Source organism: Scomber japonicus, chromosome 19 (assembly GCF_027409825.1).
Source record: "Scomber japonicus isolate fScoJap1 chromosome 19, fScoJap1.pri, whole genome shotgun sequence".
In the NCBI taxonomy this organism is placed as follows: Eukaryota; Metazoa; Chordata; class Actinopteri; order Scombriformes; family Scombridae; genus Scomber; species Scomber japonicus.
The window spans coordinates 30,253,842-30,324,036 of record NC_070596.1 but is presented as its reverse complement, the minus strand read 5'-3'; the positions used below and the strand labels follow the sequence as shown (position 1 = coordinate 30,324,036).

The following is a 70,195-nucleotide window of genomic DNA, read 5'->3' as shown; positions in this document are numbered from 1 at the left end:
AAATAAGCTCCATTGTAGATAAAAACAGAGTATCTCTTTAAAAGTGCTCCTCCTCCTGTAGTGACTCATTGAAAACCCCTCCCTCTTCTTCCTGCTCTCAAACACAACAGGCTCCACTCTGTGCTCAGACTCTATTTCCTTGTTCCCTCCCTATTAGATCTACAGTTTGAAGATGGGTGTAACCAACATGTGATGCGGTACAAGAGCTGCAGGCTGCATTTATGACTGAATCACATGTTGTTCAAATCAGATCTCAAACTTGTTCAGCTTCTCAGGAAGTAAAGCTCGTTGCCACTGAGAGCTGAAATGGCACAGAGAGATCAGCTGGACCGAAAAACAATCAGCTGTTCAATCTGTCTGGATCTACTGAAGGATCCGGTGACTATTCCCTGTGGACACAGCTATTGTATGAGCTGTATTAAAACACACTGGTATGGAGAGGATCCGAGTAGGCTCTACAGCTGCCCTCAGTGCAGAAAGACCTTCACAACAAAGCCTGTCCTGGTAAAAAACACCATGTTAGCAGATTTAGTGGAGCAGCTGAAGAAGACTGGACTCCAAGCTGCTCCTGCTGATCACTGCTATGCTGGACCTGAAGATGTGGCCTGTGATGTCTGCACTGGGAGGAAGCTGAAAGCCCTCAAGTCCTGTCTGACCTGTCCTGCCTCTTACTGTGAGAATCACCTCCAGCCTCATTATGATGCAGCTCCATTAAAGAAACACAAGCTGGTCAATCCCTCACAGAAGCTCCAGGAGAACATCTGCTCTCGTCATGATGAGGTGATGAAGATGTTCTGTCGCACTGATCAGCAGAGTATCTGTTATCTCTGCTCTGTGGAGGATCATAAAGGCCACGACACAGTCTCAGCTGCAGCAGAAAGGACTGAGAGGCAGAGAGAGCTCGAGGTGAGTCGACTAAACATCCAGCAGAGAATCCAGGACAGAGAGAAAGATGTGAAGCTGCTTCAACAGGAGGTGGAGGTCGTTAGTCACTCTGCTGATAAAGCAGTGGAGGACAGTGAGAAGATATTCACTGAGCTGATCCGTCTCCTCCAGAAAAGAAGCTCTGATGTGAAGCAGCAGATCAGATCCCAGCAGGAAACTGAAGTGAGTGGAGTCAAAGCGCTTCAGGAGAAGTTGCAGCAGGAGATCACTGAGCTGAAGAGGAAAGACGCTGAACTGAAGAAGCTCTCACACACAGAGGATCACAACCAGTTTCTACACAACTACCCCTCAGTGTCACAACTCAGTGAACCTACAGACTCATCCAGCATCAATATCCGTCCTCTGAGATACTTTGAGGATGTGACAGCAGCTGTGGCAGAGCTCAGAGATAAACTACAGGACATCCTGAGAGAGGAATGGACAAACATCTCAGTGTCCAGGACTGAAGTGGACGTTTTACTGCCAGAACCAGAACCAGAACCCGAACCAGAACCCAAGACCAGAGCTGAGTTCTTAAAATATTCATGTGAAATCACTCTGGATCCAAACACAGCATACCCACATCTTTTATTATCTGAGGGGAACAGAAAGGTAGAAGCAATAAATCAAAAACAGTCTTATTCTAGTCACCCAGACAGATTCACTGATCAGTGGCAGGTCCTGAGTAGAGAGAGTCTGACTGGACGTTGTTACTGGGAGGTGGAGCGGAGAGGGAGAGAAGTTCGTATTGCAGTCGCATACAAGAACATCAGCAGAGTAGGATGGTCAGATGAATGTGTTTTTGGACATAATGACAAATCTTGGGCTTTATATTGTTACACTATCAGTTATAATTTTTGGTTCAACAACATTAAAACTCGTGTCTCAGGTCCTCATTCCTCCAGAGTCGGAGTGTACCTGGATCACAGAGCAGGTATTCTGTCCTTCTACAGCGTCTCTGAAACCATGACTCTCCTCCACAGAGTCCAGACCACATTCACTCAGCCTCTCTATGCTGGAATTTATCTTTTTTCTGGAGTCACAGCTGAGTTATGTAAACTTAAATAGACATTTCAGACTTCATGTGTCAGATTATGTTTTGTAATTCTTCATGTTTTTGTCTCCATGTTTCTGAACTGCACAGAGATGATCTGTCATGCTAATAGGGATTGTCAACACTTTTTGTACTTTATATATGTGTTATTGATATATTCAGTTTCTTTAAATATGACTCTTTCCTGTTTGTTTTTATCCATGGAGACTCTCACTGCTCATGACCATGTTTTCAACCTTCACTGACATTTCTTCAGATTAAAATATGAACTTCTCTTTGTTCTAAATGTTAGTTTCTGTTTCTATTCATGCATTTGTGTGCTGTTGTTTCTTAAACAGAGAAAACAGCAGAAAATCAATCATTATAAATATGTTGTTGTTGCTACTTTCTTAATTCATAAACAAAAGTACAATCAAACTGTATTCATCATGATAATAATCAACCAGGAGATCATTAATGATGTTCTTGTACATAGCTGACAATCTGGGTTAAACTAACTGATTGTACTTTTTACTTCAATACTTTACATCAAAATTTTCAGTAGAAAGCAAATGTGCACTTACATCTGCAGTCTGATAGTCCAACACAGAGGAAACATTTTTAATATCAAAGTCATTTTTACCAAATAAGTTGACTTAGTTGTTTATCTCCACTTACAAATGAGGAACAATGATGTTTGTTGTTGAAAATAATCCTTAAAGACATAATTTCATTCTTCACTTACAGTATATTCTTACATTAATTGTCGAAATTTAAAGAAAATATGGGGAAAATACAAATTGGAACAATTGTTTTAAAAAAAAATGGTCCATGGTTGAATGTACATGTTGTCCCCTGAACTACACACACATAAAAACACTCTGCTTTGACTAATAATTTGTGTCCGATCAACTTTTCTCTCTCCAAAGAAGTTAAATTATTTTATAAACCCTTATAGTTAAATCTTCTCCTTCTCCCTCATCATAAATCCAGAGTCTGTGAGTCTGGGTGACAGAGTATATGTGCTTAAAATATAGTAATGGATATTAATGTTTAGTTTTTAATCTCAAATATTGTTTTAGCATCGTTCAGTGATGTTTGTCAGAATCCACACTGATGACACAACACAAAGTCCAGTTGGTGATTTTCAGCCCAGACGTGATGCAACAGCTCCACCTTCAGGTTAACATCAGGTGACACCTCCTCTATGCAGGATGACAGATGAAAACCAGAGTTCAGGTTCCAGTTGAAAAGCTTCTGATCATTGGAGTGTAGATTAATTGATTAATTGATAAGCAGTAAATTACTTGTCTAAAACAGCTGCTGTTTGCTGCTTCTGCAGAAAGAATATTTGCTGCTTTTCTCTGATTGACATTCATGAAAAGCAAATACTTTTGAATTTTGGGCTGTTGGTGAAAACAACATGCAATGCAGTGCATGAGGTGCCAGGCTGCATTTCCTGCTAAATCACGTGTTGTTCAGATCAAACCGCAAACTTTTAAGGAAGTGAAACTCAGTCATTGCCACAGAGCTGAAATGGCGGAGAAAGGAGATCAGCTGTACCGTGAAACCTTTTGTTGTTCGATTTGTCTGGATCTACTGAAGGATCCGGTGGCTATTCCCTGTGGACACAGCTACTGTATGAGCTGTATTAAACATTTCTGGGATAGAGAGAAGAGGAGGATCTACAGCTGCCCTCAGTGCAGACAGGCCTTCAAAATGAGGCCTGTTCTGAAGAAAAACACCATGTTAGCAGCTTTAGTGGAGCAACTGAGGAAGACTGGACTCCAAGCTGCTCCTGCTGATCACTGCTATGCTGGACCTGAAGATGTGGCCTGTGATGTCTGCACTGGCAGGAAGCTGAAAGCTCTCAAGTTTTGTCTGACCTGTCCTGCCTCTTACTGTGAGAATCACCTCCAGCCTCATTATGATGCAGCTCCATTAAAGAAACACAAGCTGGTCGACCCCTCAGAGAAGCTCCAGGAGAACATCTGCTCTCTTCATGATGAGGTGATGAAGATGTTCTGCCGCACTGATCAGCAGAGTATCTGTTCTCTCTGCTCTATGGAGGAACATAAAGGCCACGACACAGTCCCAGCTGCAGCAGAAAGGACTGAGAGGCAGAGAGAGCTCGAGGTGAGTCGACTAAACATCCAGCAGAGAATCCAGGACAGAGAGAAAGATGTGAAGCTGCTTCAACAGGAGGTGGAGGCCGTCAGTCGCTCTGCTGATAAAGCAGTGGAGGACAGTGAGAAGATCTTCACTCAGCTGATCCGTCTCCTCCAGAAAAGAAGCTCTGATGTGAAGCAGCAGATCAGATCCCAGCAGGAAACTGAAGTGAGTGGAGTCAAAGAGCTTCAGAAGAAGCTCCAGCAGGAGATCACTGAGCTGAAGAGGAAAGACACTGAACTGAAGAAGCTCTCAGACACAGAGGATCACAACCAGTTTCTACACAACTACCCCTCAGTGTCACAACTCAGTGAACCTACAGACTCATCCAGCATCAATATCCGTCCTCTCAGATACTTTGAGGATGTGACAGCAGCTGTGTCAGAGCTCAGAGATAAACTACGAGACATCCTGAGGGACATTTGGACAAACATCTCACTGACAGAGACTGAATTGGAAGTTTTACTGTCAGAACCAGAACCCAAGACCAGAGCTGAGTTCATAATATATTCATGTAAAATCTCGCTGGATCCAAACACAGCAAACACATGGCTGTTATTATCTGAGGGGAACAGAAAAGTAGAATTTATGAGCCAACAACAGTCTTATTCTCGTCACCCAGACAGATTCACTATATGGTCTCAGGTGCTGAGTAGAGAGAGTCTGACTGGACGTTGTTACTGGGAGGTGGAGTGGAGAGGAGGAGGAGTTTATGTAGCAGTCGCATACAAGAACATCAGCAAAGCTGGAGGGTCAATTGAATCTCTTTTTGGACGTAATGACAAATCTTGGGCTTTAGATAGTGACAGTTATAATTTTTGGTTCAACAACATCAAAACTCTTGTCTCAGGTCCTCGTTCCCGCAGAGTCGGAGTGTACCTGGATCACAGAGCAGGTATTCTGTCCTTCTACAGCGTCTCTGACACCATGACTCTCCTCCACAGAGTCCAGACCACATTCACTCAGCCTCTCTATGCTGGAGTTCGGCTTTATTTTCCTGGAGCCACAGCTGAGTTGTGTAAACTCAAATAGACAGAAGTCATTTCAGACTTCATGTGTCAGATTCTGTGTTGTTATTCTTCATGTTTTTGTCTCCATGTTTCTGAACTGCACAGAGATCGTCTGTCATGCTAATAGGGATTGTCAACACTTTTTGTACTTTATGTATGTGTTGTTGATATATTCAGTTTCTTTAAATGTGACTCTTTCCTGTGTGTTTTTATCCATGGAGGCTCTCACTGCTCGTGACAATGTTTTTAACCTTCACTGACATTCCTTCAGATGAAACTGAACCCCTTTGTTCTAAATGTTAGTTTCATGTTTGTATTGATGTATTTGTATTTGTTGTTTCTTGAACAGAGAAACTTCTTTAATCACAGATATTTTGTTGTCACCACTTTGTTTATTCATAAAGAAATGTTCAAACTGTAATTATCATGATAATAATCAACCAGCAGATCATTAATGATGTTCTTGTACATAGCTGATATTCTGGGTTAAACTAACTGATTGTGTGAATCAAGTGAATCTGTACATGAAATCATTGAACAAGAGTTATTGAACTGATTTTACTCATTAAAAATCTTGAAACTATGAGTCTCAGAGAGGATATGTTTGCCAAAATACAGTATTGTATGTTAATGTTTAGTTTTTAATCTCAAATATTTGTTTTAGCATCTTTCAGTGATGTCTGCCAGAATCCTGACTGATGACACAATAACATAAAGTCCAGACGGTGATTTTCAGGCAAGATGTGATGCAACAGCTCCACCTTCAGGTCAACATTAGGTAACACCTCCTCTGTGCAGAATGACACAGTTACAGATGAAAACCAGGAGTTCGGGTTCCAGTTGAAATGCTTCTAATCATTGGAGTGTAGATTAATTAATTAGTTGATCAGGAAATTACTTTTAAAAAACTGCCTTTTATGTGTTTGCTGCTTCTTCAAGAGAGAGTATTTGCTGCTTTTCTTTGTTTTATATCATAGTACATTGAATAATTTTGAGTTTTGGGCTGTTGGTTGGAATAAAAAACTACTGAGGAGGTCACACATTGGTTAATGAATGCGTTCTGTACATTAATGTATTTGGCTCTGTGCTGTTTGAAGTTTCTGATCAGATACTAAACTGTATTTTCTTGACTGTAGTTCATGATTCAAGTTAGAATTTATTATCATAGGTATAATGTTTACCATGCTCACCTTCAACAGCAAAAGCACATGTAGTCCTGTGTTTTAGCTGCAGAGTACTACTGATAAAAATGGACAGAAATACCAAATAATGCAATGAACTGGAATTATTATCTGATCCAAGATTGTTCTTTTTACACCAACGTTTTGTTTTTCTTATTTTTGGCACATTATGATAATGTAGGACATGAAAGGAAGTTATAGACATCTGTATTAAAAAAAGGAAACGGATTTGAACTCTGGTACAGTGCTGTTCATGGTCCGGACACCTTTTTTTTAATATTGTGGGTTTAATATTTTGACAGAGCTCATGAATGCTTTTCAGCAGCCGACACCCAAAACTCAGATGTTGGAATGTCCTTGAATGCACCAGTAAGGTTGCTAGGTTTTTGTTTTTTTGTTTTCTGAAATTACACCTTCAGAGAAAAAAAGGCTGACTGTGATAGAAAGAAAAAAAAATTGGTCAATAAACTGATGGATGTTTTGGAAAATGATCAGCAGGAAACTTATAGATGGGTCAAAAACAGCAATTTCCCTCTACCGTTTCTCTAAGGTTAATAATAAATACACAATACATGTAAGTCCTTATTAATATACTACACTGTTATATCATTATTAAATTAGCTGATCTGGTTCGTTCAAGTCCTTTGGGATGATGTTAATGTTCAACGTCTGAAGCTGACTGATATTGACCTGTTTTCTCAAAAAAAAATCCTTCAAAGAAGTTCATAAAATATGTGTGAAAATGATCATGAAGCAATTACATTTTTGGTTCAATAAAATATCAGTCAGGTGGTTTTTTAATCAATATGTATGAAATGATCTAATTTTAGGGAAGAGTTAGAGAAATATGGACCAAACACCAAACCCTGACATGACAGCAAGTATTGTACATCTAAAAAAAACTGTTTTAAAATGGCGAGGTTTTAATTGAAACTTAACTGTAAATAAGGACACTGTTTTAAAAGCAGAGGTGAGCAGTATTTTAAGATGAGAAATAAGCTCCATTGTAGATAAAAACAGAGTATCTCTTTAAAAGTGCTTCTCCTCCTGGAGTGACTCATAGAAAACCCCTCCCTCTTCTTCCTGATCTCAAACACAACAAGCTCCACTCTGTGCTCAGACTCTATTTCCTTGTTCCCTCCCTATTAGATTTACAGTTTGAAGATGGGTGTAACCAACATGTAATGCAGTACAAGAGCTGCAGGCTGCATTTAGTACAAAATCACATGTTGTTTAGATCAGATCTCAAACTTTTTCAACTTCTCAGGAAGCGAAACTCAAACAGTCGCTGCCACTGAGAGCTGAAATGGCACAGAGAGGAGATCAGTTGGACCAAGAAACAATCAACTGTTCGATCTGTCTGGAGCTACTGAAGGATCCGGTGACTATTCCCTGTGGACACAGCTACTGTATGAGATGTATTAAAGGATTCTGGGATGCAGAGGCTCAGAGGAAGATCTACAGCTGCCCTCAGTGCAGAGAGGTCTTCAGACCGAGGCCTGTCCTGAAGAAAAGCACCATGTTAGCAGATTTAGTGGAGCAGCTGAAGAAGACTGGACTCCAAGCTGCTCCTGCTGATCACTGCTATGCTGGACCTGAAGATGTGGCCTGTGATGTCTGCACTGGGAGGAAGCTGAAAGCTCTCAAGTCCTGTCTGACCTGTCCTGCCTCTTACTGTGAAAATCACCTCCAGCCTCATTATGATGCAGCTCCATTAAAGAAACACAAGCTGGTCGACCCCTCAGAGAAGCTCCAAGAGAACATCTGCTCTCGTCATGATGAGGTGATGAAGATGTTCTGTCGTACTGATCAGCAGAGTATCTGTTATCTCTGCTCTGTGGAGGAACATAAAGGCCACGACACAGTCTCAGCTGCAGCAGAAAGGACTGAGAGGCAGAGAGAGCTCGAGGTGAGTCGACTAAACATCCAGCAGAGAATCCAGGACAGAGAGAAAGATGTGAAGCTGCTTCAGCAGGAGGTGGAGGCCGTCGGTCTCTCTGCTGATAAAGCAGTGGAGGACAGTGAGAAGATCTTCACTCAGCTGATCCGTCTCCTCCAGAAAAGAAGCTCTGATGTGAAGCAGCAGATCAGATCCCAGCAGGAAACTGAAGTGAGTGGAGTCAAAGAACTTCAGGAGAAGCTGCAGCAGGAGATCACTGAGCTGAAGAGGAAAGACGCTGAACTGAAGCAGCTCTCACACACAGAGGATCACAACCAGTTTCTACACAACTACCCCTCAGTGTCACAACTCAGTGAACCTACAGACTCATCCAGCATCAATATTCGTCCTCTGAGATACTTTGAGGATGTGACAGCAGCTGTGTCAAAGCTCAGAGATAAACTACAGGACCTCCTGAGGTACGAATGGACAAACATCTCACTGAGAGTGACTGAAGTGGACGTTTTACTGTCAGAACCAAAATCAGAGCCCAAGACCAGAGCTGAGTTCTTAAAATATTCATGTGAAATCACTCTGGATCCAACCACAGTAAACACATGGCTGTTATTATCTGAGGGGAACAGAAAAGTAGAAGTAATGAATCAAAAACAGTCTTATTCTAGTCACCCAAACAGATTCACTGAGTATCCTCAGGTGCTGAGTAGAGAGAGTCTGACTGGACGTTGTTACTGGGAGGTGGAGCGGAGAGGAGGAGTCATTGTAGCAGTCGCATACAAGAATATCAGCAGAGAAGGAGACTCAAGTCAGTGTTTCTTTGGTCATAATAGAAAATCTTGGGCTTTATATTGTGACACTGAAATATATGACTTTTGGTTCAACAAATTGTTAACTCGTGTCTCAGGTCCTTGTTCCTCCAGAGTCGGAGTGTACCTGGATCACAGAGCAGGTATTCTGTCCTTCTACAGCGTCTCTGAAACCATGACTCTCCTCCACAGAGTCCAGACCACATTCACTCAGCCTCTCTATGCTGGACTTTGTCTTTATGATGGAGCCACAGCTGAGTTGTGTAAACTCAAATAGACAGAAGTAATTTCAGTCTTCACGTGTCAGATTCTGTGTTTTGTAATTCTTCTCGTCTTTGTTTCCATGTTTCTGAGAGCTTGTTGCTGCACATAGATCATCTGTCATGCTAATAGTGATTGTCAACACTTGTTTTTACTTTATGTATGTGTTGTTGATATAATCAGTTTCTTTATATTTGACTTTTTCCTGTCTTTTTATCCACGGAGCCTCTCACTGCCCATGATGATGTTTACTTTGTAATTATGGAGCCACAGCTGAGTTGTGTAAACTCAAACAGACAGAAGTCATTTCAGACTTAATGTGTCAGATTCTGTGATATAATTCTTCATGTTTTTGTCTCCATGTTCACTCTCTCATTACCTATAATGTCCATGTGTGTGTGTAGGAACACAAATGAGTGCACTGTGCAGGTTTGTGTCACTCAGTTTTAATGTTTGTTTTTTCATTTGATTATCTTTATTTCATGATTATGTTTGTGCAAATAAAGTAAAAGTGAATGAAAAATAAAATAAAGTTACAACTTGATGTTTTTATTATTACACTGTATTTAATGTTTGATATTGAGACAAGGATTTGATTTTTACCATTAGTCTTTTAGATTTATAAAGAAGCAAACCTGAAATATTAAAGACAAGAGAAACCAGCTGATTAAAAAGAAGTCATCTTCATCCATTTCCTGTGAAGCAAACTAGAGAAGCTCCACGTAATTGGCAGGAAACATGCCGTAGTGTCCGTCAGGCCCGTAACCTCTCCACCAGCCCTCATCCACCATGTCTATCTGTGTGATGATGTCATCGGGGTCAAAGGTAATCTCAGTGTCATCAGCTGTGGAGGACAGGTGATTTAAAGACCAGTTAATTGGGGTACACCTCCAGGAAATGACTGTAAGTCCAAAAGTGTCCTAAGTGTGTCTGAGTGTGTGTTGTTTGTCATTGGCTACTTTTGGGGACAAATTTCATAATTAAGATCAGTTCATTGGGGAGTGCTTGTCCTAATGGGGTTAGGGTTAGGTGTAGGAACCAGAACAGGGAATCCAGTAGATGACCAACCCCATCTTCCTCAAGAATATTTATTTGTTTTTTAATATATTAAAATCATAATTATATGTTGATTATTTCTTTCGGCTCAATTCACCTTTGTTATATCAAGTACCGTTTTGTTTTTTCATTTTTTGGTTTGGCTTTATTTTAAATTTCTCCATTCTTTATTAATTGCAGTCTTTCTTTTTCGTCCGTAGGTGGCCCTCGCGACATTTCGCCCAGGTGCAGATTTCTTCAAGCTAACCATCCCCCCAGCTACTGCAACAGGAGGTGTTGCTCCTTTGCTGTCTAATGCCAAACTGATGTGTGCTTGTGCTGTCTCCCTTTTATACTCTCCCTTTCGTTATTTTTTCGTTACGAATCTTTCCCTGTGTTTTCGTGTTTACTCCTTTTGCCCATGTCCAAACTGATTTCGAACTCTTTCTTTTCTCCCTTTAGGTTCCCGTTATGGATTAAAATTGTGTTTGTTGTAAATAGTTATAATAAATTTATCTAGTTATTTTTTTTTAACCCTTTTCTTCCTTATTTTACCCTTCATCCTGTTTATACTTATATTGAATCTGTCTGTTTTTTTCCTTCCCTTGATTTATTCCTTCTTTCTTCCCTTCTATCTTTTCCTCCATCTTCCTTTGGTTTTATTCTCCTCCCTTAATCTATTTCTTCTTCCCTTCTCTTCTGCTTTACCGTGTTTAACTCCTTTCCTATGGCTACTCCCCTCACCCAATACTAATTATTTTTTTCCTTTTTCCCACACTTTGTTTATATTTGTTTATTTCTGGGGATTTTTATTTCTGGGTTTGGAAAATACTTACGGTTCAGTGGGCACTTGATAACGGGTCGATATGGGGTTTGGGTTAGCGGGCACGGGATTAAACTGAACACGGGAGTTTGGGATTAGTTAGGGTTAGAATATTACCAGGTTTAGGTGGGTGGGATAAAGTCAGAATAAAATTGAGGGTTAGGTACTTAATATTAAATATTACACTTCTAGGGTTATTCAAATTAGGGTTAGGGTTCGATGTTAGGGTTAGTTCCAATTACGGTTAGGGTTACGTGTGTGTGTGTGTGTGTGTGTGTGTGTGTGTGTGTGTGTACATACAAGCCTGGTAGTCATACAGAGCTCTGGCACAGGTGCCTTGTCCACTGCTCTCTGTGTCTCCAGCCTGAAATTGTAAAGCAGATATTGAAACATTTTGCATTTATTTTCGTCCCGTTGAGCTCCCTTAAAACTTGATCCTGCTTTCCTTTTGTGTTTTAAAGAAATAGTCTGACAATTTTGGTGACAACATTTTTCGGTATGCAGAAAAACATTACAATTAATGTAAGTTCCTGTTCCTGTTATGTGAATATCAGCAGATTAACGAGTTCTCCAAACTGCTGTAGCTGCTACTGTAAAATTTTAATATATCATAATATAAATGGGACTCACTGCTGGAGTTTCCTGGTAAACATTTTCGTACAGATCCTCTTCTGTCACGGTTGATCGTGGTGCTTCATACAGATTTTCTTGAGCTGCTGCTTCATCTATAGATCAAATGAAATACAAAGATTCATATCAAATAAAAATAGTAAATATGAGTTTGTGGTGTTCTGTGTGTTCAAGGCGTTCGTCATACCTGGTGTAGCTTCTTCTGCATCATCATCAAACTCATCGGACCACTCGTCATCTTCAGTGTAAACAGCGTCTGAGTGTTTGAAAGGCAGAAAGAGACTCGTTATGATACTGATTATTATATTAAGGTGCATTATATTGACTGGTGTTAATAATATTTTGTCCACTCCATTAACATACATGAGGGGTGAAAATATCAGGAGCACCAGTCAATATAATGCACCATCACTTGTTTTTAATAGTTTCTGAACAACAACAGAGGAATAAGATATATCAGACTTTGATACACACACAATACTTGTTAGTAGATTAATTCATTGTTGGTTTGATTGTTGACAGTAAAGAAAATATAGGCTTTAATAATTACAGAATTTAGCAGAGAGAAGTTAAATTTAAGCTCTATGTCGTCACAAACTTGGAGCCACTTGTTTTTACTCAGTTGTAAAGTAAATCCCAGCCTGCGATCAAACCAATCAAACTGATCAACTTCTTAATACACTGCTTAATAACGTGGTTTTAAAACAAAACCCTAAGAAGGAATGGAAACTCATGATTGACTCCCAATCTACTACCTATTCTGGAGCAGAAACTGACAATTAAAAAAATATCCGAACCACAGTGACTGTCGTACCGTGCCCAAGCACGTTTGCCCCCAAAAATCCGGATTATTTGGCTAGTGTGAGTGCAAGTGTACCGTGCTTGAGTACGGTACACTTCCCTGGCACGGTATAGGTGTGCTTGAGCACGGTACATTTGGTCACGCATGCGCACTAGGGATGAATATTTTTCACGAAATTAAAACATTTTAAATCCCGGGATTTAGAAGCCAATTTTCCAGGGAATCCCAGGAAATCTACAATTTTTAAAAGGCAACATTAGCTGAGCCCTGGTCATTTCAAGCAACATTAAATGCAACGTGGAGACATTATGCATATATGGGTTCCCAATCCCACCATTTTTATGAAATGGTAAGTTTGTTTTCTGTGACTGTGACCCTCATAAAAGTAATATTTTACAAATCTGCATTACATAAACTAACGAAATTCATTAAAGTAAGTCATTTGGCGACTTCTAAGTCATTAACTAAGTCTTACTTTTACTGGAGTAAAGAGTTGAATCAGTATGTCTGCTTTTACTAGAGTCTTTTGTACACAAGTATCTGTAGTACTGTATACTACACAGGCATGACTTAGAAGAACAAGCCTGCACTTTTTAATCATAGTGCGTTGTGTTAACTAATCGGCTGTGTTGTGTTTACCGGCACACAACACGCTAACACACACCAGAGCATGTTTTATGAGAGTAAACTGTCTATGTTTTTGCGCTATGTATGTGTCGGAGGCAATCGGTTTTAGGTAATGTGAGTGTGGGCCAGCGGGGGACAGGGGAGGGGGGACATTCGTGTTTCAGCACGGTACGGAACAACTGGCCCTAGTGTGAGTGCGCCCTTAGTAGAAATAAAGTCTTTGCAGAAAGGAAACGTCACGAAGTTTAAGGTGGAAGTGTCAGAGGAGCTCGATATGATACAGAAACAGAGCAGTCTTGCAGTCTTTTAGGTCAGTAAAATTTAAAAATAAAAATGATTTCAGTCTAAATAACTGTCTGTGTCTTTGCCTGTAAAGATTGAGGACAGTTTGGGGCTTTAAACTAAATACCAGTGAATACCTGCCTCACATTTAAGGAAGATAACTCACAGTATGACAGTTTTACAGCGTTTGTGTGACCCCATATGAGCCTTATGGAGCTGTTCCACTATACAGTTCTAACACTACTCGGCTCGGTTTGGTACCAGGAACGACCTTTTCCATTACTATAGTTCCTCCTCAACGTGAGCGAGGTCGTCATAGCACGGCTGTGGGAAACTTCCGTGACTTCGTATTCTTCGCGACACAAACACATAACCAATGGAGGACATGGAGGTGATGGTGTACTTGCTGCTGTATGTGGCTTTCTGTCACACACAAAGCAAGAGAAGAGAAACAAATCGTTGTAACGCTGTTGCCGGTATTTAAAAATGCTGGGTTTGATTGGCCCAGTCAGGATCATAGACTGTATATAAGAAATGGACGTAACATCCGTGACATCACCCATTGGTTTGTGGACTGCTGCTCGGAAGCCAATAGTTTCGAATCTAGGCAGCGCCATCTTGAAAATGTCAGGTGCATGCTGGGAAAAATAAAAACACAGATTCTACTTATATGGGCATGAGGCGGAGTCATGGGCGGAGCCATGGGCGGAGCGGGTAGGTTGCTATGGTTACGAGGGCTGGATCTCGAGGACATTGGTCAATCAACCTGTCAATCAGGACGTAGCCACGCCCTAATGCATACCCTGCTTTATCGTCACATATAAAATCAGGGAGGCCAAAATGTCCCAAATGAACATCATACTGCATTGAAGAAGGCTTTAAACTAGCGATTGAGACCATAAACACATTTTGAAAACGTTTACTGAGGTTAGAAATCAAGTGAGAAGTTGGTGAATTCTCCATTGACTTGTATAGAGACGGTCGCCCCCTGGTGGCCTTTTGATAGAATGCAGTTCTAAGTTACTTCCACGTTGGTCTCATTTCAGAGGACCAGAACTCCCCGCCTGGTCTGAACAGAGCCAAATCCCATTTGGACACTTGCTAAGAACAGTGTGGACAGTGAGGCCTAAAAATCGGATTTGAGAAGGAATCAGATTTGAATCAGATTTGCCTGCAGTCTGAACGCAGCCATAGACTCCCTTATTTATGTACAAAATATTCCCAAACACCAAGCACAATACTACTGGACAACTAGAGGAGTTAATGATGTGAATGAACCAGAACAGGCTCCAGTGTTTCCTGTGGGTCTGACCTGCAGCTTGAACAGGTGAGGCTGCTGTCTCTGGTGGAGTAGGTGAAGCGGGTCGGACTGGTGAGTGAGACAGCACAGGTGAGACGGGTCGGACAGGAGAGTGAGACAGCACAGGTGAGACGGGTCGGACAGGAGAGTGAGACAGCACAGGTGGGACGGGGGTCACAGCGGGAGGCTTTAGGGGGGTTTCTCCCTCAAAGGATTTCTGAGATAAAAACGGACTCTGAAGCTTCCCTGAAAGACAGAAAGACAACATCAGTATAAATAATCAGTTCATGTGTCATCATGAGTTGTTAATTCCTGTCGTTTACCGGGTCTGGACGCAGCAGCAGACTGTCTGTCCACCTCACAGTTTTGCTCCCGCTGTTTGAAGACGTCTCTGGGATTGAACGATCTCTGAGATATCAGCGATTTGGCCTCCTGAGTTTCATTTAATAAAGGCATTAACATGTTAATATAACAACTTAAAGTAATGATTAAACTCTTAATTTCAGTGTCGTTGTTCATGCTCACGTTTGCTTTCTGCACAGACGCAGCAGTGTTGATTCCACTCTTCTTGTTTTCTTTTTCATGATGATCCTGAAACATATAAATGATTTTATTTAATGAATAAAATATTATAATATTTCATCCATTTGTATACTTTGTTCTCCATGATACAAACTCATTTCATCATATAATTATAAGAATGAATGATAAATGATAAATAAGACTAGAAAATTTTGAGTGCCATGGGGCTGCTGCCGGGACGAATACATGATTTATTTCCAGTGTTCAAAAGTCACCCTGATCATATTCTGGTTTCGAGAAATTTCTTGTTATATTGTTACTATAGCGCCCTGTTTGTAGAAATGGCTCAAATACGACACACTTGTGTATTGTGAGTGTATGCACAACATTTACAAAGTTCAATTTTACCTTAAAGATGTATGGCACATTAAGCGCATCAGGCCATGCCAGGAAACTTAAGTGAATACTTTTCATACTACATCTAACTGCACTGTGTAAATAATTGATCATATGGAACAGGTTCAAGTACATTTTACAGCTCTGCATTTTGCTTAGATCAAAATTAAGCTGCAAGCTCGGTTAACTGGCAAAACAGACAGACAGGAAGAATTAGCCAATCACAAAAAGTAGCTCAGTTTCTGCCCAGCGACAGGTTGCTAAGGCCCTACGGTTGCTAAGGTCAGCTAAGGCCCTACGGTTGCTACGGCGATGTGAGAACCTGCTTGGAAACTCTCAAAATGCCCCCAGAATTTGGCTTCTTATATACAGTCTATGCTTCTGACAAGGTCCCGAACAATTGCAAACTGTGAGAAAACCGTAAGTCGTGTCCAAAAACCGAAAACATCGTGAGAGACACAGAAGCCGGCAGATTCTGACAGTGTTTATTTTATTCACATATTCCTTAAAATGAGCGAGTAAGCTCAGTGTGAACACAGAGTGAGATTCTTCTGAAAAAAAAAGACGATTACATTAGGGTCAAGGTGGAGTGAGACAAGTATCCTGCCGGTCTCGGCCCCCCCGTTTAAATTTTGTGCAGACTCCGCCTGTCAAAGAAAGTTTTTATGAATCCTAACACCTATGTCTACATTTTGACAAAAAATTCTTTGTCTCCTTTTTACGGTTTGGCCGTGAGCTCGAGTTAAAAATAAAAATGAAGTTTATTTTTTACTGCTTCTCACACTCTAGCTAACTGCCGCTTCCACACTAACTTCGAAGAAAAAGTGATTTCCACTCCTCGTTTGACTGCTCATAGTTTGAAAAGTTTACATGTTATGTAAAAACAGTTTAGTGTTTTGGAGAGAGCACAAGTTTTCCTCCGTTTTAAAGTTTGAATCACATTTCTACGTGCACGTATGAGAGGGCTAGGTGACTCCGAAAAGAGGTGAATTTTTGTGGGTTTTTCAAAAAATTCCCATTCATTTCCAATGGGGAATTATGCCTGTTTTTTTCGGGTATAACTTTGGAAAAAGTTGGAATTTCAACACCAAAAGTCATAGCACCTCTTTCCCGATCGAACCGCACGTTTTGATGTATATATTGTCGGGGTTTTCTCAAAGCTCTGAGGCACTCCTCTACAGCGTGGCACTAATAAGGAATATACCATAACATAAACATCATATATAAATCCAAAATCAATAATTTTTAAGTAAAAATATATTAAAAAATATTGAATAATATATACTATACTATAATCATAATAAAAATAAATTGGCAAGCATTATAATAAAATGAATAATAAATTAAAATATTGTGAAACAGATAAAATGCCATAATAATAGCTCTGATTACTCAACATAGTATTTAGGAATAGAAAATATCTTACAGGATTTTGGATCAAGCTTCTCAAATATGAAGATTTATTGTTTTTACTTTTCATTTGTTAAATATCTGAACATTTTAGATGTAAGACAATAAACATAAAGACAACACTGTGGACTCATAGATTAACCACTTAACATACGCCCCTGTTTATGGACAGCCAAACGTAATAGCTTAGTGTCATACACCGTTAGAAACCTCAGACTATTGGCTAAAAGGTTATCAACTTCATTTCACCGAATATTTCCATAGGCTAGAACTTCAGTCAATCAAAGCCATGTCGTCATTGTTGTCGGTCACATGTCCCCATTGGCTTTGGAGACATGTACTGCCTAATCCTAAACACCGATTGGCTTGTGTGTGGTGTCGTCAGAAGCAGGAGAGGCTCACGGTCGTAAACATCTAGTCACGTGTACTCTGAGATGGACGTGCAGGTCAGGAAATGACGTAAACGGACCGTATATGGTTTGTTATTTGTGTTATTACGTTACGTGTTAGACTAAATACATGTTGACATATTGAGGAAAGTATTCCGGTTAGAAGGAAACGGATTTCATATTTCACAAGAATGGATACTTGGCGAGCTGTACAGAAAGTCCTGAGTCATAAGATGATCGTTGTGGATAAAGGGAAGACTTTGAAGGTATGTAGCATTATAGCTTTTCTTACTTAGCTCAGGGGCTAGCCGAGCTAATCGCTAATACTATTACGGCTGTGAGCAACCATATAACTCGTGAGTGGTCTTGAATGAATCAGGAGAATCTAAGCTTTCTAACAATGTACAGCATGAATATATATGTTTAAGGGTTGGTGTTTAAAACATTCAGAATAACGTGTCGCTATCTCTTAACATCCGTCCCGTCCCGTAGACGGAACAGCGTACGTTAAGAGGTTAAATGATTGACTTTACGAGAAAATAATCAGCATATTAATTGATATTGAAACGTTTTTTTGTTATAAAGAGATAGAAATGCTGATTTGTTGGTTTGACTCTGGACATGAGATTTGTCGTCAATAAGAAAAAATGATGAAAAGTGTTTGTTGGGTTACTCACCTGTCGCTGCTGCTCTCTCTCTCTTTCCTCTTCTTCTCTCTGCTTCTGATAAACCCTGAAACACAAACAGACAACAGTAGCTTTGATTGTTAGGTTGTGTGTGTGTGTGTGTGTGTGTGTGTGTGTGTGTGTGTGTGTGTCGTTTGACTCACTTGTCCTGTTCGATCTGCTGAGCTCTCTCCTTTGCCCTCTTCTCTCTCTCCTTCGCCTCCTTCTCGTCCGTCTCTCTCCTCTCCTTCTCCAGCTTTTGTCTCTCCAGCTCCGCGTGCTTGCTCTCCTCCCGTCGACGAACTTCCTCGTCTCTCTGAGGAAGACACACATGTTATTATAAAGTAAAGTAAGCTGAATACTCTGGTTTTGTGGTGAGTGATGGAAAGTAATGAAGTACAGTTAGAGGTACTTGTACTTTACTGTAGTACAGTTTGAGGTACTTTACTGTAGTACAGTTTGAGGTACTTGTACTTTACTGCAGTACAGTTTGAGGTACTTTACTGTAGTACAGTTTGAGGTACTTGTACTTTACTGCAGTACAGTTTGAGGTACTTTACTGTAGTACAGTTTGAGGTACTTGTACTTTATTGCAGTACAGTTTGAGCTACTAGTACTTTACTGTAGTACAGTTTGAGGTACTTGTACTTTACTGCAGTACAGTTTGAGGTACTTTACTGTAGTACAGTTTGAGGTACTAGTACTTTACTGTAGTACAGTTTGAGGTACTTGTACTTTACTGCAGTACAGTTTGAGGTACTAGTACTTTACTGCAGTACAGTTTGAGCTACTAGTACTTTACTGTAGTACAGTTGGAGGTACTTGTACTTTACTGCAGTACAGTTTGAGGTACTTGTACTTTACTGTAGTACAGTTTGAGGTACTAGTACTTTACTGTAGTACAGTTTGAGGTACTAGTACTTTACTGTAGTACAGTTTGAGGTACTTGTACTTTACTGTAGTACAGTTGGAGGTACTAGTACTTTACTGCAGTACAGTTTGAGGTACTTGTACTTTCCATGTGATGCTACTTTCTACATCTCAGAGGGAAATATTGTACTTTCTAATAGTATTGTAATACTGCATACTACATCACTCATAATACTGCAGTACTTTTACTGTAATACTGCATACTACATCACTCATAATACTGCAGTACTTTTACTGTAATACTGCATACTACACCACTCATAATACTGCAATACTTTTACTGTAATACTGCATACTACATCACTCATAATACTGCAGTACTTTTACTGTAATACTGCATACTACATCACTATAATACTGCAGTACTTTTACTGTAATACTGCATACTACATCACTCATAATACTGCAGTACTTTTACTGTAATACTGCATACTACATCACTCATAATACTGCAATACTTTTACTGTAATACTGCATACTACATCACTCATAATACTGCAGTACTTTTACTGTAATACTGCATACTACATCACTCCTAATACTGCAGTACTTTTACTGTAATACTGCATACTACATCACTATAATACTGCAGTACTTTTACTGTAATACTGCATACTACATCACTATAATACTGCAGTACTTCTACTGTAATACTGCATACTACATCACTATAATACTGCAGTACTTGTACTGTAATACTGCATACTACATCACTATAATACTGCAGTACTTTTACTGTAATACTGCATACTACATCACTATAATACTGCAGTACTTGTACTGTAATACTGCATACTACATCACTCATAATACTGCAGTACTTCTACTGTAATACTGCATACTACATCACTATAATACTGCAGTACTTTTACTGTAATATTGCATACTACATCACTCATAATACTGCAGTACTTTTACTGTAATACTGCATACTACATCACTCATAATACTGCAGTACTTTTACTGTAATACTGCATACTACATCACTATAATACTGCAGTACTTTTACTGTTGTAGGATCTTTCATGCAGGACTTTTACTTGTAATAAAGTATTTTACGTTGCTGTCTTGGTACTTTTACTGCAGTAGTATCTGAATACTTCTGCTGATTAGATTAATGATACCTGAGCTTGGACCCAAAAGTCGTCTTTGTTGGTTTGTTGAATCTCCTCCACAGCGTTGACTTTCCTATAGACTGAGCCCTGTGATATCAGCAGAGGAGAATCTGTGAGATTAGAAATGAGGCTCAAAAATGTCCACATTTTAGTTTGTGGTGTGCAGCCCGTCTCACCACAGGTCCTCTGGGTGCATCTCTGTATTCTTGTGTTTGTTTGTGGTAGTTAAAGTTGGATCCGGACGCTTTGGCCACCTTCGACAGGATGGTCTCCGGCTCCACGTCGTCATCTCCCCGAGCATTTATAGTCACATGGGCTCCCTGTCAACATGTTAACCAGCATTTCACTTAAATAATAAACAGTAAATGGGTCAATGACGTGATGCAACCCAGTGTCCAAATGGTGTAATCAGTATCTTCAAATCTGATTTTATATATATAGGAGAATAAATATGAAATAAATCCATTAAATAGTTGCTGAGATTATTTCAGTCCTCCCTCGAGGCAGTGTCCAACATTTCGACAGCTGTGTCGCTAAAAAAACTAAACATCTGCTTCTATAAAAGAAGAAGAACATTTCACTATCAGGAGCAGAACATCACAAAGTCAGACTCACCCGCAGGAAGTTGGCCATTGAGCTCACATGATTGGCATATTTTCCTTTCTGAGAGTCCTTCACCCCTTCACCTGTCTGAGTACATACAGTATATTCACATACCCACACACACACACACACACACACACACACACACACACACACACATTTATAAACCTTTTATCAGCAGCAGTGTTGAGGGACTGGGCAGTTTTCATCCCAGCTGGATTCATTTTTATTAAATTGGGGAGTTGAAAATACTTTTAATACATTACAATTCCCAGCCAGCATGTCCATGTGGGCCCCTTAAGGCTAAACCTGAGACACAAATATGGGTCCCAAGTGGGTTGGTCAGGAGTTTTCATGGTGGCCCCAACTGTGTTTGCCCATAGGGGCTTCAACTGGGTTCTGACTGGGTTTCAGGTGGGGCCCAAATGGGTGAGACCCATTGTTATCTTGACTTAGACCCCATATGGGCAAACATATGGGGTCTAAGTCAAGATAACAATGGACTTTAAATGGGGCCCATTTAACCAGCCCACATGGGCGTCACATGTGGGGCCCATATTTCTGAAACAATGTGGGGCCCATACTATTTGCCCTGTTTATGCTGATGGCTGCTTAGCCCACTTATATCCCATATGGGGCTCATACAGTCGGCCCATGTGGGTTTCACATTTTAATTTGATATTTTTTATTCTACCTCTGGTGTTTCCTCACTGCAGGTTCATGAGAGTTATGATGGGGTTTACTCAAGTTGTGTCATGTGTATGAAAAGTGCTATCCAAATAAAATCTGATGATTGATTGTTTGATTGTTTGATTGATTGATTGATCCATCTGGAAGCACTGATCAGACCCTGTCTTATAATATATTATATATATATATATATGTATATATATTTGTTCATGTGTGTTTTTGCGTCTCACCCAGTTTATGAGGACGTATTTGGGCAGACCAGAATTGGGGTCCTGGACGCGACAGAAGGCGTACATCACCTTCCCACTGCTCAGTTCCTCCACCATCTCCTCCAATCCACCGACTGCACAAACACCATCACATTATTTTAGACATAATTAAAAGAATGATTCATCTCTTTACTGCTTTTTTAAAACCTTCAGATCTTACCTCCTTTTTCTGCCAGACGGATATCATTACTGTTCCCTTCATAAGTAAACAGCACCCTGAAAACACACAAATGAAGAGTGTCATGATGTCAATACAAGTAAAAGTCCTGCATTAAAAATCCCCCTACTGTAAAAGTACTGCAGTATTATGAGTGATGTAGTATGCAGTATTACAGTAAAAGTACTGCAGTATTATAGTGATGTAGTATGCAGTATTACAGTAAAAGTACTGCAGTATTATAGTGATGTAGTATGCAGTATTACAGTAAAAGTACTGCAGTATTATAGTGATGTAGTATGCAGTATTACAGTAAAAGTACTGCAGTATTATAGTGATGTAGTATGCAGTATTACAGTAAAAGTACTGCAGTATTATGAGTGATGTAGTATGCAGTATTGCAGTAAAAGTACTGCAGTATTATAGTGATGTAGTATGCAGTATTACAGTTAAAGTACTGCAGTATTATAGTGATGTAATATGCAGTATTACAGTTAAAGTACTGCAGTATTATGAGTGATGTAGTATGCAGTATTACAGTAAAAGTACTGCAGTATTATAGTGATGTAGTATGCAGTATTACAGTAAAAGTACTGCAGTATTATAGTGATGTAGTATGCAGTATTACAGTAAAAGTACTGCAGTATTATGAGTGATGTAGTATGTAGTATTACAGTAAAAGTACTGCAGTATTATAGTGATGTAGTATGCAGTATTACAGTAAAAGTACTGCAGTATTATGAGTCATGTAGTATGCAGTATTACAGTAAAAGTACTGCAGTATTATGAGTCATGTAGTATGCAGTATTACAGTAAAAGTACTGCAGTATTATGAGTCATGTAGTATGCAGTATTACAGTAAAAGTACTGCAGTATTATGAGTCATGTAGTATGCAGTATTACAGTAAAAGTACTGCAGTATTATGAGTCATGTAGTATGCAGTATTACAGTAAAATTACAAGTACTTCAAACTGTACTTAAATACCGTACTTGAGTAAATGTACTTTCCACCACTGATGGGTGTGTTGATTACACTCAACAAGGAAGTATCATTTGTAACGTCAACAACTTTTTTAACTCACCAGTTTGTGTCTGACTTTCCGTCCACGACTTCTTTATAAGCAGCCGTGAGTGCAGGACCATTTTTACTCAGATTCACAGCCATTTTCTTCCAGGTGTCTTCATTCAAAGTCCGAACCGATAATCCCACACAAAGTCACAGCAGCAGCCTCAGGAGGAGAAACGAGAAAATCCAAATATATATATATATACAGCGATATATATATATTTTAAAAAGTGATCTTATAATCCTTGTCTTTGTGTAAAAAGCTCCACAGTATCAGAGCCGAACGACTGCAGCTCTGATTTATTGTGACTCCCAGTCCCAGAGAAGGTCAAAACCAGTTTTTGGACCAGATTGAAAACCAGATGGACCACATTCTCAGAGGAGTACTCATCTCATTCATTCATCAGCTGCAGGAAAGTGCAGTATCTGAAAGAGAGAGCACACGTTATTCATTTCATCCCGGGGTGTGTTCTCCTGATCAGTGTCTCTGCTGCACTTTTATTTCCTTGTAGCTTTTTAGGGAAACGTATTACTGCAGCACAACTGTATTTCTAACCTATTACTTATGCTCTAATGGTGTTTTCTTCTCTTAATGTTTTAATGAATCATGTAAAAACACTTTTAACATGCCTTCATCAGGGTCAAAGGTGATCTCAGTGTCATCAGCTGTGGAGGACAGGTGATAATTGCTGATAATGATGATAATGCTTGTGGGGAAAAAGCTGATTTCCGGGTCAAAGTCTCAGTGGTTACGGTTAGAGTAAATCTCCAGGAAATGAATGTAAGGTGTGTGTGTGTGTGTGTGTGTGTGTGTGTGTGTGTGTGTGTGTGCGTGTGTGACCTGATTGACAGCAAACAGGGTGTGATCAAGGTGAGAAAAAGGAGCATCAATCCACAACAAATGAACTACATGGATTGTTTTTTATACATATTTAGTCTCACATTTAACCTTCAATGCAACAATATATAAAAAAAAACAGTTTTACTTTGATTTCTGGTATATTATATATCATTATAATAATTACTGTAACTGTGGTTGTGACTTCACCTAATTACAGTAAATACATACTTTTTTCATTTCTGGTTTAACTCACTTTATTTTATGGTAACTTTATTTATTTATTATCTGTTTAATATTTTATTGTGTGTTATTTTATTTGGGAATTCTGTTGAATTGTTAGATTTTTTAACCTAGCTTACATGTTTCCTCACTGCAGATTCATGAGAGTTACTGATGATTACTTATTAATGTTACATTACCATGTATGAAACATGCTTGTAACTGTCTCGGAGACAGATTTCATCTTTTATTTTGAAAGTTAAGGTCATAGGTCAGTGTTTGGGGAGGTGTGCTGCATTATGGGTGAGAAGAGATGTAAACGGAGAACGACAACGTGGCTACAAAGAAGACATACAGCCAGAAAGTAATTTGCATGGTTCAAGAGGCGCACACGGTAACTGTTTTGCCTTGTTTTGTGGTTTCAATTGTCATATTTGTGTGGCATTTGTGGGAATTCTTTATAAAAACATTTAGTGTGCCTTTTATTGCCATGCTTGGGCCTGTGTACTGAGAGAAACTTGAGACTGTGGATGATAGAGAGAGATATTTTTTGACTTGTTGTGTTTTGTGTTATTTTTATAGTTTTCACGGTGTCTTGAGAGGATAAGAGATACGAATAAAAACAACTGGAGACATCAGTACGAGACGTGGCCTTATTCATTGGACCAGTGCATTTATAGTGAAAACGTACGCCGTGTGGCCAAGAGTCTACTGTAAAGAGCAGCGCGCGTGTCCGTGAAGAAGAGAGAGAGAAGCATCGCCGGGGCAGTGTATGACCGGACAAGAGGCTAAGGAAGAGGCGTGCTAATCCAAGGAAGACGGTGGGAGAGTCGATCCTGACACCGGGTGGAGAGTGCCGCGATTTCGCCAACAGAGGGCAACAATTGTGCGGACTACTGCTCCGCAAATATCCCCTACCGGGTGCAGCGTGCAGTGTGTGTGTTTCTCGTCCCACACTGTCAACACAAAGAGGGCATGCTCTACAGACGGCGCCAGGTTTGACTGTGCTACCCTGAAGCTAATGGAACTTTGGATACCTTGAAAGGAAGGACCGGACAAAACTGCTGGTTCTTAAAGAGAGAGTAACTCATATTTCCTTATATAAAACAAACAAAAACCGTTACAAGAAACTTGTTAAAAACACTAGGTTAATTATTGAGAGAGTAATTTCATTTCTTTATAGACTAATTGCGGTTCCTGATTTATCAGTGTAATTGTTATGAAGGTTTTAATAGTCTAATGGTTTTTTTTGTTAATGGTTTATCTGAGAGTTTAAATACTGAGTTTAACGAGATTGGGTAAATAGAAATAGCAGTTGATTGTACTGATAACTACATAGTTCTAAAGGGTTATATCTGCACATGCAAATTGAGGTATGCAGTGCCTTTTCAAAAACCTGTGAAATGTCTGTTAGTGAGGAAAAATCACCAAGTGCCAAATTAAGTGAAAAAATTGAGTCTCTTCAAGAAGACTTAAGTAGTTTGAGAATACAGTTAAAATCTCAAACTGAGGAAGCTGAAAAAGAGAGATTAGAATCACTTATAGGTGATGTCTTTGCTGAAATAGAGATAGTGAAATTAACAATGGTTGAGCCTACCTCCACAACCTTCCAGACAGACAACCCCAGGAAATCTTCACGCGAGAGAAAGTTAACCCCAAAAATGCTGGAGTCGAAGCAACAAGAGATCTCTCAGAAGGAGAGTAAATTCTTCACAATGTATGAAAAATGGAAAGAGCAGGTAAAAGCTGCACGCACCAATCTTAAACAAGAGTGCTCTGATGGAGATTTGAGTGACATGATGGATGCTGTTGAAGGACTAGAGAAACAAGTGAAAGATGTATATGAAAATGTACGATCTCAATCAGCACCTTCTACTGAGATTAGAAGGAAGATGGATTCCTGCACAGCAGTAACAGGAGATTTGATGGGACTTATGAAGGTACGCATGAGTGAAGTAGGGCAAGAGGACTTTGATGCCAAAGCAGAAAGTGCAAGGCTTCATGTGATGCTGGACAGAGATTATGCTCAATCAGTATTTGGGTCTTCAAGAACTAAATCTACTGTTCGTAGCCACCACTCAAATCATTCTTCACATTCAGCAGAAAGTCAAAGCTTAACAGTCAAGAGAGCAGAGTGTGCTGCGCAGCTGGCTGCAAAAAGAGCTGAAATGAAGATGGAAGAAGCAATTGCTGCACAAAAGCAAGAACTTAAGAAACTAGAAAATCAGAGAGATCTTGATGTGATAGCGGCTAAACTTAAGGCATACTCTGATGCTGACTCAAATGGGGGTGACAGCCAAAGCCAAGCAGCATGTGATGAGGCCAGTTGTCCTCCAATATCATGTAGTCCTCCAGCACCACGTAGAGAAATTAAAAAAGAACAAACGTGTGAGAATAACAATGATCAAGCAACCAGTACAAATAAAGAAGCATCATTAGTACAAGCTCTGCATGACACAATGGTTCTTACAAGACTGCCTACACCTGAGCCCTCAGTCTTCTGTGGAGACCCACTGAAGTTCTTAGAGTGGAGAACAAGTTTCAAGGCACTGATAGAACGTCGATGCATAGACCCAGCAGACAGATTGTTCTACCTGCAGAAATATCTCAGTGGTGAAGCACGATCTGTAGTAGAAGGAAGCTTCTACAGAAAGGACAGTGAAGCTTACAACCAAGCATGGGAAGCCTTGAATGCTCGGTATGGCCACCCCTTTGCAATCCAGTGTGCATACAGAGAAAAACTGAACAACTGGCCAAAGATTGGCTCACGAGAGTCAGTTAAATTAAGACAATTTAGTGATTTTCTGACATCCTGCAACAATGCCATGCCTCACATCAAAGGACTTCAGGTGTTAAATGACTGTGAAGAAAACCGAAAGATGTTGCAGAAGCTCCCAGATTGGTTGACTTCCCGCTGGAATCGCCATGTCACAAAACAGCTGCGACAAACAGAGGAATACCCTAACTTCAAGGCGTTTTCTGATTTCATAGCAAATGAAGCAGATATAGCATGCAATCCTGTGACATCTTTGCAAGCCTTAAGGTCACCTGAAGAAAAGTCACAAAGAGAGGTAAAACGAACAAAGGCGAATGCATTCAGTACAAATGTGAAAGCACATGAGACTGATAAATCAACGACAGTAATGAAAACATACAGTGTTGCAGAGAACAGCTCAAAATATTCAAATGGATCAAAGAAAGTGAGCATGTCAGCATTATCTGCAAACCCAGTAACATGCCTGTGCTGTGGAGAGAGTCACTCCGTCCACAAATGTCAGAAGCTCTCCAGTAAGCCTGTTGAGGAAAAGAAAAGGTTTGTGTTTGAAAATAATCTGTGCTTTGGTTGTCTCAGGCGGGGACACAATTCAAAGGACTGCAAGAATAAAGCTACTTGTGGCGTGTGTAAGAAACCTCATCCAACACCACTTCATGAGGACCGTTCTGCTGCCGCAGACGCATCTTCCTCTCATGCTACAGAAGCGGAAGAAAACACCTCCTCCCTTTCCTGCTGCATTGATAAAGGTGAAGGTGGGAGCACTTCCATGATAGTGCCTGTTTGGATTTCTTCAGCCACCACCCTTGAAACAGAGACTTTAGTGTATGCTCTACTAGATACACAAAGTAGCAACACCTTTGTAGACCAGGGGGTAATTGAGAAGATGGGGGCGGGTACAGAGCCAGTCAAGTTGAAACTTACCACTATGATGGGAAAAGATTCCATTGTTCAGAGTGAAAGAGTCAGTGGTCTTAGAATTAGAGGATTTTCCTCAAAAACTTTTGTCAACTTGCCACCTGCCTATACTAGAGATTTCATCCCACTCGAACATTCTCACATCCCTACCCCTGAAACTGCCAAAAGGTGGAGACATTTGAACCAAATAGCACAGGAAATACCAGAGCTGATGGAGTGTGAAGTTGGACTCCTCATAGGCTATGACTGCCCCAGAGCCTTGGCCCCAAGACAAGTCATAACAGGAGGTGACTATGAGCCATATGGTATCAAAACGGACCTGGGTTGGAGCATCGTTGGCAACTCACCTCAGGTCGCAAAGTCAACAGAAGTGACAGGTCTGTGCCATCGTGTCTCTGTCAAAGAACTTCCACCTTTGACACCAGCCAATGTCATCAGAGCCCTTGAAGCTGACTTTAAAGATACTAACCCTGGGGAAAAGAGTATATCACAAGATGATATACAGTTTATGCAGTTACTGAATGAAAGAATAAAGCAGAATGCAGATGGACACTTGGAGATGCCTCTCCCTTTTAAGACACGCCCACAACTGCCAGAAAATAAGCATCTGGCTCTGGTGCGGCTAAAGCAGCTGAAAAGAAAATTTGAGAAACATCCCAGATTCAAGAATGACTATGTTAAGTTCATGGACAATGTCTTTAAAGACGGGGATGCAGAAAGAGCTGAGAACCAACCCAGAGCAGGATCTGTCTGGTATATTCCTCACCAGGGAGTATATCACCCTAGAAAGCCAGAAAAAATCAGGGTCGTGTTTGATTGTTCCGCCAAGTATGATGGCACAGCTCTGAATGATCACTTGTTAGCCGGACCCGACCTCACAAATGGACTGACAGGAGTACTCTGCAGGTTCCGCAAACACTTAATTGCACTCATCTGTGACGTTGAAAAAATGTTTCATAGGTTTCATGTAAGTTCAGAGGACAGAGACTACTTACGATTCCTGTGGTGGGAAGGCGGTGATTCAAAAACAGAGCCAAAAGAGTATCGCATGCGGGTGCATCTGTTTGGAGCGGCGTCTTCTCCGGGCTGCGCGAATTATGGTATGAAGTACCTTGCAAGCCAGGCGGAGAAAGATTACCCTGCAGCAGCCAATTTCATCAGGAAACATTTTTATGTTGATGACGGGTTGATCAGCGTAGACTCTGTGGACACAGCCATCAAACTAGTCAAAGAAGCGCAAAAGTTGTGTGCAAAGGGCAGACTACACTTACACAAGTTTATCTCTAACAACAGAGAAGTCTTGGAGTCTATTCCTGACAGTGAACGAGCTAGTGGAGTACAGGATGTGGATCTCAGTCGTGAAGAACTCCCAGTACACACTGTGTTGGGAGTGAAGTGGAGTGTGAACAGTGATACATTCTCCTTTAATGTTTCCCTGGATGAGAAGCCAGCAACACGGCGGGGAATTCTCTCCACAGTCGCCTCAGTGTTCGACCCGCTGGGCTTCCTGGCCCCTTTCCTCCTGCTGGGTAAGAAAATCCTGCAGGAAATGTGCCAAAAGGGCATTGGATGGGACGAACAACTGCCTGCAGAATTAAAGCCTCAATGGGAGAACTGGCTGAACGATCTAGAGAATCTGCAGAAACTCCAAATCCCAAGATGCTTTGTCCCTGAAAACCTAGGGAAAGTACAGAGGATGGAATTGCATCACTTTTCGGATGCGAGTAGTCATGGATACGGGCAGTGTTCATACATCCGAGTGGTGACAAAAGACAAAGTGCATTGCGCCTTAGTGATAGGTAAAGCACGGGTTGCACCCACCAGGGTTGTAACCATACCTAGGCTGGAGCTGACAGCTGCAGTGGTCTCCTCAGCAGTTGGCAGTATGTTAAAGGAGGAGCTGGAGCTCAAAATCGACCAAGAATATTTTTGGACAGACTCACAGGTAGTCTTAGCCTACATTAACAATGAAGCACGCAGGTTTCATGTTTTCGTGGCTAATCGAGTCCAAAGAATCAGAGAAACAACAGACCCAGCCCAGTGGTACTACATTGAAACTGACCAAAACCCAGCAGACCACGCTTCTAGAGGGCTGAAGGTGGCAGAATTGATGAGTTCAACGTGGTTCTCTGGACCAAAATTCTTGTGGGAAAGAGAGATTGTCACACCAAAGTCAACTCCACATCTTATGGTGGGAGATCCAGAAATCAAAGTGACACAAGTACTACAGACAAAAGCAGTCGAAGAGGACAATTTTCTAGAGAGATTTGAGCGTTTCGCAAAATGGCATACAGCTTTGAATGTTGTTGCTCATATCCAGAAACTGGCAAAAAGAGCGAAAACAGCAGATCCCATAACTGTAGAAGACAGAAGGACAGCCAGTCTTCTTCTTGTGAAATTAGCACAAAAGGATGCCTTCAAAGAGGAAATACATATGTTGAGTGGTGGTAAGCTGTCACAGAACCATCAGTTGTTCCAGCTTGACCCAGTATTGCAAGATGGTGTTCTCAGAGTGGGTGGGCGATTAAAGAAGGCCTCCTTGCCTCACGACCTGAAACACCCTGTAATCTTACCAAAAAATGGGGTGATCACACGTCTGATCTTAGGTTACTGTCATGAAAAAGGTCAGCATCAAGGCAGAGGACAGACTCTCAATGAACTCAGAGCAAATGGTTACTGGATAGTCGGTGGCAGCAAAATTGTGGCAAACTACATCAAACAATGTGTCACATGCAGAAGAGCTCGCAGGCCAACAGAAACACAAAAGATGGCAGATTTGCCTGCTAACCGTATTGATCCCTCTCCACCATTCTCCTTCTGTGGGATGGATTGTTTTGGGCCCTTTCTGACTAAGCAGGGTCGTAAAGAGAATAAGAGATACGGACTGATATTCACCTGTCTATCCTCAAGAGCAATCCACATTGAGATATTGGACGACCTAACAACGGATGCGTTCATAAATGCACTGCGGTGTTTCATAGCTATTCGTGGAGCTGTAAGACAAATCAGGTCAGACCAAGGGACAAATTTCATGGGAGCAAAAAATGAGCTGACGAAAGCTTTAACAGAAGTTGATAAAGACAGGCTGACATCTTACCTGGCAGAAAAGCATTGTGACTTTATCATGAACGTACCGGATGCCAGTCACATGGGAGGGGTTTGGGAACGGCAGATAAGGACAGTTAGGAGTGTTTTAAGCTGTGTCCTTTCCAAGAGTGCTGGAAGATTAGATGATGCTTCTCTAAGAACATTTTTCTATGAAGCGATGGCAATCGTGAACAGCCGCCCCCTCACTACTGACAGCATCAATGATCCCAAAAGTCTAGAGCCACTTACCCCAAACCACTTGCTGACCATGAAAAGCTCTGTGCCGCTTCCTCCTCCAGGAGAATTTGTTGCGGAAGATGTATACGCCAGGAAAAGGTGGCGCAGGGTACAGTACCTGACAGAGCAATTCTGGAGCAGATGGAGGAAGGAGTATCTAGCAAATATTACCCTCAGGCAATGCTGGCACTCTACAAGACGTAATGTGAAGATTGGAGATATTGTCATTCTCAAAGAGGATGAGGTGCCCCGTCATCAGTGGAGAATTGGGAGGGTGCTAGAGGTCTGCAAAGATGAAGATGGGTTAGTGCGCAAAGCCACAGTACAAATGGGAAACAGAAAGCTCAGTAAAGAAGGACAAAGACTCACCAGTTCATCCATTCTTGAACGACCTATACATAAATTAGTTGTACTTGTAGAAAGTAACTAAAATGTGTGGTAAAGTCACAAATCTTAAAGAATCTACCAGTAAGGAGAGTTTAAAATATCAGTGTTGACATGTGAGGTATAAAATGCCTGTTGTTTATTTCTGAAAATTACCAGATTTATTCATTCATGTTTCTATAAATGTTGTTATAAATCATAGTAATTTGGTGGGAGTGTAACTGTCTCGGAGACAGATTTCATCTTTTATTTTGAAAGTTAAGGTCATAGGTCAGTGTTTGGGGAGGTGTGCTGCATTATGGGTGAGAAGAGATGTAAACGGAGAACGACAACGTGGCTACAAAGAAGACATACAGCCAGAAAGTAATTTGCATGGTTCAAGAGGCGCACACGGTAACTGTTTTGCCTTGTTTTGTGGTTTCAATTGTCATATTTGTGTGGCATTTGTGGGAATTCTTTATAAAAACATTTAGTGTGCCTTTTATTGCCATGCTTGGGCCTGTGTACTGAGAGAAACTTGAGACTGTGGATGATAGAGAGAGATATTTTTTGACTTGTTGTGTTTTGTGTTATTTTTATAGTTTTCACGGTGTCTTGAGAGGATAAGAGATACGAATAAAAACAACTGGAGACATCAGTACGAGACGTGGCCTTATTCATTGGACCAGTGCATTTATAATGCTATACAAATAAAGTCTGATTGATTGATTGATTATACTGATGAAAGCTGAAAGGACCTGCAGTATAAATAAAGTATATATATATACTTTTGCCTTGTTTTATTCTTTTATATATATTTAATATTTGAGTAACTTATTTTTTTTTAATTTGTTGTATGTACATATGAGCTTTTAAATCTCCAGAAGCTTTTAATGAGGTTCTGTGATGAAAACAACAACAACAACAAAAACTTTTTTATCATTGGAAAAACTTTTTGATTATTTACTATTGATTATTTAAAGCTTCAGATTATTCACACATCCAATCAGTAAAGTCTGCTCTGTGACTGTTCAATGATATCATGTACAGATTCACTTCATCCAAACATTCAGTTAGTTAAACCCAGATTGTCAGCTATGTACAAGAACATCATTAATGATTACTATCATGATCATTACAGTTTGATTGAAGATTTCTTTATGTGATGAGAACAAAATATCTGTGATGAAGGAAGTTCTGCTGTTTTCTCTGTTCAAGAAACAACAGACACAAATACATCAATACAAACATGAAACTAACATTTAGAACAAAGAGAAGTTCATATTTTCATCTGAAGGAATGTCAGTGAAGGTTAAAAACATGATGATGAGCAGTGAGAGCCTCCATGGATAAAAACACACAGGAAAAAGTCACATTTAAAAAAAACTGAATATATCAACAACACATATATAAAGTACAAAAAAGTGTTGACAATCCCTATTAGCATGACAGATGATCTCTGTGCAGTTCAGAAACATGGAGACAAAAATCAAGAATCTGACACACGAAGTCTGAAATGACTTCTGTCTATTTGAGTTTAAACAACTCAGCTTTGTCTCCAGGAGAATCAAGCCAAAGTCCAGCATGGAGAGGCTGAGTGAATGTGGTCTGGACTCTGTGGAGGAGAGTCATGGTGTCAGAGACGTTGTAGAAGGACAGAATACCTGCTCTGTGATCCAGGTACACTCCGACTCTGCGGGAACGAGGACCTGAGACGGGAGTTTTGATGTTGTTGAACCAAAATTTATAACTGTCAGGGTCACAATATAAAGCCCAAGATTTGTCATTAAATCCCAAAAAACATTGAAGTGACTGTCCTGTTCTGCTGATGTTCTTGTATGCGACTGCTACACCAACTCCTTTCCCTTTCCACTCCACCTCCCAGTAACAACGTCCAGTCAGACTCTCTCTGCTCAGCACCTGTTGATGTACAGTGAATCTGTCTGTGTGACTAGAATAAGACTGTTGTTTTCTCATTAACTCTACTTTTCTGTTCCCCTCAGAGAGTAACAATGATGTGTGTGCTGTGTTTGGATCCAGAGTGGTTTCACATGAATATATTAAGAACTCAGCTCTGGTCTTGGGCTCTGGTTCTGATTGTGGCAGTAAAACGTCCACTTCAGTCACTGCCAGTGAGATGTTTGTCCATTCCTCCTTCAGGATGTCCTGTAGTTTATCTCTGAGCTCTGACACAGCTGCTGTCACATCCTCAAAGTATCTGAGAGGACGGATATTGATGCTGGATGAGTCTGTAGGTTCACTGAGTTGTGACACTGAGGGGTAGTTGTGTAGAAACTGGGTGTGATCCTCTGTGTGTGAGAGCTTCTTCAGTTCAGCGTCTTTCCTCTTCAGCTCAGTGATCTCCTGCTGCAGCTTCTCCTGAAGCTCTTTGACTCGACTCACTTCAGTTTCCTGCTGGGATCTGATCTGCTGCTTCACATCAGAGCTTCTTTTCTGGAGGAGACTGATCAGCTCAGTGAAGATCTTCTCACTGTCCTCCACTGCTTTATCAGCAGAGCGACTGACGGCCTCCACCTCCTGTTGAAGCAGCTTCACATCTTTCTCTCTGTTCTGGATTCTCTGCTGGATGTTTAGTCGACTCACCTCGAGCTCTCTCTGCCTCTCAGTCCTTTCTGCTGCAGCTGAGACTGTGTCGTGGCCTTTGTGTTCCTCCACAGAGCAGAGATAACAGATACTCTGCTGATCAGTGCGGCAGAACATCTTCATCACCTCATCATGAAGAGAGCAGATGTTCTCCTGGAGCTTCTCTGAGGGGTCGACCAGCTTGTGTTTCTTTAATGTAGTTGATTCATGATTAGGCTGGAGGTGATTCTCACAGTAAGAGGCAGGAGCAACTTGGAGTCCAGTCTTCTTCAGCTGCTCCACTAAATTTGCTAACATGGTGTTTTTCTTCAGGACAGGCCTCGGTTTGAAGACCTCTCTGCACTGAGGGCAGGTGTAGATCTTCCTCTGATCATTTCCATCCCAAAATCCTTTAATACAGCTCATGCAGTAGCTGTGTCCACAAGGAATAGTCACTGGATCCTTCAGTAGATCCAGACAGATCGAACAGCTGATTGTTTCTTCGTCCAACTGATCTCCTGTCTGTGCCATTTCAGCTCTCAGAGGCAACGACCGTCTGACTCTCACTCCCTAAGAAATGGAACAATTTGATCTGAACAACATGTGATTTTATACTAAATGCAGCCTGACAGCTCTTGCACTGCGTCACATATTGGTTACACCCATTTTCAGTCTGTAGATCAGAAGGGGAGGGAACAAGCTCATCTTATTCAGCTGCACACCCAAAAACACTCGTTTGACAGTCACATGATCCACTGGTGTCATCTTTAACAATGTGTTGTATTTTAAAAGCTTGTTATATTATCCATTGTGTCAAATCTTCATCTGAAAAGTAACTAAAGCTGTTAAATAAATGTAGTGGAGTAGAAAGTAGCATCACATGGAAATACTACAGTAAAGTACTAGTACCTCAAAGTTGTACTCAAATATAGTACTTGAGTAAAAGTACTTAGTTACTTTCCACTGTTGTTTGAGAGTCACTGCCATGGTTGTCCAGACATGTTATATTCATTCAGAAACAATTCAACTGCCTGCTGCCTTATTTATGGGTTAGATATAGTTTGCATGATGTGACCAAAACATCTTTAAAACAGAATAGTTATAACCCTCCAAACAATAAGTAATTATTTATTTATTTTACATTAGTTTCCCTTCTTCTTCTTCCCACCATTGTTTTTCACCAAAACACACAGAGCATGGCGACAAATTCAAAGTTGCTTTATGAAACAGGATTTTTTGTAAATAACTTTTCTCCTGATCAGTGTCTCTGCTGCACTTTTATTTCCTTGTAGCTTTTTAGGGAAACGTATTACTGCAGCACAACTGTATTTCTAACCTATTACTTATGTTCTAATGGTGTTTTCTTCACTTAATGTTTTAATGAATCATGTAAAAACCCTTTAACATGCCTTCAACAGGGTCAAACGTGATCTCAGTGTCATCAGCTGTGGAGGACAGGTGATAATTGTGGAATGCTCATGGGGAAAAAGCTGATTTCCGGGTTAAGTCTCAGTGGTTACGGTTAGAGTAAATCTCCAGGAAATTAATGTAAGGTGTGTGTGTGTGTGTGTGTGTGTGTGTGTGTGTGTGTGTCTGTGACCTGATTGACAGCAAACAGGGTGTGATCAAGGTGAGATTAGAGAACTACATGGATTTTTTTTTACACATATTTAGTTTCACATTTAAAGAAACTGAATATATTAATAACACATATATAAAGTACAAAAAGTGTTGATAATCCCTATTAGCATGACAGATGATCTCTGTGCAGTTCAGAAACAGCAACAAGCTCTCAGAATCATGGAGACAAAAATCAAGAATTACAACACAGAATCTGACACGTGAAGTCTGAAATGACTTCTGTCTATTTGAGTTTAAACAACTCAGCTTTGTCTCCAGGAGAATCAAGCCAAAGTCCAGCATAGAGAGGCTGAGTGAATGTGGTCTGGACTCTGTGGAGGAGAGTCATGGTTTCAGAGACGCTGTAGAAGGACAGAATACCTGCTCTGTGATCCAGGTACACTGCTAATCTGCGGGAACGAGGACCTGTGATGGGAGTTTTAATGTTGTTGAACCAAAATTTATAACTGTCAGGGTCACAATATAAAGCCCAAGATTTGTCATTAAATCCCAAAAAACATTGAAATGACTGTCCTGTTCTGCTGATGTTCTTGTATGCGACTGCTACACCAACGCCTTTCCCTTTCCACTCCACCTCCCAGTAACAACGTCCCGTCAGACTCTCTCTGCTCAGCACCTGTTGATGTACAGTGAATCTGTCTGTGTGACTAGAATAAGACTGTTGTTTTCTCATTAACTCTACTTTTCTGTTCCCCTCAGAGAGTAACAATGATGTGTGTGCTGTGTTTGGATCCAGAGTGGTTTCACATGAATATTTTAAGAACTCAGCTCTGGTCTCTGGTTGTGGCAGTAAAACGTCCACTTCAGTCACTGCCAGTGAGATGTTTGTCCATTTGTCCCTCAGGATGTCCTGTAGTTTATCTCTGAGCTCTGACACAGCTGCTGTCACATCCTCAAAGTATCTGAGAGGACGGATATTGATGCTGGATGAGTCTGTAGGTTCACTGAGTTGTGACACTGAGGGGTAGTTGTGTAGAAACTGGTTGTGATCCTCTGTGTGTGAGAGCTTCTTCAGTTCAGCGTCTTTCCTCTTCAGCTCAGTGATCTCCTGCTGCAGCTTCTCCTGAAGCTCTTTGACTCCACTCACTTCAGTTTCCTGCTGGGATCTGATCTGCTGCTTCACATCAGAGCTTCTTTTCTGGAGGAGACGGATCAGCTGAGTGAACATCCTCTCACTGTCCTCCACTGCTTTATCAGCAGAGTGACTGACAGCCTCCACCTCCTGTTGAAGCAGCTTCACATCTTTCTCTCTGTCCTGGATTCTCTGCTGGATGTTTAGTCGACTCACCTCGAGCTCTCTCTGTCTCTCAGTCCTTTCTGCTGCAGCTGAGACTGTGTCGTGGCCTTTATGATCCTCCACAGAGCAGAGATAACAGATACTCTGCTGATCAGTGCGGCAGAAAATTTCCATCACCTTATCATGACGAGAGCAGATGTTCTCCTGGAGCTTCTTCGAGGGGTCGACCAGCTTGTGTTTCTTTAATGGAGCTGCATCATAATGAGGCTGGAGGTGATTCTCACAGTAAGAGGCAGGACAGGTCAGACAGGACTTGAAGGCTTTCAGCTTCGTCCCAGTGCAGACATCACAGGCCACATCTTCAGGTCCAGCATAGCAGTGATCAGCAGGAGCAGCTTGGAGTCCAGTATTTTTCAGCTGCTCCACTAAAGCTGCTAACATGGTGTTTTTCTTCAGGACAGGCCTCGGTGTGAAGGCCTCTCTGCACTGAGGGCAGCTGTAGATCTTCCTCTGATCCTCTCCATCCCAGAATCCTTTAATACAGCTCATACAGTAGCTGTGTCCACAGGGAATAGTCACCGGATCCTTCAGTAGATCCAGACAGATCGAACAGCTGATTGTTTCTCGGTCCAGCTGATCTCCTTTCTGTGCCATTTCAGCTCTCAGAGGCAACGACTGTCTGACTTTCACTTCCTGAGAAGTGAAACAAGTTTGATATCTGATCTGAACAACATGTGATGAAACAGGAAGTGCAGCCTGCTTTGTACCACTGGTTTCATCTTTAACAATGTGTTGTATTTTAAAAGCTTGTTACATTATCCATCGTGTCAAATCTTCATCTGAAAAGTAACTAAAACTGTCAAATAAATGTAGTGGAGTAGAAAGCACAATATTTCCCTCTGAGATGTAGAAAGTAGCATCACATGGAAATACTACAGTAAAATACAAGTACCTCGAAATTGTTTGTGTAATTCTGTCAATCTATCTATCTACCTATCTATCTATCTATCTATCTATCTATCTATCTATCTATCTCTATATATATCTATCTAATTACAAGTTTTATTCTTACATATTGATGAATGAAGAAAAGATTGGGCTCCAGCAGAAAGTTCATGTCCTCTAGAAAGTAGTGCAGTTGGCTAAATCTGTCACAATAGCACAGTTCAGCCAATAGATGGAGACAAAGGCCGTGTGTTTGCATTGAGCACGACAATCTGCAATTCATCCTCCATGCCATGTAAATAAATGGAAACTGGCTTGAATTGACTCAAAATGATCCAGAGACATTGGAGTAGCTGTTACTGGGAATATTATGCGACCAGACACAACTTTTAACCATGAAAACAGGCGAAGGTATGACATAATTTGTAGTTGTAAATTTACAATGGGAAGTTTGTTTGGATTTCTCTTTGACAGTTTATTCTGCAAGTTGTGATTTTTAACAAAAATCTGGAAACTGTCAATGAATCCATAATGAGGAATGTATTCAATTCACCTATAGTAATAACTCTGGCTCATGTCTACATATAGTCTCCTTTATGTCAGAATAGTCCACAGTACTTCTCTGTGGGATTCATCACAGCTCCTTTAAACAGATTAAAAGATGCAGATTATACTAGAAATGCACATTATGCACGTTATCATGCCCCTGCCTTTGCACTACACTAACTCCCACTGCTACCTCAAGGAGGGTTTTTTTGCACAATGACTTGCATGTTACATTGATTTTGCACATATGTTGCAAAAACGTGTGTATATTTGTAATTTTTCCTCTTTTTTATGACTTTATTTGGGGCTAGGTTCATGCGCTTTTAAAAATTTTATTTCCAACCTTAATGTTGATTCTATGCTAACTTCAAATATTTTAGTATGTGTTCATACATTTTCTGTGTGTGTAGCAAGGAGCTGGTTAAAGCTGCATTTCATTGTGCAATCCTGTGTTTATATGACAATGAAAGTGAACCTTGAACAATGAAACTTGGGTGTGTGTGTGTATCTGTTGTGTGTTTGCTGCTGTAGTTTTGAAGGCAACACTACAAATTTTCAGCTCTTTCTACTTTCTCATTGTTATGAAAATATCTTTATTGATTATGTAAAGCTTCAGATTATTCACACATCAAATCAGTAAAGTCTGTTCTGTGACTTTTGTTCAATGATTTCATGTACAGATTCACTTCATCCAAACAGTCAGATAGTTTAACCCAGAATGTCAGCTATGTACAAGAACATCATTGATGATTATTATCATGATAATTACAGTTTGATTGAACATTTCTTTATGAATTTACAAAGTGATGACAACAACATATCTGTGATGAAGGAAGTTCTGCTGTTTTCTCTGTTTAAGAAACAACAGATACAAATACATCAATACAAACATAAAACTAACATTCAGAAGAAAGAGAAGTTCATATTTTCATCTGAAGGAATGTCAGTGAAGGTTAAAAACATGGTGATGAGCAGCGAGAGCCTCCATGGATAAAAAACACACAGGAAAGAGTCACATTTAAAGAAAATGAATATATCAATAACACATATATAAAGTACAAAAACGTGTTGACAATCCCTATTAGCATGGCAGATGATCTCTGTGCAGTTCAGAAACATGGAGACAAAAACATGAAGAATTACAAAACAGAATCTGATACATGAAGTCTGAAATGTCTATTTAAGTTTACATAACTCAGCTGTGGCTCCATCATAAGGACAAAGTCCAGCATAGAGAGGCTGAGTGAATGTGGTCTGGACTCTGTGGAGGAGAGTCATGGTTTCAGAGACGCTGTAGAAGGACAGAATACCTGCTTTGTGATCCAGGTACACTCCGACTCTGGAGGAATGAGGACCTGAGATGAGCTTTTCAGTGTTGTTGAACAAAAAACTGTAACTGTTAGTGACACATTTTAAGGTCCAAGATTTGTCATTATTTCCAAATACACATTCATATGACAATTCTTTTCTTTTGATATTTTTGTATGCGACTGCTACACAAATTCCTCCTCCTCTCCACTCCACCTCCCAGTAACAACGTCCAGTCAGACTCTCTCTACTCAGCACCTGACAAACATAAATGAATCTGTCTGGGTGACTAGAATAAAACTGTTGTTGTATCAGTCGTTCTACTTTTCTGTTCCCCTCAGATAAAAACAGTTCTGTGTGTACTGTGTTTGGATCCAGAGTGATTTCACATGAATATGTTAAGAACTCAGCTCTGGTCTTGGGTTCTGGTTCTGACAATAAAACGTCCACTTCAGTCACTGCCCGTGAGATGTTTGTCCATTTGTCCCTCAGGATGTCCTGTAGTTTATCTCTGAGCTCTGACACAGCTGCTGTCACATCCTCAAAGTATCTCAGAGGACGGATATTGATGCTGGATGAGTCTGTAGGTTCACTGAGTTGTGACACTGAGGGGTAGTTGTGTAGAAACTGGTTGTGATCCTCTGTGTGTGAGAGTTGCTTCAGTTCAGCGTCTTTCCTCTTCAGCTCAGTGATCTCCTGCTGCAGCTTCTCCTGAAGCTCTTTGACTCGACTCACTTCAGTTTCCTGCTGGGATCTGATCTGCTGCTTCACATCAGAGCTTCTTTTCTGGAGGAGACGGATCAGCTGAGTGAAGATCTTCTCACTGTCCTCCACGGCTTTATCAGCAGAGTGACTGACGGCCTCCACCTCCTGTTGAAGCAGCTTCACATCTTTCTCTCTGTCCTGGATTCTCTGCTGGATGTTTAGTCGACTCACCTCGAGCTCTCTCTGCCTCTCAGTCCTTTCTGCTGCAGCTTGGACTGTGTCGTGGCCTTTATGTTCCTCCACAGAGCAGAGAGAACAGATACTCTGCTGATCAGTGTGGCAGAACATCACCTGATCATGGCGAGAGCAGATGTTCTCCTGGAGCTTCTTTGAAGGCTTGACCAGCTTGTGTTTTTCAAATGTAGTTGATTCATAATGCGGCTGGAGGTGATTCTCACAGTAAGAGGCCAGACACACCAGACAGGACTTGAAGGCTTTCAGCTTTCTCCCAGTGCAGACATCACAGGCCACATCTTCAGGTCCAGCAAAGCAGTGATCAGCAGGAGCAGCTTGGAGTCCAGTCTTCTTCAGCTGCTCCACTAAAGTTGCTAACATGGTGCTTTTCTTCAGGACAGGCCTCGGTGTGAAGGCCTCTCTGCACTGAGGGCAGCTGTAGATCTTCCTCTGATCCTCTCCATCCCAGAAATTTTTAATACAGCTCATACAGTAGCTGTGTCCACAGGGAATAGTCACCGGATCCTTCAGTAGATCCAGACAGATGGAACAGCTGATTGTTTCTCGGTCCAGCTGATCTCCTTTCTGCGCCATTTCAGCTCTCAGAGGCAACCACCGTCTGACTCTCACTTCCTGAGAAGTGAAACAAGTTTGACAGCTCTTGTACTGTGTCACATGTTGGTTACACCCATTTTCAGTCTGTAGATCTGAAGGGGAGGGAACAAGCTCATCTTTTTCAGCTGCACACCCAAAAACACTAATTTGACAGTCACACGATCCACTGGTTTCATCTTTAATAAATGTGTTGTATTTTAAAAGCTTGTTATATTATCCATTGTGTCAAATCTTCATCTGAAACAATACAATATTTCCCTCTGAGATGTAGAAAGTAGCATCACATGGAAATACTACAGTAAAGTACAAGTTCCTCAAAGTTGTACTCAAATACAGTACTTGAGTAAAAGAACTTAGTTACTTTCTATTGCTGTATGAGAGTCACTGCCATGGTTGTCCAGACATGTTATATTCATTCAGAAACGAATCAACTGCCTGATGCCTTATTTATGGGTTAGATATATTTTGCATGATGTGACCAAAACATCTTTAAAAACGGAATAGTTACAATCCTCCAGACAATAAGTAATTCTTAATGGATGTGTCCCTTCTTCTTCTTCCCATCATTGTTTTTCACCAAAACACACAGAGGATGGCACCAGAGAGCCAGAGCAGAGTGTTTATATATATCTTAATACATGTCTGCAGGGGATCTTTAACCAAGACAGCAATCTTTTCACAACTTTAACCAAGTGCATTGAGTGTCTAATCATAACTTGTTGGTGTGAGTATGTTGATTATGTGAGCTGATATTTCATAAGAAACTAATAAAGTACTTTGACAGTGATGTTGGATGTTTGTTTGAACATTGTATGGTTGTTTATTTAAAATGTTCCTTAATTATGTTGATTAAAATGTCATTCAAATGGTATTAGATTATTTTCCAAACTTTACTCACCATACATTTTAGGAGAAAAAGTTGCTCCTTCCTCACCTTGATATTTTTTGTGCTGCTCTTGATGTGAGAATGTACTTTATCTGTACATTTTAACTGTTTTTCTTATAAGGATGGTATTTCACTAATTCAAATGTGCTTTATGAAACAGGATTTTCTGTAAATGAAGACTGATTTGCTGAAGTAAGTCTGGTTTATTATCTGTAGTCTTGTTTTATGAAACAACAGACACAAATACATCCATACAAACATGAAACTAACATTTAGAACAAAGAGAAGTTCACATTTCATCTGCACAACTGTCAGTGAAAGTTAAAAACATCATCATGAGCAGTGAGAGCCTCCATGGATAAAATCACACAGAAAAGAGTCACATTTAAAGAAACTGATAATATCAACAACACATATATAAAGTATAAAAACGTGTTGAAAATCCCTATTAGCATGACAGACGATCTCTGTGCAGTTCAGAAACATGGAGACAAAAATCAAGAATAACAACACAGAATCTGACACATGAAGTCTGAAATTACTTCTGTCTATTTGAGTTTACACAACTCAGCTGTGGCTCCATCATAAAGACAAACTCCAGCATAGAGAGGCTGTGTGAATGTGGTCTGGACTCTGTGGAGGAGAGTAATGGTGTCAGAGACGCTGTAGAAGGACAGAATACCTGCTCTGTGATCCAGGTACACTCCGACTCTGGAGGAATGAGGACCTGAGATGAGCTTTTCAGTGTTGTTGAACAAAAAACTATAACTGTTAGTGACACATTTTAAAACCCAAGATTTGTCATTATTTCCAAATATAGACTCATTTGACACTTCTTTTCTTTTGATATTTTTGTATGAAACTGCTACATAAACTCCTCCTCCTCTCCACTCCACCTCCCAGTAACAACGTCCAGTCAGACTCTCTCTACTCAGGACCTGACAAACATAAACGAATCTGTCTGGGTGACGAGAATAAGACTGTTGTTGGCTCATTCGTTCCACTTTTCTGTTCCCATTAGATAAAAACAGTTCTGTGTTTGCTGTGTTTGGATCCAGAGTGATTTCACATGAATATTTTAAGATCTCAGCCCTGGTCTTGGGTTCTGGTTCTGACAGTAAAACGTCCACTTCAGTCACTGCCCGTGAGATGTTTGTCCATTCGTCCCTCAGGATGTCCTGTAGTTTATCTCTGAGCTCTGCCACGGCTGCTGTCACATCCTCAAAGTATCTGAGAGGACGGATATTGATGCTGGATGAGTCTGTAGGTTCACTGAGTTGTGACACTGAGGGGCAGTTGTGTAGAAACTGGTTGTGATCCTCTGTGTGTGAGAGCTTCTTCAGTTCAGCGTCTTTCCTCTCCAGCTCAGTGATCTCTTGCTGCAGCTTCTCCTGAAGCTCTTTGGCTCGACTCACTTCAGTTTCCTGCTGGGATCTGATCTGCTGCTTCACATCAGAGCTTCTTTTCTGGAGGAGACAGATCAGCTGAGTGAAGATCTTCTCACTGTCCTCCACGGCTTTATCAGCAGAGTGACTGACGGCCTCCACCTCCTGTTGAAGCAGCTTCACATCTTTCTCTCTGTCCTGGATTCTCTGCTGGATGTTTAGTCGACTCACCTCGAGCTCTCTCTGCCTCTCAATCCTTTCTGCTGCAGCTGAGACTGTGTCGTGGCTTTTATGTTCATCCACAGAGCAGAGATAACAGATACTCTGCTGATCTGTACGGCAGAACATCTTCATCACCTCATCATGACGAGAGCAGATGTTCTCCTGGAGCTTCTTTGAAGGCTCGACCAGTTTGTGTTTTTTAAATTGACCTACATTGTAATGAGGCTGGAGGTGATTCTCACAGTAAGAGATCAGACACTGCAGACAAGACTTGAAGGCTTTCAACTTCCTCCCAGTGCAGACATCACAGGCCACATCTTCAGGTCCAGCATAGCAGTGATCAGCAGGAGAAGTTTGGAGTCCAGTATTTTTCAGCTGCTCCACTAAATCTGCTAACATGGTGTTTTTCTTCAGGGCTGGCTTTGGTGCAAAGGCCTCTCTGCACTGAGGGCAGGTGTAGAGCTTTATCTGATCCTCTCCATCCCAGAATCCTTTAATACATCTCATGCAGTAGCTGTGTCCACAGGGAATAGTCACCGGATTCTTCAGTAGATCCAGACAGATCGAACAGCCGATTGTTTCTCGGCCCAACTGATCTCCTCTTTGAGCCATTTCAGCGCTCAGTGGCAATGACTGACTGAGTTTCACTTCCTGAGAAGTTGAACAAATTTGAGGTTTGATCTGAATAACACGTGGTTAAGCAGGAAGTGCAGCCTGACAGCTCTTGTACCTCTTCACATGTTGGTTACACCCATCTTCAAACTGTTGATCTGAAGGGGAGGGAACAAGCACTCTGCTGCTGCTATCCATCGTGTCAAATTTTCTTCTTTCTGAAATGTACCTAGAGCTGTCAAATAAATGTAGTGGAGTAGAAAGTACAATATTTCCCTCTGAGATGTAGAAAGTAGCATCACATGGAAATACTACAGTAAAGTATAAGTACCTCAGGACAGTACTCAAATACATTACTTGAGTAAATGTACTTAGTTACTTTCCACTGCTGTATGAGACTCACTGCCATGGTTGTCCACATATGTTATATTCAGTCAGTTATGAGTCACCTGCATGATGCTTTATTTATGTGCTAAATATATTTTGCATGATATGACCAAAACGTCCCACTAAGAACACACTCTTGAAACAGAGTATTTACAATCCTCCAAACAACAATTCATTCTTAATCTTTTACATTAGTTTCCCGTCTTTTTCTTCCCACCATTGTTTTTCACCACAACATACAGAGAATGGCGACAAAGAGTCAGAGCGAAGAATTTAGGACCTTTACTGGGCCACTGTAGAAACATGGTGGGGTCTATGGAGGAGGACTTACTCTTTCTGTAGATGTAAGTGGTGTACATCAATGTGTAGCACCAAAAACACAGTGATTCTTATTGCCATGTGATAGTGGCACCCTGGACTCTTTAGGGGCTAAGATTGTTGGCAGATGTTTAGTTGTATTAGTTTGTGTCATTAACTTGGTCCCCCCACCATTATTATTATTTAAAATGCTTTGTGTCACTTTTAAATAGGAGGAAACTCACCTGATTTGACCTTGAGTTTGTTTAGCAATATTCATTTTGATCAGTAGATGGCAGCATTGGCTTTGTTATGCAGTGAGTGGCGCTCCTTATAGTATTCATTCTTTTCATTGGTATTTACAGTCACTACAGTATTGTTAATTTAGTTGTTTGGCTGTAACCTTGTAACCTGTTTGCTGTTGTTAGCCCGGTCATAGAGAAGACAGTCACAGTAGCAGCAATGGGATTGAAGACTGACACCAGACTGTATTTTTGTTGTGTGTCTGCATTGAGTGTGAAACATGATTATACACAAATTACAACTCTTTACAAATGTTTCACACCACTGTTGCTTTGAGTCCCACAAATGCAGTCCTGAAACTGCAGCCTCCGATAAGGGCCACATACAGCCAAATTTGATCTCATGTGGGCCGGACCATTAAAAGGAAGGAAGGAAGGAAGTGAGTGAGTGAGTAAGTAAGTAAGACAGTCAGTCAGTCAGTCAGTCAGTCAGTCAGTAAGTGAGGGATGGAGGGAGGGATGGGAAGAAAGTGTGGGAAAGATGGAAGGAAGAAAGGAAAAGATGGAAGGAGATGGAAGAGAAGACTGGAAAAAAGATGGAAGGAAAAGAAGGGAGGAAGGAAGAAAGAAAGAAAAGGAGGAAGGAAGAGAAGACAGGAAGAAAAGATGGCATGGAGAAAGGGAGGTAGGACAGAAGAAAGGAAGGAAAAGAAGACAGGAAGTAAAGATGGAAGGAAGAGAAAGAACAGAAGACCGGAGGGACAGATGGAAGGAAGGAAGAAAGAAAAGGAGGAAGGAAAGAAGGGAGGAAGGAAAGTGAGCCGGATTGGACCCCTCGGCCTGCCGGTTCTGGCCCACGGGCCTCATGTGTGCCACCCCTGCTCTCCTCCAAAAATCTGACAGGGACACTGCAGGTTTCACCCAACTCCAGCAGATGGCAGTAAGCTCCACACTGCTGATAAAGCCAGGAGAAGAAGAAGATTATTTCCCGTCTCTCTCTCTGTACGCCATCATTACACTGCGATCACTGAAGGAGGAAGAATGGCTGCAAGGTTACTGCTCCGCTCGGCTTTCAGAGCTGCCTCCACCTGCAGGGCTGCCCCGGTGTCTGCCCGGATGGTTGCCCCGGTGTCGGCCCCTATCCGCGGCATGGCTGCTGGAGGAGGTGAGGAGCACATCTACCTGGTTAGGGTTTGAGTTAGACACACAGTCACTGCTGTCATATCCACTAGAGGAGGACTGCACCACCACAAGGACAGTCAGGCCGGACCTCGGTTAGATATATACAAATTCATTTAGAAATAGTGCGTAGTGTCAATTATAGATGATAAAATAGAAATATGACTTGTATAGTAGATTAAAGCTCAAGTGTTCTTCAATTCGGCATACATTAAAAATACCAAAAAAGCTATTTTAATTCAAATAAATGTTCATATCTTTCGTTTATCCCGGCCTTAAATAACCATGTGGAGAGCTTCAACTGTTACATTAATTCTATACTCAATTATTATATTTTGACTCAGTTTTAAGTTTTAAGGTGTATTGAATAACACGTTTCATACAGTATCTGTTAATTAGTGGTAAAACATTACAATTAGGGTGGAGTAGGGTCATGTGGGGTCACTTTCGCCATTCTGACTTGTGTACTATATGAATCTAATACATTATATCAACACCTTATATATCATTATGAAATCCTCAAGATGTTTCCTTCCTTGTTTAATCAGAAGCCAATTTATAGATATTGTACTCAAAGGGAAAGTGGCATATATATAACTGTCCTTGTGCCAAATGGTTTCAGAATTTGTAGGTTTTCTAATTTAGGTTTATGCCTCATTTGATGCACAATTGAGAACATTGTTTTATTCATGTCAGATGTATATCCTTAACACTGATTTTCTATCACTGACCTTTAAGTGGACTTCACAAGGGCTACTTGGTGTGTGGCATTTATGATATAAGACTCACAAAGTCACATGATTTCTATTACATGACACACCTGCTTGGATTCAACACCAATCATGTTCACTTTAATGTTGGAGCTTAGGTGTCCTACATTAGTCACTGTCCCAATTACACTACTCCACTCTAGCTTAAAAAAGAGATAGATAATAGAGTACAATAAATGTACAGATAGATGTTGGTGAGGTTGTAATTGTGAAGCTTTTACTGTCAAAGTTATCTGATTTCAGCTTCTTAATGTGAATATTGACAGTTAACTGAATATTTTTTGGGTTATGGACAACACAAGACATTTGAAGACGTCATCGTGGACTTTGGGGAACATTTTTCACCATCTTAAACAAATCAATAATGAAAGTACTTGTCAGTTAATAGTTGCAGCAGTATTAATTATATATGTAAGGAAATCGGCTGATATTTAGTCCACCGTAGATACCACTACCCCGCCGTTAAGGAGCTTGTAGATTTGTATTTGCTTTGATGACTTTGTAGGTTTTTTTAATGACTAACACTGTTGGTTGAATGTTTTCAGGGATTCCCACAGATGAGGAACAAGCTACAGGCATGGAGAGGATCATCATGAAGGCCATGAAGGAAGGATCGGTATGAACCTAAAAATAACCGGCTTGATGACGAACATGATAAACTATAACTTCAGTCAGTAGTTTAAGGTGTCTACGACAGGCAGGTTATTTAAGTACATGTATATGTATATGTATATGTATAGAGAGAGAGAGAGAGAGAGATATGACCGATTTTAAAAGCAGATTAATGAATACATACAGTATAAATTATTACAACAGAGCAATACATTGTGTTTCAGTCCAGGAGTCCAAAGTAACAAAATAGCAGCTGATATGTCACCGTAACGATAAGGTCATTAAAGTCTCTTTGGCCTTCTCTCCTTCTAGAAATACATTGTTTTCCAGGGTTAGAGAATTTGACTTTGTGGCCAGCCAGGTTTGTAGACTTGTGGAGCTTTTCCACTATACAGTTCTAGCTCTACTCGACTTGGTTTGGTACCAGGAACGACCTTTTCCATTACTATAGTTCCTCCTCAACGTTGGCGGTTTCGTCATAGCAACGCTGCACCAAACTGCTGAGACTTCGTTTTATACGCGACACAAACACATAACCAATGGAGGACATGGAGACGATGGTGTACTTGCTGCTGTATGTGGCTTTCTGTCTCACACAAAGCAAAGAGAAGAGAAACCAATTGTTACAACGCTTTTGCTGGTATTTAAATTGATTCTTGTGTGGGACGGCTCATGACTCTTCCAGTGACTCTCTGACCAATCAGTGGTCGGCAGTCTGTTGACGTCACATTTTAGTCTCGGCTCAGCTCGGCTCGCTTGGAACTTCAACAGAGCAGATACTAAAAAAGTAGCAGGTACCAGGTACTATCCCTGATGGAAATGCAAAGGAAACCCAGTCAAGTCGAGTAGTGCTTGTTAATTGTTTTACGTTTCCTGTGTTGTTTTATGTATTTATGTACAGCACTTTGTTTCAGCTGTGGTTGTTTTAAAGTGCTTTATAAATAAAGTTGAGTTGAGTTGAGTTGAGTGCTAGAACTGTATAGTGGAAAAGCCCAATTGGTTTGCTAATAGATTTCCAGGAATTGGCTATATTGTGTTTCACTATCTGGGTTATTGGGATCAAATTTATTCAATAAGAAAGGTGTTACATGAGTCTTAATTGACCGAAGTTTCTTCAGTATGACTGGTAAACCTGACCCCATTGAACGTCTGTGTGTGTTATCTGCTCCCAGCAGCCGTGAACTGGGACAAACTGGGAAATGAACTCCAGTTTTATCTCAGATGTTCGGCGTTTTAGTGACGAGTGTTTCCACATAATGAGCTTCCACTGTCAGGCTGGTTTACTTTTTCTGTAATCCATCAAGAATAAACCTGCTCGTCATTTCTGTTGGGTTAAATTAACAATAGTCAAAACCATGAAATAGAGATTAAATATAGAGTTAAAACCACAAAATATAAATAGTAATGAATAAAACATTATAAATGATATGAAACACACAGATTTAGGTGATTCTTGTTTCTTGTGTTTTATTATATCTGACTGGGTCTTTTGTTCTGTTTCAGGATCCCTACAGCATGATGAAGCCCAAGGAGTACACCGGCTCCAAGGCCGACCCTCACCTGGTCCCCTCCATCACCAACAAGAGGCTGGTGGGATGCGTCTGTAAGTGACCTAAATGTTTCTTCGCCACATGTTCATCTCACACAGGTGCAGCTTGGCTTTAAAAGCTCTCACTGCAGCTCCTGAAGCTGGAGGTTTAGCGTGTTGAGACACCAACTCACACAAGCTTCTCTTCATCATGGAGCTCTGTGGCGTCTCTCTCTTTGCTCTCTATGAACTGACAGGTTTCCTCAAGCAACTCCAAACTGTTCAGTGGTTTAGATGATCAAATGTCAAATTATTAAGAAGTCAGTCTTTTAATTAGCTTTATTTTGTGTAAGTGATTGAAGGTTTTCCAGCGTCTCACCTCGTCCTCTCTCTGTCTCCTCTGTGCAGGTGAAGAAGACAACACAGCCGTGGTTTGGTTCTGGATTCATGAGGGCGAGGCCCACCGCTGCCCATCCTGTGGCTCCCACTACAAACTGGTGCCCCACGAGCTCCCCCACTAACTCCTCCATCACTCACTTATTCCAGACGTCTGTCACAGCACTGTGTGTCTGCTCTCTGTCAGCTTCTCTATGTCATATTCCTCCAGAACCAGCTCAAGAACCCTCACACCGCCCGACCTCTTTATCCGTCACTCTCCGGAGAGATGATTATTTATCTGTGGCTCGGTCTACTTTCTGGTCTTCGGTTGAGAGTTGTCTGATTGTTCTTTGGCTTGTTCTGTTATTCAGTACTTGATCTACCTACTGACCTCATCAGTCTTTGCTTTACACGACCTGTTGGTTTCATTTTCAGAGGGAACAGATGTGGTTTGGGACACAACAGTTTAAACATTTCCATATATCTGCAGTTTACATTAAAGTATGTACTGTACAATGTTACATTAGGTCCATTTACTCCTCTTACTGAAATAATAAACTTAATTAAATCCTATTTATGGAACATTGTGACTCTTTGGACTCTTTCCTTCATACCTCATCTAATTATTAACATCTTAGAAGCTTTATTTCATTTGGGTTTGGTGGAATTTAAATCTACAACATGTGACATAGATAGATAAATACTGTATTGATCCTTCACAGGAAATTGCTTGGTATACATCAGCCACAGTCAGCTCTCTGGAAGCAGGGATGGAGACCACTGCTGTAAGAGTCAGGGGCGACTCTAGGATCAGACCTTTAAATTACAACAAGAAATATTAATACATAGTAGAGTGGTCTACTGTAATGTATGATAATAATGGTTCAGAATAAACAGTCAGATTTCTACAGAGAGGACTCTAAGATAGTTCATGGACCCTGAGGGAGGGCTTCTTCCCCCTAGCCATCAGACTTTTGAACTCTTATAGTAATCCCCCCACCTACGCACTAGGGATGGGGGAAAAAATTGATACAGCATAAGTTTTTGGTACAAGAATAATAAAATCAATTGCTTTTTCAGTCCACTAGAGGGCTCTAGTTTGTTTTCTGGTGAAGTCAGTGTGCAGGGGGAAGTTTTCCTTTTTATTTGGGGACAATTTGCAGTTGAAAAAAGGTAATGAATTGCAATATATTTAAAATCGCATTGAAATCATATTATTACACAAGTATCATGATAATATCGTATCGTGGAGCCCCTACTACACACATTCACACAGTTCCATGGACTGCACAAGTTTACAGGCTACTGCTGTGCAATTATACTATGCAAATGTGCAACTGCAACATATATAAGATTTTTTTTTTCATATATATACTTTTTTTTATTTCCCCTGTTCTATTTTGAACAACAGTACTGAGAAACAGTACTTTTTTTAATATTCTGTACTATTTTTAGCCATTGCTACGAAATGTGCTGTATATAGTATAATCTGAATGACAAATAAAATCTATTTCATCTTATTTTTAGGGGTGCTTTGATCAAATTTAGGGATGCTTTGCTTGAGCACCGCTAAAAAAAATGGTCTTAAATCATCACTTCTGAATAGTATGTAAAGGGTTGAGAGAACGGGGCTGGTGGGAAGAGTGTGAAACCCGGTGAAACAGACTGTTTATAAGAAACCTAGGACGGTGTAGGAGCGACGTAGATCCAGCAGGTGGCGGTGATGTAGCACAGAGGATGAAATCTGCCGTTAAATAGCAAAGAAGAAGAAGAAGAAGAAGGGTTCAACAAACTACTACGTCATCCCGGTGAGCCCTGACTCAAGACAGAAGGAGGAAGAATGGCTGCAAGGTTACTGCTCCGCTCGGCTTTCAGAGCCTCCTCAGCCTGCAGGGCCCCGGTGTCTGCCCCGGTATGTGCCCCGATGTCTGCCCCGAGCCGCGGCATGGCTGCTGGAGGAGGTGAGCACATCTACACCGGGACACGGACACACAAACACCGCTGAGAGCCGCTTTGACCTCCACCCGGTGTTACGGATTATCTGGTGTTAGTGGTTTAACTGGTGACTTTCTCTTTTTAAAAAAACAAGTTTAAATTGTAATGTAATCCCTTTTAGAAGTACAAATTAATCTAAATTAGAGAATTGAGTTAAATTGTGTTTTTTCAGAAGTCTCATTCAACTCTCCGTGACGCAACGTGAGGAAGTCACCAGATAACACGGTCACCAGTTAAACCATAACACCGGTGTACGTTACCGTTAGCATTAGCATTAGCAGCAGATGGACTGATAAAGAGGTCAAACTGTGTTTTTTAACTATTTAAATCATACAGTTAAGGTTTATTATTAATAAAGCTCAGCTCTGGAGTGTTTCTGGTGTGTTAATGTTTTACTGGAATAAGTAATAAATTGTTAATAAACTCTGCTAATGTTAGCTGAAGTTAACTTTAGCTTCTGATCAGAGTTAAAGAGATAGTAAAATAAGTTGAACAGCTTATGTTTATCATTATTTTAATATACAAAGTGTTAGACATCTTATCAAAATCCTGCACACTGTTTAAACCCTTTTTAAGATTTGTGAAACCTTTATTTTGCTTTTAAAAAGTGTGAAAAAGATGATTTCACTGCTTTCTTCCTTAATTTAGATAAAAACAAACTACATGTTTTCCAAACCGATTATAGAGACTCATTAATACCCAGTTTCAGATTTGTGAAACCTTATTTTGTTTGTCAGGCATATTGCACATTTATTCACACAAAGATCCAGTTTACTGTACATATTTTATTTATTTATTTTATCCAATTTTGTCTCATTTATTGTTTGTTCTATATTTAGTACACGTTCACCCGTACACTATACATCTCATCTTAGTGCTGGGCAATATATTGATATTATATATTATATTTTCTGCTTTTAAATGTTGCATTACAGTAAAATGATGTAATTATCTGAACTTAACAGATTGTTCTAGCTGCTCTGTTATTTAACTTTCACCCACTTTGTCATTAAGTCCACATTAATGATGATTATGTATCAAAAATCTCATTGTGCAAATATGTAGTGAAAGCATCAGTAGTCATTAGTACTATATTATTGTGATATTGATATCCAGTTATTTGGTAAAGAGTCGCCCAGCCCTATCTCATCTTATATTGTGACATCTGAAGAAGTGAGAGCTCTACATGATTTTCATTTAAACTAAAAGTAGGAACATTTTTACAATCACTCAGAATCTTTTATAGAGTAAATGTTCAGACCTGTTTAATGAGCTCTGGATGGAGGAGAAAAGCTGTGATAATCATATTTTTCTAGTTTTCATGACTAAAGTAATTCAGGAGGAAACATTAGTGGACTAACAGTCACACAGACACAGCTGATATTAAAGGTTATAAAAGTGACTAAAAAATGATTTCTCTCTTTTTTTTCTCTGATCTGTTTTTCAGGAATTCCCACTGACGAGGAACAAGCTACAGGAATGGAGAGGATCATCATGAAGGCCATGAAGGAAGGAACGGTACGGTAACGTGTGTGTGTGTGTGTGTGTGTGTGTGTGTGTGTGTTGGTTAGGATTATGTTAAGTGTCCAGAAATTGAATGTAAGTCTATGTAATGTCCCCAAAAGTGATCGTAGTCTGATGTGTGTGTCCTTTTGATTACTTCCATCACAGCTGATAAAAGCAATACTTATACATTCTCACACACACACACACACACACACACACACACACACACACACACACACACACACACACACACACACACACACACAGTTCAGGCTTCAGCGTGCAGACTGGAGCTGTCGGGAATCGAACCTCCAATCTCTCCTCCAGCAGCTCAGACTCTGATAATAATCTCTCTGGTTTTAAATAAGGAGACTTTTCAGATAAGAAACGTCTCTAATTGTGTGTGTGTGTGTGTGTGTGTGTGTGTGTCTGTGTGTTATCTGCTCCCAGCAGCCGTGAACTGGGACAAACTGGGAAATGAACTCCAGGTTTATCTCAGATGTTTTCGGCGTTTTAGTGACGAGTGTTTTTCCACGTAATGAACTTCGACTGTCAGACTGGTTTACTAATAATTCACCTCTGAGAGAGAAGAAGAAGAAGCAGATTAAACTGGATTAAAAATCAAGAACCTCCTCATGTATCTGGAAAGTCAAGTTTAAATATTAAAAACGTTAAATATAAGATCAGATATTCCTTTATTAGTCCCACAATGGAGAAAGTTGCATTATCCCAGCAGCAGTGGACAGTAAACTAGAATATAAGAGCAGCAATAATAAGTACAATAATAGTTAGAATATGTTATAACGGTAATCATGGCATTATTTAATATAATAAGTAAGAAGTAATATTGGTATTGAGTGGTATAAAACCATTTCTTTGACTGTCAGGCTGGTTTAAGTTTTCTGTAATCCATCAAGAATAAACCTCCTCGTCATTTCTGTTCAGTTAATTAAATAGAGATTAAATATATAGACTTTAAAACTCCAACATATTAATAATGAATAAAGCAGATTTAGGTGATCCTTATTATATCTGACTGGGTCTTTTGTTCTGTTTCAGGATCCATACAGCATGATGAAGCCAAAGGAGTACTCCGGCTCCAAGGCAGACCCTCACCTGGTCCCCTCCATCACCAACAAGAGGCTGGTGGGATGCGTCTGTAAGTCACCAACATGTTTATTCATCCTATGCTGGGTTCCCACTAGGGGGCGCCACCATTCTCCAGGTCACCATTCAATTCAAATCTCAATCTACAGATGCTTATACCATTTGTAGACTAGTCATTAACCCTCCTGTTGTGTTCGAGTCAAGGAAGGGAGGAGAGAGGGAGGAAGGAAGGAGGGAAGGAAGAAAGGGAGATGGAGGAAGAAAGGGAGGAAGAAGGGAGGAAGGAAGGAAGGAAGGAAAGGAGGAAAGAAGGAGGGAAGGAAGGAAGGAAGGAGGGAGGAAGGAAGGAAGGAAAGGAGGGAAGAATGGAAGGAAGGAAAGGAGGAAAGAAGGAAAGGAGGGAGGAAGGAAAGGAGGAAGGAAGGAAGGAAAGGAGGGAAGAAGGGATGGAAGGAAAGAAGGAGGGAAGGAAAGAAGGAAGGAAGGAAGGAGGGAAGGAAAGGAGGGAAGAAGGGATGGAAGGAAAGGAGGAAAGAAGGAGGGAAGGAAGAAGGGAAGTAAGGAAAGGAGGAAAGGAGGGAAGAAGGGATGGAAGGAAAAGAGGAAAGAAGGAGGGAAGGAAAGAAGGAGGGAAGGAGGAAGGAAAGGAGGAAGGAAGGAAAGGAGGGAAGAAGGGATGGAAGGAAAGGAGGAAAGAAGGAGGGAAGGAAGGAAGGAAAGGAGGAAAGGAAAGGAGGGAAGGAGGGAAGAAGGGATGGAAGGAAAGGAGGAGGGAAGGAAAGAAGGAAGGAAGGAAGGAGGGAAGGAAAGGAGGGAAGAAGGGAAGTAAGGAAAGGAGGAAGTAAGGAAGGAAAGGAGGGAAGAAGGGATGGAAGGAAAGGAGGAAGGAAGGAAGGAAGGAAAGGAGGAAGGAAAGGAGGGAAGGAGGGAAGGAAGGAAGAAAGAGTCAAAACAGATGGGTCAATTTGACCCGGGAGCACAACAGGAGGGTTAAGGCTGCTCAGTTAATGGAAAATGTTCAAAGTCAAAGTCAAATATGACTCTCACTAGTAGTTTTATTGAAAGCGGCTATTTCAGTGAACAGTTGCAAAATCAAATGAATGAATAATAATAAACAGGTTTCATGAATAAATGCTCAGCTGTTCAAATAACACAATACAATATATTCATAAATACTGAATAACAAGAGGAGTGATAGGACACAGCTTTAGTTATAGTACACTAGGCACACTGCGGGAAAATGAAGCTTGCAGTGAGCTTTGGCTTCGGGTTGTGGACGGCTTGCGGCTCGGGCTTCTGCAGTGCAAAGCTTCACACACTCTTTGTACTTCAGGTTGTGGCTCGGCTTTACTCCGATCTGATCGGCTATATCGGATCAGCCGATATTTAGTGTTTTATGTAATTAGTAAGATCGGCTGTAACGTCTTAATTCTCCGATCCGATCAATGTCGTCATGTTGAAACTTTTTGCAGATGCTCCCGTTGCTATAGATACAGATGCCTTGTGTTTTATCGGAGGGAGGGAGGGAGGAAGGAAGGAAGGGAGGAGGGAAGGAAGGAAGGAAGGATAGATTACAGATGGCTTGTGTTTTATCGGAGGGAGGGAGGGAGGAAGGAAGGAAGGGAGGAGGGAAGGAAGGAAGGAAGGATAGATTGCAGATGGCTTGTGTTTTATCGGAGGGAGGGAGGAAGGAAGGAAGGGAGGAGGGAAGGAAGGAAGGAAGGATAGATTACAGATGGATGGTGTTTTATCGGAGGGAGGGAGGGAGGAAGGAAGGAAGGAAGGAAGGAAGGAAGGAAGGATAGATTACAGATGGCTTGTGTTTTATCTGATTTACTCTGAAGAAGTTCCACACCACCGACATGTTTGTTTGAATCCGACAGTTAGTTTTGAGCCCTGTCAGGATGCGACGGACAATAAAGTTTTTTGAATCTTGAATCATGAGCTGTCGGATTCAAACCAACATGTGGGTGTTGTGAGCAGACAGATAAAACACTAAAGAACCTCGTAGGGAAGCGTCTGCAAAACGTTTCAACAGCACAAATGTACCTGAAGGGAACACGAGGAGGAGAAGCCGAGTTTAACCCTCCTGTTGTGTTCGAGTCAAGGAAGGGAGGAGAGAGGGAGGAAGGAGGGAAGGAAGAAAGGGAGAAAGGAAGGAAGAAGGGAGGAAGGAAGGAAGGAAAGGAGGGAAGGAAGGAAGGAAGGAAGGAAGGAAGGAAAGGAGGGAAGAATGGAAGGAAGGAAAGGAGGGAGGAAGGAAAGGAGGAAGGAAGGAAGGAGGGAAGGAAAGGAGGGAAGAAGGGAAGTAAGGAAAGGAGGAAGGAAGGAAAGGAAAGAAGGAAGGAAGGAAGGAAGGAGGGAAGGAAAGGAGGAAAGAAGGAGGGAAGGAAGGAAGGAAGGAAGGAGGGAAGGAAAGGAGGGAAGAAGGGAAGTAAGGAAAGGAGGAAGGAAGGAAAGGAAAGAAGGAAGGAAGGAAGGAGGGAAGGAAAGGAGGGAAGAAGGGAAGTAAGGAAAGGAGGAAGGAAGGAAGGAAGGAAGAAGGGAGGAAGGAAGGGAGGGAAGAAGGGATGGAAGGAAAGAAGGAGGGAAGGAAGGAGGGAAGGAAAGGAGGGAAGGAAGGAGGGAAGGAAAGGAGGGAAGAAGGGAAGGAAGGAAGGGAAGAAGGAAGGAAGGAAGGATAGATTACAGATGGCTTGTGTTTTATCTGATTTACTCTGAAGAAGTTCCACACCACCGACATGTTTGTTTGAATCCTACAGCTAGTTTTGAGCCCTGTCAGGATGCGACGGACAATAAAGTTTTTTGAATCTTGAATCATGAGCTGTCGGATTCAAACCAACATGTGGGTGTTTGTGGGCAGACAGATAAAACACAAGCTATTTAACAATCTGTGCAACACTAAAGAACCTCGTAGAGAAGCGTCTGCAAAACGTTTCAACACCACAAATGTACCTGAAGGGAACACGAGGAGGAGGAGCCGAGTTTAACCCTCCTGTTGTGTTCGAGTCAAGGAAGGGAGGAGAGAGGGAGGAAGGAGGGAAGGAAGAAAGGGAGAAAGGAAGGAAGAAGGGAGGAAGGAAGGAAGGAAAGGAGGGAAGGAAGGAAAGGAGGGAAGAATGGAAGGAAGGAAAGGAGGGAGGAAGGAAAGGAGGAAGGAAGGAAAGGAGGGAAGAATGGAAGGAAGGAAAGGAGGGAGGAAGGAAAGGAGGAAGGAAGGAAGGAAGGAGGGAAGGAAAGGAGGGAAGAAGGGAAGTAAGGAAAGGAGGAAGGAAGGAAGGAAGGAAGGAGGGAAGGAAAGGAGGGAAGAAGGGAAGTAAGGGAAGGAAGGAAGGAAGGAAGGAAGAGTCAAAACAGATGGGTCAATTTGACCCGGGAGCACAACAGGAGGGTTAAGAAACGGAGCGTGGACAAAGAAGACGTGATCGGATTATTTAAACTCACTGATCGATGATCGGCCCCAAAAATCCTGATCATGTAAAGCCTAGTTTGTGGCAGGTTTTCCAGCGTCTCACCTCGTCCTCTCTCTGTCTCCTCTGTGCAGGTGAAGAAGACAACACAGCCGTGGTTTGGTTCTGGATTCACGAGGGCGAGGCCCACCGCTGCCCGTCCTGCGGCTCCCACTACAAACTGGTGCCCCACGAGCTCCCCCACTAACTCCTCCATCACTCACTCATTCCAGACGTCTGTCACAACTTCTCCATATTCCTCCACCTACCTGCTGACCTCATCAGTCTTTGCTTTACACGACCTGTTGGTTTCATTTTCAGAGGGAACAGATGTGGTTTGGGACACAACAGTTTAAACATTTCCATTTATCTGCAGTTTACATTAAAGTATGTACTGTACAATGTTACATTAGGACCATTTACTCCTCTTACTGAAATAATAAAGTCTTTAACTGAAATGTGTCTGCTGTCAGTGTGAGTTTATTTATTTAACCCTTAAACAGACGACGTGCACCAGGAGATACAGACTCTTTAACCTTCCTGTTGTCCTCCCGGGTCCTTCCTCTGTCCTTCCTCTGTCCTTCCTTCCTTCCTTCCTTCCTCAGATCTAAGTTCAGCTGTTAGGGTAAATGTCCCCTCCTTCTGTCCTTTCTTCCTTCCTTCATCTGTCCTTCCTTTCTTCCTTCCTTCATCTGTCCTTCCTTTCTTCCTTCCTTCATCTGTCCTTCCTTTCTTTCTTTCTTCCTTCCTCCCTCCCTCCCTCCCTCCCTCCCTCCTTTCCTTCCTACCTTCCTTCCTTCCTTCCTCCCTCCTTCCTTCTTCCTCCCTCCTTCCTTTCCTTCCTTCTTCCTCCCTTGCTTCCTACCTTCCTTCCTTCCTCCCTCCTTCCTTTCCTTCCTTCTTCCTCCCTTGCTTCCTTTCCTTCCTCCTTTCCTTCCTTCCTTCTTTCCTTCCTTCCTTCCTTACTTCCTTACTTCAGGTGCAAATGACATAACAAGTATTTATTTAACTTAAAGGACAGTTACACCATTTTCCAGCAGTCAACAGTCATTCCTCCTGTTCATGGCTCAGTGACCAATAAGCGTTAAGGTAAGAAAATGAATTCATAAATCAGTTAAACTATTTTTAAAAGCAGCATCAGGTTTGTTAAAATGTACATTTAGTATTTTTGTTGGTTTTATATCATTTAAATGACATTTGCACCATTTTATACCAAAAGTAAGACTGAATGCTCCTGAAAATGTCAAATGGTGTAACCACAAATAATGTAAATGTTTCCTGATCTCCATGGATACCCAGATGAAATGTAATATTTAGAATTGGGCTGTCAGCGTTAACGCATTAATCGCGATTAGATTAATGCAATCCATAACGCGTTAATTTTTTTAATCTCATTTTAATGTAGCAAGCCTTTTTGTCCCTTCTACTCCCCCGTAGACGGCTCCTCTAGCTGTAGCGCTATGCTTTGAAGTGGCCTCCTGCAGTAAACCTACCGCGCTGATGGAAAGTAAGAGAGCTACTGGACTTTTGAACGGCTTGTTTAACTTTAAAACACTTCCAGACGCTTCAGTTGACAAGTCAAAAGTAAAATGCAACCTGTGTCAAACGGAGTTTAACTACCACCGGAGTACGTGGAGTTTGAGTTAGCACCTCCACGCTAAACACCCAGGTGCAGCCAAGCCAGCCTCAGCTCCACCAAAGGACCATTTTGGAGTGTGGGAGTCGCAGCAGAGCCGTGATTGATTCCCAGTTAAGACACTCTGGTAAGAAATGCTTTACATTATGGGCTTAAAACTGCCTTCAAATGGAAAATAACAGGATTTTAAACATGTGATTAATCGAGATTAACTATGGAAGTTCTGCGATTAATCTCGGTTAAAAAAATTAATCGTTTGACAGCCCTAATTTAGAACAATAGTATTCTATTGTTTTATTGACTATTTACTGTTTTTAAGCAACGTTCAATTATTTGGTACAAAGTTTTTATGGTTACACCACTTAGACATTTTTACCATAATCCTCTAATATATTCTCTCTAAATGGATTAAAAGCAGAAATTTGATGCTGAGTCCACAAAAAAAGAATGTGTGAAGTTATTCATACGTTTATTTTCACGTTTTAACCCTTTAAATTTAAACTAAACCAATAATCTGTCTGCAGGAGGCTGAACGTCAGTGTGGAGCTTCTGCCAGCAGGGGGCGCCACATACCAACACTTCACCCTCTGATCTCCTGACGTCACGAGGTCTCAGTATGTTTTCATTTCTCCTCTGTGGGTGGGTTGATGAGGCGTGGAGCTTTGAAATGTTGCTATTGATTCAGTTTGTTTCAGCTGTGAGCAAAACATACCACTATAGTAACAGTACTGCAGTATTATAGTGATGTAGTATGCAGTATTACAGTAAAAGTACTGCAGTATTATAGTGATGTAGTATGCAGTATTACAGTAAAAGTACTGCAGTATTATAGTGATGTAGTATGCAGTATTACAGTAAAAGTACTGCAGTATTATAGTGATGTAGTATGCAGTATTACAGTAAAAGTACTGCAGTATTATAGTGATGTAGTATGCAGTATTACAGTAAAAGTACTGCAGTATTACAGTAAAAGTACTGCAGTATTATAGTGATGTAGTATGCAGTATTACAGTAAAAGTACTGCAGTATTATAGTGATGTAGTATGCAGTATTACAGTAAAAGTACTGCAGTATTACAGTAAAAGTACTGCAGTATTATAGTGATGTAGTATGCAGTATTACAGTAAAAGTACTGCAGTATTATAGTGATGTAGTATGCAGTATTACAGTAAAAGTACTGCAGTATTATAGTGATGTAGTATGCAGTATTACAGTAAAAGTACTGCAGTATTATAGTGATGTAGTATGCAGTATTACAGTAAAAGTACTGCAGTATTATAGTGATGTAGTATGCAGTATTAGAGTAAAAGTACTGCAGTATTATGAGTGATGTAGTATGTAGTATTACAGTAAAAGTACTGCAGTATTATAGTGATGTAGTATGCAGTATTACAGTAAAAGTACTGCAGTATTATAGTGATGTAGTATGCAGTATTACAGTAAAAGTACTGCAGTATTATAGTGATGTAGTATGCAGTATTACAGTAAAAGTACTGCAGTATTATAGTGATGTAGTATGCAGTATTACAGTAAAAGTACTGCAGTATTATAGTGATGTAGTATGCAGTATTACAGTAAAAGTACTGCAGTATTATAGTGATGTAGTATGCAGTATTACAGTAAAAGTACTGCAGTATTATAGTGATGTAGTATGCAGTATTACAGTAAAAGTACTGCAGTATTATAGTGATGTAGTATGTAGTATTACAGTAAAAGTACTGCAGTATTATAGTGATGTAGTATGCAGTATTACAGTAAAAGTACTGCAGTATTATAGTGATGTAGTATGCAGTATTACAGTAAAAGTACTGCAGTATTATAGTGATGTAGTATGCAGTATTACAGTAAAAGTATTGCAGTATTATAGTGATGTAGTATGCAGTATTACAGTAAAAGTACTGCAGTATTATAGTGATGTAGTATGCAGTATTACAGTAAAAGTACTGCAGTATTATAGTGATGTAGTATGCAGTATTACAGTAAAAGTACTGCAGTATTATAGTGATGTAGTATGCAGTATTATAGTAAAAGTACTGCAGTATTATAGTGATGTAGTATGCAGTATTACAGTTAAAGTACTGCAGTATTATAGTGATGTAGTATGCAGTATTACAGTAAAAGTACTGCAGTATTATGAGTGATGTAGTATGCAGTATTACAGTAAAAGTACTGCAGTATTATGAGTGATGTAGTATGCAGTATTACAGTAAAAGTACTGCAGTATTATGAGTGATGTAGTATGCAGTATTACAGTAAAAGTACTGCAGTATTATAGTGATGTAGTATGCAGTATTACAGTTAAAGTACTGCAGTATTATAGTGGTGTAGTATGCAGTATTACAGTAAAAGTACTGCAGTATTATGAGTGATGTAGTATGCAGTATTACAGTAAAAGTACTGCAGTATTATAGTGATGTAGTATGCAGTATTACAGTTAAAGTACTGCAGTATTATAGTGATGTAGTATGCAGTATTACAGTAAAAGTACTGCAGTATTATAGTGATGTAGTATGCAGTATTACAGTAAAAGTACTGCAGTATTATAGTGATGTAGTATGCAGTACCTCTAACTGTACGACAGTAAAGTACTAGTACCTCTAACTGTACTGCAGTAAAGTACAAGTACCTCTAACTGTACTAGTACCTCTAACTGTACTACAGTAAAGTACTAGTACCTCAAACTGTACTACAGTAAAGTACTAGTACCTCTAACTGTACTAGTACCTCAAACTGTACTAGTACCTCTAACTGTACTACAGTAAAGTACTAGTAAATGTACTGCGTTCCTCTGAGCTTGGAGCCAGGTTGATCTTCTCTCTGAATGATGAAGAGTCGTAGCACTCATCATCATCATGAGCAGTTATTTTAAAACAGAAACGTGCTGAAAGCTTCGGGGTGTGTTTGGGGTCAACATGTAGTGATGAGGTATAATTAGTGTGTCTAATTATGCATCCGCAGACGCCTCGCTGCTCGCTGCTCGCTGCTCGCTGCTCGCTGGGTCTGCTGCTACATTCACTGACGGCTCCACTTCAGATTCTACACACAGCAAAGTCACTACATGGAGAAGAAAAGTGACAAAACCTTCTGAGATGATTTATATTTTATATTTTTTCACTATTCTGTTGATTTGTATTTTGATGAATGGATTAGTTGATGTTGTTTTTAGTCCATTAAATGTAAGGTAGAGGTAGAATTGGGTTGTTACGCTTCAGGAGGACAGTTAAACAAGCAATAAAAACTATAGTAGTAAAAAAAGAGGAGAGATCAGCTGGGAGTATATAACAGGATTTATTGATGTTAGCAACACAGTGATGTTAGACCATTAGGACTCCTTGATGTGAAGCATCTCAATAAAGCCAAGTCTCCTTCTCTCCCTCCTTCTTTCCTCCTTTCCTTCTCTCCCTCCTTCTTTCCTTCCTCCCTCCTTCCTTCCCTCCTTCTGTCCTTCCTTCCCTCCTTATTTCCTTCCTTCCTCCCTCCTCCAGTCCTTCCTCCCTCCCTTCCTTCCTTCCTTCCTCCCTCCTCCAGTCCTTCCTTCCTTCCTTCCTTCCTCCCTCCCTCCCTCCCTCCCTCCTCCAGTCCTTCCTTCCTTCCTTCCTCCCTCCTCCAGTCCTTCCTTCCTCCCTCCTCCAGTCCTTCCTGCCTCCCTTCCTAGTGAAGAATATTCATATTTATATATTTTCTTTGTGTTCTAGTCATAAAGAAAGTAAAGGAGTTAGGGTTAGAGGTAGAAGGAGGAAAGTTAAACAAGCAATAAAAACTATAGTAGTAAAAAAAGAGGAGAGATCAGCTGGGAGTATATAACAGGATTTATTGATGTTAGCAACAGAGTCATCTTAGACCATTAGGACTCCTTGATGTGAAGCATCTCAATAAAGCCAAGTCTCTTATAAAGATATGAGAGAGGTCAGGATCCCCTCTGGAGACCGCCGCCGCCGCCGCTGCTGCTGGAGGAGCCAGCGAGCCGAGGAGCCAGCAGGAGGTTGATGGAAACCTTTGGAACGAGTCTCCGTGGAGATGGCGGAGGGTCATGAAGAGGCGTGCTGTAATGTGAAGAATTGAAGTGATATTTAAAGAACGGCGTCGACGGAGAGACTGATGCTGCTGCTGCTGCAGGAGGAACAGGTGAGGGTCAGGGTGTGAGTAAAAGTGAGGAAGGAAGAAAGAAAAGAAAGGAAAGGAAAGGTTGGAAAAGAAGACAGGGAGGAAAGATGAAAGGGAGAAAGGAAAGATGGAAGGAAGGAAGGAAGGGAGGAATGGAAAGAAGGTGAAAAGGAAAGATAAGGAGAAGGAAGAAAGGACAGGTGGAAGGAAGGAAAGAATAAAAGTGAGGAAGGAAGAAAAAAAGAAAGGAAAGGTTGGAAAAGAAGACAGGGAGGAAAGATGAAAGGGAGAAAGGAATGAATGAAGGGAGGAAGGAAAGATGGAAGGAAGGAAGAAAAAGAAGGAAGGCAAAATAGGAGGAAGGACAAATGGAAAGATAAGGAGAAGGAAGAAAGGACAGGTGGAAGGAAAGAATAAAAGTGAGGACAGGGAGGAAGGAAAGATGGAAGGAAGGAAGGGAGGACAAATGGAAAGAAGGTGAGAAGGAAAGATAAGGAGAAGGAAGAAAGGACAGGTGGAAGGAAGGAGGAGCCGAGGAGCCAGCAGGAGGTTGATGGAAACCTTTGGAACGAGTCTCCGTGGAGATGGCGGAGGGTCATGAAGAGGCGTGCTGTAATGTGAAGAACTGAAGTGATATTTAAAGAACGGCGTCGACGGAGAGACTGATGATGCTGCTGCAGGAACAGGAGGAACAGGTGAGGGTCAGGGTGTGAGTAAAAGTGAGGAAGGAAGAAAGAAAAGAAAGGAAAGGAAAGGTTGGAAAAGAAGATAGGGAGGAAAGATGAAAGGGAGAAAGGAATGGAGGAAGGAAAGATGGAAGGAAGGAAAGATGGACGGAAGGGAGGACAAAAAAGAAGGAAGGCAAAAAGGAAGGAAGGACAAATGGAAAGAAGGTGAGAAGAAAAGATAAGGAGAAGGAAGAAAGGACAGGTGGAAGGAAGGAAGGGAGGAAGAAAAAGAAGGAAGGTTCCTACTTTTCTGTCCGTCCTTCCTTCCCCCTTCCCCCCTCCCTCCTTTCCTTCCTTCCATACTGTATATGTGCAAGATTCAGACTTCTTCTAAATTGCATTCATTCCAACTTTCGAGCTTTAATTAAGACTGAAACTCTTCTGAAAGCTTTGATGAATCCAACCTGATGCCTCATGATACAGAAACAGAAATGGCTAAAAAAAGATGAAAAAAGCCGTAAATCCACATTAAATTAAATCTACGTACAAATACAAATACAAAAAGTAGAGAGTAGGTGAAAAACTAATTTAAATGAGTGTGTCTAATGTGCAATAATTAATATTCATGTGCTTTAACTGCTCATCAAAGTGGGCTGGTATAATATAATAACTCTATAATTGAATATATACAGTAATATGAATCATGAGTGCTGCTGTGGAGGAGAGCGTGATGATGACACATGTAAACCAGGGGGGTCAAACATGAGGCCCGTGGGCCAGAACCGGCCCGCCGAGGGGTCCATTCCGGCCCACTTTCTTTTTCTTCCTTCCTTCCTTCCTTCCTTCCATCTGTCCTTCCTTCCTACCTTCCTTTTTTTCAGTCCTTCCACCTCTCCTTCCTTCCTTCCTAACTTCCTTTTTTCCTCTTCGTTCCTTTCTTCCTTCTTTCCTTCCATCTGTTCTCCCTTCCTCCCACCTTCCTTTTTTCCTGTCTTCATTCCTTTCTTCCTTCTGTTCTTCCTTCCTTCCTTCCTTCCTTCTTTCTGTCTGTCCTTCCTTCTTTCCTTCCTTCCATCTGTCCTTCCTACCTTCCTGTTTTCCTTTCTTCGTTCGTTCGTTCGTTCCTTCCTTCCTTCTGTTTTTCCTTCCTTCCTTCCTCTGTTTCTTCCTTCTTTCCTTCCTTCCTCTGTTTCTTCCATCTGTCCTTCCTTCTTTCCTTCCTTCCTTCTGTCTGTCCTTCCTACCTTTCTTCCCTCTTTCCTTCCTACCTTCCCTCCTTATTTCATCATCATCCTCAGTCTTTTAAACCTCTCTCATATTGTGATGTCTCAGTTTCCTCCAACCGAGCATTTCACTTCTTCTTTCTTCTTCTTCTCCTTTCTTCTTCTCCTTCTCCTCCTCCTCCTATAAGTGAACCGTAAATGGCCAGTAATGAGCAGAGGAAGAGTGATAATACGCTGAACCAGAACAGACACTCTGGGTAATAAAGCGTAACTCGTGCATTCACAAACAAACAATGAGACACTGACACACACACACACACACACACACACACACACACACACACACACACTTAAACACACATACCACTCATTGCATTGAGGAGTATGAGAAGCGAGGAAGTGGCGGCGAGGGTAATTGAGCATCGATGTCCTTTCGGTCGCCATGGAAACGCTATCTCACAAGGGATTATGGTGTTTCAGAAAAGCTCTTAAGTTCCAGCAGCTCATTGCATGGTCACAGAAAGTCATTAGAGATGCTACGGAGAAGAATCTCATGTCGGCCGGCGCCAGAAATAGAGCGGATCTGTCAACTCGGTATCACCTGAAACACAGCGATACAAAGGAGCCAATCCTCCCTCCCTCCATCCCTCCTTCCCTCCCTCATTTCCTTCCTTCCTTCCTTCCTCCTTTCTTCCTTCTTTCCTTCCTCCCGTCCTTTCGTCCCTTCTTTCCTCTGTCCTTCTTTCCTCCCTCCCTCCCTCATTTCCTTCCTTCCTCTCTCTCTCCCTCATTTCCTTCCTTCCTCCCTCTCTCCCTCCCTCCCTCATTTCCTTCCTTCCTCCCTCTCTCCCTCCCTCCCTCCCTCCCTCCCTCCCTCATTTCCTTCCTTCCTCCCTCCCTCCCTCCCTCCCTCCCTCCCTCATTTCCTTCCTTCCTCCCTCCCTCCCTCCCTCATTTCCTTCCTTCCTCCCTCCCTCCCTCATTTCCTTCCTTCCTCCCTCCCTCCCTCATTTCCTTCCTTCCTCCCTCCCTCCCTCCTTCATTTCCTTCCTTCCTCCCTCCCTCATTTCCTTCCTTCCTCCCTCCCTCCCTCCCTCATTTCCTCCCTCCCTCCCTCCCTCATTTCCTCCCTTCCTCCCTCATTTCCTCCCTCCCTCATTTCCTCCCTCCCTCATTTCCTCCCTCATTTCCTCCCTTCCTCCCTCATTTCCTTCCTTCCTTCCTTCCTCCCTCATTTCCTCCCTCCCTCCCTCCCTTCCTTCCTTCCTCCCTCCCTCCCTCCCTCCCTCCCTCATTTCCTTCCTTCCTTCCTCCCTCCCTCATTTCCTTCCTTCCTTCCTCCCTTATTTCCTTCCTTCCTCCCCTTCCTCCCTCCCTCCCTCATTTCCTTCCTTCCTTCCTTCCTCCCTCATTTCCTCCCTCCCTCCCTCCCTTCCTTCCTTCCTCCCTCCCTCCCTCCCTCCCTCCCTCCCTCATTTCCTTCCTTCCTTCCTCCCTCCCTCATTTCCTTCCTTCCTCCCTCCCTCATTTCCTTCCTTTCTTTCTTCTTCCCTCCTTTCTTCCTTCTTTCCTCTGTCCTTCTTTCCTTCCTCCCGTCCTTTCGTCCCTCCATCCCTCCTTCCTTCCTTCCTACATGCTACAGAGAAGAATTTCATGTTGCCAGAAATAGAGCGTATCTGTTAAGTCGGTATCACCTGAAACACAACGATACAAAGGGAGCCAATGCGATACTACCCGCCCCCCCGCCCCCCCCCCCCCCCCCCCCCCCCGAGTTCATTTCCTAACACAGTAAAGCCTTTCTTCACAAGTGTGTTGCAAGTGATTGGATAAATATTCAGATGCTTTGTTTAATGCAGCTGTAATGGATATCCTCCCTGCACAGCTGTGGCTCATAGAGATGAACCTGCAGAGAATTATCAGAGACTCTGCAGCTTCTCCTCGGCTTTAACGGAGCTTTAGAGGGAATTTCAGCTCATTGTTTAGCTGTCCGGCTGCAACTTAAAATAAATAAATAAATATACTGTACTAAACACACAGACTAGCTGGTGGAGCATTTAGATATTTCCCTCAGGAGTTGGTGGAGAGTAAAAACAGAGCTAAAAGAGAGAGAATATTAGACTTTACATTCAGCAGATGGACAGAAACAGGAAGAACTAATGAATGATAATGTTGATCAGTAACTGCTGGATGTAAAACATGATGCAGTCTCCCACTTCTGGCTTTGAGAGTAACGTAAGATAGTTATGAGCATCACATGGAACCTGCAGATTTTGATGCATTTGGTCCGATAACATTTGGAAAGTCTAGAAGATGCAAAATTAAATTATTTTGTCCCCTTTCGAGTTAGCAGAGAACTAACTGGAAGTCTTATTTCCCTCAGGAGCTGGTGGAGAGTAAAAACAGAGCTAAAAGAGAGAATATTGGACTTTACATTCATCAGTAACATATCAACTTAAAAAGAGATGAGTCAGAGTTGTGTTCAGACCGTTCAGACCACAGACTGTATAAAAGAAATGGACGTAACATCCGTGACGTCACCCATTGGTTTGTGGACTGCTGCTCGGAAGCCAATAGTTTCTAATCTGGGCAGCGCCATCTTGAATATTTCAGGTGCATGCTGGGAAAAATAAAAACACGGATTCTACTTATATGGGCATGAGGCGAAGCCATGGGCGGAGCGGGGAGGTTGCTATGGTTGCGAGGGCTGGATCTCGAGGACATTGGTCAATCAACCTGTCAGTCAGGACGTAGCCACGCCCTAATGCATACCCTGCTTTATCATCACATATAAAATCAGGGAGGCCAAAATGTCCCAAATGAACATCATACTGCATTGAAGAAGGCTTTAAACTAGCGATTGAGACCATAAACACATTTTGAAAACGTTTACTGAGGTTAGAAATCAAGTGAGAAGTTGGTGAATTCTCCATTGACTTGTATAGAGACGGTCGCCCCCTGGTGGCCTTTTGATAGAATGCAGCTCTAAGTTACTTCCTGGTTGGCCTCATTTCAGAGGACCAGAACTCCCCACCTGATTCAGACAGAAATAACAAAAGAGAATCTACCATGGTTTGCGTTTTATTCAGGGTGAAGCCAACATTTAAATCCAATATTTTCGTCTCTACAGTCAAACAGCACTATACAGCTGACCTGCTAAAATATGAATCATACATTTTTCCACACTTCTTATCCACAGTTTCAGGTTGACATGTCAAAGAACTCCAGGTGAATCTGTCAGCAGTGTAACTGTGTGTCAGGTTGTGTGCTAAAGCTCTCCAAAATTACTAATATATTTCACAAAATAAGGTTTTTTTAAACTCCCCTATATAGAGAGGAAATTAAATGTCAGACAGCCGAGATACAGCAAGGACACATACAGACTCAGGCAGTGCAAGATAAGTGTAAAGCTCAACATGAAATCAATCAACAATATCGACCTAAATCTTTCTGAAGAGCACTTTGGCACCACTAAAGGGCCTTATTAAAAATATTCTACAATGGGGCCTTATTGTGTATCCTAAACACATGTACCCCCCCCCCCCCCTCCTCCACTCTGAGTTCAAGCTGCTTCCCTTAGGGTGGGGCTATAAAAAGGTCATATGGCAAGGATTTATTTTATTTTATTCCAAATTTAATGTCCATGGTCAAGAAACTATGGAAAGCTAGATGAAAGGGAGGTGTAGCTAATGGCCCTTTTCCACTGCACGATTTAGTAACGGTACGGTACGGTACGGTACGACTCTACCCGCTTTGTGCCCTTTTCCACCGGGGGCCGGACCTGGGAAGCGTTACGGTTTTTCGTACCTGTTTCAGAGGTGGTACTAACCGAGCCGAACTGATACTAAATTGTCACGTGAACGGCGCTGTTCACTAATTGGTCGAAGGAGATGTCGTCATACATGCGACGAAGCTCGGGGTCTTTAAATAATCACCCGCGTTAAAGCACAAACACAAACACAGCGAGAACTCCGCCCATTCCAAGTAGTCCGACTAGTACCTCTTGGCAGTGGAAAAGGAACAGGGCCGGTTCTAAAAGTGGGTAGAGTCGTGCCGCGCTAAAGCGTACCGTACCGTACCGTACCGATTCTGCAGTGGAAAAGGGCCATATGAGCGCTATAAATGAGCTGGAATTGGTGCTTTCTGCCTTATACCTGATATGTATGCATGTGTGTGGAGTAAAGGTTAACTCGGGTACAAAATGAGAGACCCGAACCGTAATGGACCCGGAGAATTTCTTCCGAGATCAGAGTAGTTCCGAGATAATTTATACCCGACCCGTAAAAAGGATGAATAATTGTTGTAACTGTACCTTGTCTGAAATCATTTCAGTTTTGTGCAACACCCATAGCTCTTCAAATCATGAATTTACCCTTTTCAAAACCAAATAGCGTAACATTTAAGGAAACCCTATTTTTAAATAAATGAATGTGCAGACTATAACTAACAATAGACTTTATTGTATTTCATGTAGTTAACAGCGGCAGACCATAGTCATCTTTATTGACTAAACATTCATATTTTATCTGGCCGTGATCTGACTGACCCGAGTCAGACCCGTACTCGGTGTCTCTCGGGTTTTCTCGGGTTTTACACATTTTAGCGAACAGATCCGGGACCCAAGGTTGTAAAATCCAATCTGACCCGGACCCTAGTTGACTACAGAAAAAATGGACCCGGACCCGTACGGGTCTCGGGTTGGGGCTGGGTAATTTTGGTCGGCCCGATCCGAGTTAACCTCTAGTGTGGAGGCTGGGGGGGGGTACA

General features: G+C 41.2%; 8 protein-coding genes across 8 annotated transcripts in view; 5 read left to right on the top strand and 3 right to left on the bottom strand.

Annotated features, from left to right (window-relative positions):
• Positions 1–2,088, top strand: part of LOC128379927 (E3 ubiquitin/ISG15 ligase TRIM25-like) — a 4,460-nt gene extending 2,372 nt beyond the window's left edge. Inside the window, exon 2 of the mRNA XM_053339565.1 lies at positions 302–2,088. Coding sequence (XP_053195540.1) covers positions 302–1,992 — 1,691 coding nt within the window. The 3' untranslated portion in view covers positions 1,993–2,088. The remainder of the gene's footprint in view (positions 1–301) is intronic.
• A 2,011-nt stretch (positions 2,089–4,099) lies between these two features.
• Positions 4,100–5,402, top strand: LOC128380170 (tripartite motif-containing protein 16-like; the record flags this gene model as incomplete). The annotated part of the gene is made up of 1 exon (XM_053339885.1): positions 4,100–5,402. A coding segment is annotated over one exon (1,059 nt), but the record flags the coding sequence as incomplete, so codon positions are not given.
• Positions 5,403–7,623: 2,221 nt separating this feature from the next.
• LOC128380133 (tripartite motif-containing protein 16-like) lies at positions 7,624–9,367 on the top strand. Its single transcript, XM_053339836.1, has one exon. It carries the CDS (start codon positions 7,624–7,626, stop codon positions 9,295–9,297), a length of 1,674 nt encoding a protein of 557 aa, XP_053195811.1. The 3' UTR covers positions 9,298–9,367.
• Positions 9,368–9,988: 621 nt separating this feature from the next.
• dbnla (drebrin-like a) lies at positions 9,989–23,092 on the bottom strand. The gene is made up of 15 exons (XM_053339564.1): positions 23,010–23,092; positions 21,930–21,985; positions 21,731–21,843; positions 20,823–20,897; positions 20,384–20,527; positions 20,217–20,294; positions 18,327–18,478; positions 18,175–18,229; positions 15,306–15,371; positions 15,104–15,212; positions 14,793–15,026; positions 11,957–12,025; positions 11,766–11,864; positions 11,440–11,496; positions 9,989–10,125 (listed from the first exon to the last, which is right to left on the bottom strand). Exons 1-15 carry the CDS (start codon positions 23,090–23,092, stop codon positions 9,989–9,991), a joined length of 1,527 nt encoding a protein of 508 aa, XP_053195539.1.
• Positions 23,093–35,838: 12,746 nt separating this feature from the next.
• Positions 35,839–41,224, bottom strand: LOC128379924 (E3 ubiquitin/ISG15 ligase TRIM25-like). Its single transcript, XM_053339563.1, has 2 exons — positions 39,572–41,224; positions 35,839–37,546 (listed from the first exon to the last, which is right to left on the bottom strand). The coding sequence occupies exons 1-2, from the start codon at positions 41,222–41,224 to the stop codon at positions 35,879–35,881; spliced, it is 3,321 nt and encodes a 1,106-aa protein (XP_053195538.1). The 3' UTR covers positions 35,839–35,878.
• A 1,455-nt stretch (positions 41,225–42,679) lies between these two features.
• LOC128380135 (tripartite motif-containing protein 16-like) lies at positions 42,680–44,350 on the bottom strand. The gene has a single exon (XM_053339838.1). The coding sequence runs from the start codon at positions 44,348–44,350 to the stop codon at positions 42,680–42,682; it is 1,671 nt and encodes a 556-aa protein (XP_053195813.1).
• A 1,933-nt stretch (positions 44,351–46,283) lies between these two features.
• Positions 46,284–50,319, top strand: LOC128380171 (cytochrome c oxidase subunit 5B, mitochondrial-like). Its single transcript, XM_053339886.1, has 4 exons — positions 46,284–46,441; positions 47,771–47,841; positions 49,341–49,440; positions 49,774–50,319. Exons 1-4 carry the CDS (start codon positions 46,318–46,320, stop codon positions 49,884–49,886), a joined length of 408 nt encoding a protein of 135 aa, XP_053195861.1. The 5' UTR covers positions 46,284–46,317; the 3' UTR covers positions 49,887–50,319.
• Positions 50,320–51,537: 1,218 nt separating this feature from the next.
• On the top strand, positions 51,538–58,143 carry LOC128380172 (cytochrome c oxidase subunit 5B, mitochondrial-like). Its single transcript, XM_053339887.1, has 4 exons — positions 51,538–51,704; positions 53,186–53,256; positions 54,304–54,403; positions 57,896–58,143. Exons 1-4 carry the CDS (start codon positions 51,584–51,586, stop codon positions 58,006–58,008), a joined length of 405 nt encoding a protein of 134 aa, XP_053195862.1. The 5' UTR covers positions 51,538–51,583; the 3' UTR covers positions 58,009–58,143.
• Positions 58,144–70,195: the final 12,052 nt, after the last annotated feature.

Excerpts from the sequence above, each read along its gene's own strand:
- LOC128380133 (XM_053339836.1), top strand. The coding sequence starts at position 7,624 with ATGGCACAGAGAGGAGATCAGTTGGACCAAGAAACAATCAACTGTTCG.
- dbnla (XM_053339564.1), bottom strand. The coding sequence starts at position 23,092 with ATGGCTGTGAATCTGAGTAAAAATGGTCCTGCACTCACGGCTGCTTAT. Across the intron at positions 21,844-21,929 it reads CCGTCTGGCAGAAAAAGGAG|TCGGTGGATTGGAGGAGATG; the intron begins GTAAGATCTGAA and ends GTGTTTGTGCAG. Across the intron at positions 10,126-11,439 it reads TCTGTATGACTACCAGGCTT|CTGATGACACTGAGATTACC; the intron begins GTATGTACACAC and ends TGTCCTCCACAG.
- LOC128379924 (XM_053339563.1), bottom strand. The coding sequence starts at position 41,224 with ATGGCGCAGAAAGGAGATCAGCTGGACCGAGAAACAATCAGCTGTTCC. Across the intron at positions 37,547-39,571 it reads GAGCCACAGCTGAGTTATGT|ATGGCACAGAAAGGAGATCA; the intron begins AAACTTAAATAG and ends CTGAGAGCTGAA.
- LOC128380135 (XM_053339838.1), bottom strand. The coding sequence starts at position 44,350 with ATGGCTCAAAGAGGAGATCAGTTGGGCCGAGAAACAATCGGCTGTTCG.
- LOC128380171 (XM_053339886.1), top strand. The coding sequence starts at position 46,318 with ATGGCTGCAAGGTTACTGCTCCGCTCGGCTTTCAGAGCTGCCTCCACC. Across the intron at positions 46,442-47,770 it reads CGGCATGGCTGCTGGAGGAG|GGATTCCCACAGATGAGGAA; the intron begins GTGAGGAGCACA and ends GAATGTTTTCAG. Across the intron at positions 49,441-49,773 it reads GAGGCTGGTGGGATGCGTCT|GTGAAGAAGACAACACAGCC; the intron begins GTAAGTGACCTA and ends TCCTCTGTGCAG.
- LOC128380172 (XM_053339887.1), top strand. The coding sequence starts at position 51,584 with ATGGCTGCAAGGTTACTGCTCCGCTCGGCTTTCAGAGCCTCCTCAGCC. Across the intron at positions 51,705-53,185 it reads CGGCATGGCTGCTGGAGGAG|GAATTCCCACTGACGAGGAA; the intron begins GTGAGCACATCT and ends TCTGTTTTTCAG. Across the intron at positions 53,257-54,303 it reads AGGCCATGAAGGAAGGAACG|GATCCATACAGCATGATGAA; the intron begins GTACGGTAACGT and ends GTTCTGTTTCAG.